Source organism: Mytilus trossulus, unplaced genomic scaffold (assembly GCF_036588685.1).
Source record: "Mytilus trossulus isolate FHL-02 unplaced genomic scaffold, PNRI_Mtr1.1.1.hap1 h1tg000128l__unscaffolded, whole genome shotgun sequence".
Classification (NCBI taxonomy): Eukaryota; Metazoa; Mollusca; class Bivalvia; order Mytilida; family Mytilidae; genus Mytilus; species Mytilus trossulus.
In genome coordinates this window covers 2,917,666-2,977,795 of record NW_026963301.1, presented here as the reverse complement: position 1 = coordinate 2,977,795, position 60,130 = coordinate 2,917,666, and the positions used below count along the sequence as shown (strand labels likewise).

Below are 60,130 nucleotides of genomic sequence, written 5' to 3'. Positions count from 1 at the left end.
AGCTAAAAAATGTAATTATAAGTATTGAATGCTTCTTTTTGTAACTTTATAGGGTTGTAAAAGCGTTGACCGTGCGTACATTTTAAGAATGAAGCGCTTCCGCGCTTCGTACAAAATGTACTTCGGTCAACGCTTTTACACCCCAATAAATTTACAAAAAGAAGCATTCAATTCTTATGTATTTGAAACTGATAGCAAGTTAACATCGATGTTTAGGTGATTGGCTGAAGGTATGCATTCGTGTCCATTTGAAGAAAAATCAAATACTAGTTTCCGCTATAACGATGGTATCATTCGATGATTAAAACCGGCTGTGTTTTATATATACTGTATTTCAATGATTTTCATGGGTACGAAATTTGTGTGGGAGAAGAAAAACTTACATATTCGTGGATATTATGTTTCGAGGTTTGACTTAAAAGTGTGCAAACAACTTGGGGCCTTTAGACAGTTTGTCATTTAATTTAAGGATTTAAATGTATTCACAAATTCTACGAAAATTAGTATCAAACGAATAGTAATGAATTTACAATGATGGTGTTTTGAGATATAAGATTTGTTAGATAGCCTACAGTGTATCGTTACAGCGGACTAACGTCACGCTTTATATTTGTATTGGCAAATGGATTCAAATATTTGTACTTTGATTTATATTAGATTTTTTGGATCATTTTTGTGTTTGCTTTTTTCACCAGACCTTCCAAAACCTATTAGCAAAATATTTTAGTTCAATCGAAGTTATATCGGTGAAGCAAAAATACCTCGCAAAAACACTGTTCCGATTCGTATCTATCAAAGCTTCAAAAAGGTGACGAAGGTGCAAATATTTCATGACGAAAACAACTGACAATAATACAAATTATGCTGTTGAAGCCACGTGCATATCCATTTAAGAGATTTTACATGGATCTTTACGTACAGAGATCGTAGCACTAAAACTTCACGAGGAATCGACCTTTAAAACGTCTGCATTTTGTCTAGACAATGCTGAGCATATGGACATCAGGTATCTTGTACAGCCAACAAGACGGCCTTTACTGACGAGGGATTTACTATCGGTCAGAAAAAACCTTAAGTGACCATATTTCTATTTCGGCCCCTTTCTGGTGATTTTCAAATGTGATTCACAAAACCTAATAACAATGACGGACGAGGAAGATGATCTTTTTCGTCAACGTAATTCAAATGATAGCGGATTTTTTTTTCAATAAAGAAATTAATAACACTTTTGCTCAAAGAAAATTTGACATTTACAAGATTATATATAATTCAATACTATAGTTTTTAAGTTGAAAAGGGAGCTTCGTAACAACAACAAAATTTCAAAGGAGAAAACATATAGATCTAGCCAGACGAATTAATCAAACTCTTTCCACTATTCAAGCATTTGTAGAATCTGTTTGAAAAAAAATCTTTAGTAGTTTAAAAAAATCCCTTTTCTCTATGGACCCTGGTATCTGTATAGTAGAACACCCAATTGCAGGATAAACCATAATATTAATATCATTTGCAGCATAGGCTTCTATGTCATTTGCGCAATTATTCAGATAATATTAGAACAAGAGTTATTTAATAATTATCCAGAATACGAGTCTCGTAAAAGAAATGTTGCAAAGTATCCCCTTCTGTAGATAAGTGAGCTAATATTAATTACTAATAAACACAAAACTCACAGAAACTTAAGTTAATGAAATTGTATAATGCACACATAAAATATTCTTTTAATGCAAATAAAATGCCAATTGGCGCAAAAGCAAAGCACCGGTTAGAAAACAAATGTTCAGGGACACAATAAACTCATCGTTTCGCCAGACTAGTTTGAACTTGAACATAGAGCCAAAAGATGCAGTAGACACTGTATGATTTGCTTTAAAATCCTTTTGGTATGTCAAGTAAAATAACTAGAGGCTCTAAAGAGCCTGTGTCGCTCACCTTGGTCTATGTGAAAATTCAACAAAGGACACAGATGGATTCATGACAAAATTGTGTTTTGGTGATGGTGATGTGTTTGTAGATCTTACTTTACTGAACATTATTGCTGCTTACAATTTATCTCTATCTATAATGATTGGCCCAGTAGTTTCAGTAGAAAATGTTAGTAAAATTTGCAAATTTTATGAAAATTGTTAAAAATTGACTATAAAGGACAATAACTCCTTAGGGAGTCAATTGACCATTTCGGTTATGTTGACTTATTTGTAGATCTTACTTTCCTGAGCATTATTGCTGTCTACAGTTTATCTTCATCTATAATAATATTAAAGATAATAACCAAAAACAGCAAAATTTCCTTAAAACTACAAATTCAGGGGCAGCAACCCAACAATAGGTTTCCAATTCATCTGAACATTTCAGGGCAGATAGATCTTGACCTGATTAACAATGTTACCCCTTGCCAGATTTGCTCTAAATGCTTGGGTTTTTGAGTTATAAGCTTTTTACCCCTATGTTCTATTTTTAGCTATGGCAGCCATCTTAGTTGGATGGCTAGGTCACTTGGCATATTTTTTAACTAGATATCCCAAAGATAATTTTGGCCAAGTTTGGATTTATTTTACCCAGTAGTTTCAGAGGAGAAGATTTTTGTAACAGATAACTAAGATTAAAGAAAAATGGTTAAAAATTGACTACAAAGGGCAATAACTCCTAAGGGGGTCAATTGACCATTTCGGTCATGTTGACTTATTTGTAAATCTTACTTTGCTGAACATTATTGCTGTTTACAGTTTATATCTATCTATAATAATATTCAAGATAATAACCAAAAACAGTAAAATTTCCTTAAAATTACCAATTTAGGGGCAGCAACCCAACAACAGATTGTCGGATTCATCTGAAAATTTCAGGGCAAATAGATCTTGACCTGATAAACAATTGTACCGCATGTCAGATTTGCTCTAAATGCTTTGGTTTTTGAGTTATAAGCAAAAAACTGCATTTTACCCCTATGTTTTATTATTAGCCGTGGCGACCATTTTAGTTGGTTGGCCGGGTCACGCCACACATTTTTAAACTAGATACCCCAATGATGATTGTGGCCAAGTTTGGTTAAATTTGGCCTAGTAGTTTCAGAGTAGAAGATTTTTGTAAAAGTTAACGACGCCGGATGACGACGGACGACGGACGACGGACGCAAAGTGATGGAAAAAGCTCAAAAGCTAAAAATATATCGGCCTAGGTATCATCCAGAGGCTCCCATGTAAGCCTAAGGTGCTTTGCTGAGGTCTGGTATGGGTCACGTTATGACACCAGGGTCCATAGAGAAAAGGGAATCTAGCTTTTAAACTAGTTATATTTTTTTTTATATCAAACTAAAAGCTCGCATACATGTACACCTTGTTTCCTAGCCTCGTACAAATACAATTGATATTTGAAAACACTAAACAGTTATTAATAAAATTGAGAATGGAAATGGGGAATGTGTAAAAGAGATTTGTCTATATATTTGCATATTTTACATCGTAAAATTAAGGGCTCTCGATAATCGATACGAAGATGAAATACCGTTGAATATAGCCATTTGCATATAAAAAAAAAATACACAATTTAGAAAGCACTACCGGTTTGGGTTTTTTTTTTATAAATGTCTGCAGGTCTCTGGGGTACTACATTTATCGGCCCAAAACGCCGGGGTTCTGTATCGGCATCTAAGTGATTACAATATAAATATGTTTGTTTTTTTTTCTAATTTAATCATTATGATACTAAATGAAAACAAATTCTGCTTCATGGCAATTATACATTCTCTCAAAAAGTAAAAATACATGTATTTATCTGGAGTATAATTTTGTATACCACTTATTTATTTTCCCCGAGAAAATAACGGATTATCTCCAAATATCCTATCTAATCCAAGTTTATCTCAGCTTAAACCAAGACAGCAAGATAATCCCTGTTTGATCTGAGATGAGGTAGAACTTAATTCATTAAAGTGGTTATAATGTGTCATACACAACCCTACAAATAGCTATTTTTGTTTTTGACCGTTGTACCTAACATTAAATTGTATTTGAATAAGTTAGTGCTCTTGTACAACAAAGTAATAAATCTACAAATGTAAAATTATACCTGTATAAACGTCTTGCAAGAAACAAACGGAGAAACCTCGATTTTAAAGCCTTATTAAATATCGGTATGCTCCTCATAATGAAAATCAGGAATAAAATGTTCTTAGTTGTCCTACTCAAACGAATTTGAGTGCATTTCCAATTCTTAAATATGCATGTAAAAATAAAGAATTCAAAATTGATATTTTAAGCTAGAAGAATACTAGTTAAGGATCAAAATAATTTATAAAAATATGAATAATATAAAAAAGAAGATTTGGTATGATTGCCAATGAGACAACTATTCACAAAAGACCAAAATGACACAGAAATTAACAACTATAGGTCACCGTACAGCCTTTAACAATGAGCAAAGCCCATATCGCATAGTCAACTATTTAAGGCTCCGATAAGACAATGTAAAACAATTCAAACGAGAAAAATAACGGCCTCATTTAGGTAAAAAAATGAACGAAAAAAAAATATGTTACACTTAAACAAACGACAACCACTGAATTTACAGGCTAATAAGCTCCTTTTCAGATGTTTGATTTATAAAATATTGCGAGAAAAAAGCTGACTCGGACTTTTATCTTATGTTTGTATTGGTATTATTTGGGTCTCAAATCAAAAGAAAGATATCAAGAATCTGCTTAAATTTTGTCAAATGACCTTTTATGAGCTAGTCAGTCTTATGTTAAGAGACTAATAGGTGTAATGGGCAAACTGTTTTACCTTGTATCGTATGGAAAAACACCTAGAAGTCCGAAAAAATGACACTTACCTAAGTACAATATACATCCTTATCTGGATGTTTATTACATCATATTAATGAATTTCATTATTTAGCTCCAATTCTTACAGAGAGTACCTGTATTTTGTTAGTAACTTACGATGTACAGAATTATAAAATTAGATGTTCCGCTTTGCAAATGAAGAACCCCAGTTTAGTTCAGTTCAGTTCAGATATTCCGCCCTATAGCAATCATTATCTTATTGCAGTAAGTAGATGCTCGTCTAGATTTTTTTCTTTCGTCTCAGCTCAGCAAATCTATTTATCTTCTGGCATGAATCTGACACTAAAGACTAGGGAACAGGGATGAACTGCACTTTTGAATGGGTCCTTTTGGGAAAAAATACACTTGTTTTAGCTTTTTAATACAATAACGCGGTCGATATCGTCTCAAACTGTATAACAATTTATTTATTTACGAAATGATGTCAGTTTGTTCTTGTTTTTCGGCCTGATCAAATAATTGAAAACTCTACACCCCCCCTTTTCCCCCCTCAACACACACACACACACCCGACTCCCACTTTGTCCGACACCCCATTGGTACGACACTCCATTAGTCCGACACCCCCTTTGGTCCTATACCCCTATAGTCCGATACTGAATAATTGAGCATTTTTTTCGATACGTAGTCTTTATTTTAAGAGGATAATCCCATAAGTTGAAACTTATCCTCCTGAGAGTTATCTGAATAATGATATATCATAAAGTACTTGTAATATTATAATTTAGCTTAATGTCCAGTGGCAAATATTACATTCTATTCTCGACGAGAACAAATCAACAATAAATCCTATAGTAAGATGCCATCTCGGATGAAAAACGGTCAATGAAACTTGGACTGCCAGTGGACAATTAAAGTATATTGAATAGGGACAGACAATTGTATGCAACAGGCTCAGACAAAAGACCACCAAAGGTCCCTCAGAGAGTTTACAATGGTTTTTACCTGCAGAATTGTGCATGGGACTCTACCGAAGGCATCGGATATAAAGTCACCACTCTGACATTTGTTGAAAATTATTCACCCCGCAGAATCAAACATACGGCCAGATTTGATAACGGCAAGAGTTTACTTTTAGTCAGAAGAAGACTTAAGTGCCACCATTTCTATTCCACTTGCATTTTAAATATATATAAAAAATCACTTGGCCATGTCCATCGAATGACTAAGTATAGGTAATGCATTTTGCAAAGGTTGGTTGGTAGCTACATGTATGTATAAGTGAAAATAGTGGGATGTATTTACTCAATCAAAATACAGAATGATTGAGACGCAGATTATTTAACATTTTGTCAAACTAACTATTCTTTGTGAAGTTTTGTCGAATAACTGATATGAAGATATGCAGCTTAGTATCTACTTTCCCGTTCACTTTTCACGAATGTGTTTTTTTTTTCTTTGTTGTGTCTTGCGTACTATCGTTTGTTTGTCTTTTTATTTTTAAGTCATGTCGTTGACAGTTTATTTTTTATTTATAAGTTTGAATTATGTCCCTCTGGTATCTTTCGTCACTCCTTTATTCCTATGAAAAGAGACTGCACTGCTGATGAAATAATTTAATAATTTTAAGTGCATGCGTTACCATAAAAAAAACACATCTTATATAAGGTTAACCAAAAATTGCAAGGATCTCTTTCTCTTTATATGCATATGCTCAAAGTATAATTCTTTAATAGTAATAACAGATAGTCATGGTATTATCTGTTTCTGTTATATACTTGTTCCAGACCATATGAGTATTTGGACCGTACGTGTGAACATTTATCGAAATCTATATTTTTAGTTTTACAAATTGTTATTATTACAATTAGATGGATACACTGAACAAGCGAACATTCGAAATTAAATATGTGTTGAACTGTACATCTGAATCCTATTGTTGTACTCTCGCACTAGGTCAATCTAATTGAAATATAGATCTCCGATTTCGTTATACTACGTTACTACATATGTAGTAACGTAGTATAACGAAATCGGAGATCTATATTTCAATTAGATTGGCAGTAACGTAGTATAACGAAATCGGAGATCTATATTTCAATTAGATTGGCAGTAACGTAGTATAACGAAATCGGAGATCTATATTTCAATTAGATTGGCACTAGGTGACACTTGCTACCACACTGGATAACGTAATATTTTTTTACATTTACATGTTTGCAGTTCATGCATGTTCCTAAGCTTAGCATTTTTTTAAATATTCTAAATCAATTGTCCTCCCACATTATGCTTACTTCCGATTTCTCCAATTTCAGTGAGCATAATTCAATACAGAAAAAAAAATGTAATGCATAACATCAACATGCAAATTATAAGAGATTAACAGATTTAATTAGCGTGCTTTTTTAAAGTAATTAACATCTAAAGTGTGTATTTCAATTACAATTGAACTTTTTATATAAATTGTAGAGTTAAGTTGTGTTGATCTGTTATATGCATTTGTATCTAATAAACTTGACTAACTTCTTAACCCTTTCACGTTCCGCCAAATTGGACGTAAACTTATGGAAAGACACTATCAAAGTTCAATCGCATATAGCATTCGCACTGAGGCTTACATAAAGATCGTTTTAGGTCCATTTGAGAGATAATTGATAAAATATTTCAAAAAATATAATATATCAGAAATTTTGTCTTTTGAAGTCACGTGTTATCTGTCCAAAAGTCACGTGACTTGCGAAAAAAAAGTAAAAAAATACAAAAGTCTTCCGAAAAAGGTCGTGTGGAGACTTTTATAAGGGCTAATAGGATAAAGTTTTAGTGTCAAAGCAATGTCCTTAGTCTGATAGACACAGGAAAGTTACCATTATGGTATAGTTGGAGGAAATACGTGCTATATGCCCCCCAAACGTTGATGCCTGCAACATGCGAAATAACGGTTTTCAGCCGTTTTTTCGTCAAAAATCTTATACTTGACACAAATTTTAGTTAAAAATGTGTTTTTCCTAGCAGCACATAGAATTTTGACTTTGAAAGTAAAGATTCAATGAATTACCAATAATTACTTTGGTGTTTTGGGCCTATGGTGTTTTAGTGTAAAAAGGGGGGGGGGGGGGTGCGTGGTTTGCAATTAGGACACACATTCTTTAAAAACATACAAACAAGTTGACTTTTGTATGAAATCACGACCCTCTTTTTGAAATTGATATCGAAATTTTAATACTTAACTCTTTCATAAAGCAACGAAGTGAAAGTAATCAAATAATCAGCCTGTTTACTGTTTTCGTTTAGAAATTAAGTCTCGATATAACATCTATTTCAACTTCGAAAAAAAAAATCATGACTTTTTGTCTTTTTTGTCTTTTTTTCATTTAATTTGGAAAGGAATGACCACAAATTGAGAGTGCATTTCAAGGAAATGATTGCGTTGGTACACTTTCAATCACTTTTTTCACTTAAGTACAAGTTTTAATCATCCTTTGAATAGTTTCCCTCAAAAATACACGGCGAAGTTAATAAAAAAAAAGTCATATTGCCCCTAAACTCAACAGTTTATTTTCCCATACTCATTAAAAAAAAACACGTTTTTTACAGGAGAAAACGTTGTCCGTTAGGGGCGATTTGATACCAAACCGTACTCGGAAGAAAATTTAGGCACCACTAATCACACAGCTGTGATATAGGGGATTGATTTGAGCCATCAACCACTTCTGTACGTCAACAAATGTCAAAGATTCAATGACGTCGCGCAAGATACTGGTGACAATTTGAAGGTGATTCGAGAAAAATCGGCGAAAAGGCTAACTGTCCGTTTAGGACGCAACAATTTGCAGAATCGCTAAATAATTTTCGTTACCCAATCTAATGGCAACATAATATCTGTTTTTCATGATATTTTTTTCACGAATAGGTTTCGATTTGAAGCGCGAAATTTTATGAAATAGGCAATTTTGACGTGTAATGCGTAACATTGAACATTGAGATCTCCAAACATTTTTGAAAATGAAATATGGATTGAGTAGCCAAAGGTAGTTCTCATTTGGAAGGAATTAAGAACCATATGTAAAGTTTTGAATTACATAATTTTACTTACATATATGACGTCATACATGTAGAAAAATGACGTCATAGCAACTTTTTGATCTAGTAATGGTGACAAATAATCTAGACTCCAACTGCAAACTTTGAAGATCAAATTCATATACTGAAGGTAATTTTAAAAGGATATCGTTTATATTTATAATTTATTTATAAATTACAAACATTTCTGTTTAAATTGGTACCAAACTTTTTGAGTTTACTTGTTTTAAAAAAAAACTATTGAAACAATTTAAAATCAGAAAAAATGTCCCGTATCATCTGAAATCCAAACAAATATTCCATTTTGACGATTTCGGGATCTACGATGTATCGCGATTAAATCAGAAGAAAAATACTAATACAGATTTCAAAAATTACAACAAATACTGAACATGATAATATAAATACTGGCTGTTTTTATATTTTATCCTTTTCGCAAATAAAGAAAAGAAAAATCAGAAAAAATGTCCAATGAGACAAAAAACGTCGAAAAATAATGAAACGTCATATTTCACACAGAGTCAATACGCAAAAGAAATTATAAGAAGAACTTGTAAAGAATCGATCTTCAAACATGAAACGATATGGGCATGTTTTTGCCTTAGGGAGCTTCCATTTGATTTTTAAGGGGGGGGGGGGGGGCTAGAATGAAATTTGAAAAAGAGGGATGACAGGGGTTTTGAGTGTAAAAAAAAGGCAGACAGGAGTTTCGAGTAAAAAAATAATGAATAAGAATGGAAACGGGGAATATGTCAAAGAGATAACAACCCGACCAAAACGTAGAAAACAGCTCAAGGCCGCCAATGGGTCTTCAACATGCGAGAAATCCCGCACCCAGAGGAGGTCTTGAGTAGGCCCCGAAATCCTAATGTATACTAGATCAAGAAAATGGACGCCACTCTTCACTTCGAAACACAGAGATGAACTAAAAGTAAAAAAATATAAAAGACTAACAAAAGCTTTAGGTACCTGACTTAGGACAGGCGCGAACTGTGGTGGGGTTAAAAGGGCAGGATGAGCAATTGGCAAACAAACCCAGGATAAACTTGTAAAAAAAGGCAGGACCAAATATAGTGAATATAGAAAGGCAGGACCGAGATAACAACTAAAAAAAAATGCCGGACAAAATTTTTCATCCTAGCACCCCCCCCCCCCCCCCCCCCCCCCCCATTAAAATCAAATGGTTGCTCCCTTAATGAAATAAAAATATTATTTTATATTAAAATTCGTAAAAAATTATTTGACTTTAGGAAGTTCTGAAACAATCTAAAAGAAGAGTTACCATATTAGATAATTTTCGTAGACAAAACAAGAGGCACCAATCCCTTCAAACAACCGAAATGATCTCTGGTGTTTCAGGAGAATGATTAGTTCCAAAAAAATAAAACACGAGACAAAAAAGACTCATATTTAATTATTGAATGTATTTATAAACCAACAATCAATTAAAATAATCGGACTTAAAAAAATCAGACCAAAATTTTGTGTACATTCAAATATAAATATGCTTTCAGAAATATGAATAACAGAAAAAAAAGTAAACTTTCGGCTAAGGAAATACTTATTAGGAACAGAGAACGAAAAAGGCTTCAGAAAAATGAAACGAGTAGAAAATCTTATGGAAAGTTGTACAAGAATAAAGAGAGCGAGACAAAAACATAAAGTCAAACGATTAATGCAAGAAAAAAGAGAGAACAAAGGGAGAAATCTAAGAAAATAAATGAAAGAAAACTGAAAAATAAAATGAATGTCTGTAAACACAGAGGTAAAAAAAATGTAGAACTTTCATCAATGTCACTTGTTGTACCAGAAGGTTCAAATGTTTTCAAAAACAGAATGGAAAAGGCCAGAGCCCTAAGAAAATTTAAAGAAGGTTTACCAAAATCTCCATCTAAACGATGCGCAGTTATATCGACTTATTTGGCCCGCAGATCCCCTCGATCGCCAACAATAGCTAATCTGAAACATTCAGTTTCGCCAGTTGAAATGGCCGTCGTTGCAGATATTCAAGAAATAATAAAATCTACAAAATTAAAGCGATCTAAGAATGCACGTTCGGTAATGAATTCTGTTACTGCATCAATCAGCGGGGAAAATTTAGCAAACTCGAGAGGTAAAATTAAACTGTGTAAAAATTTAGGTTTGCCAGCAAGAAGGGTTGCTGGAGGCCAGCGTATTAGGTCTAGAATTCTTAAAAGTGAATCGTTTGCATGGGCTCTTACGCAACAGAAAACAAGAAAATATTCCATTTCAGAAGAAACAAAGAAAACAGTTTATAACTTTTGGCTCTCTGATGGCATATCACACCCGACCGGCAACAAATCCGATATCAAAAGAGAACGATTGGGACCAAACTTATATACTTCGCATATGACACACGTGCTGGAAAAAACACAAACTGATGCGTATTTAGATTTTGTCGCCAAATATCCGGAAATTAAAATTGGACAAAGAGCATTTGAGAAACTTCGACCGTTTTTCGTAAGACCTGCATCTGAAAAAGATAGAAATACATGCTGTTGTAGATATCACGTGGAAGCAAACCTTGTTTTCAAAGCATGTATGAAGTTCAGAAAATCGTGTGACAGGGAAACCGATTCGCAAGAAGGTGACTATCCCGTATTTGAGAAAATGTCAGACCTTATACATATTACGCTATGTCCAAAAGTAAATGGATTTTATAGAAAAAATTGTCTTGACCGAAAATGTAGCCTTTGCGGAGTTGGTAATTTCAAACTTTAACCCAACGAATCACAGTCGTCTTCAACTGTTGAATGGCAAAAATATGAATATATAACTGAAAAATCGAAGGGTAAAAATGTAAGGCGCCGACTGACCCTGATAAAAAAGAAAACTAGCGTAAACGAAATGTTTCTCAATTTAAAAAAGCTTCTCGAAACTTTCCCCGCTCACCAGCACCGATCAAACTGGCAAAGCAATCAACTTAAAAGTCTTGTTCAGAACTTGCCAGTCAATCATTGCATATGCATCCACGATTATTCGGAAAATTATCGCTGTGTCGAGAAAGAAGAAATCCAATCCAATTACTTCCAAAGAACTGAATGCAGCATTCATGTAACCGTCATGCACCGACACGCCATTTTAGAATACGATGGTGTAGACAGTACAGAAGAATTTCCGGAAATAATTACGGAACATTTTTTCGTAATTTCCCCGGACCTGCAACATGATAATGATTTTACAAAATATGTCCAAAAGAAAGTTAAGGAATATTTAGATTCAATATCATACACAGTTGATCATATGCATGAATTCACAGACGGTTGTTCTAGCCAATATAAATCGCGGCACTGTTTAGGAAGTTTATCTCCTGCCATCCCTGATTTCGGATATAAAACATTCCATAGAAATTTCTTTGAAACAAGCCATGCAAAAGGGCCTCAAGATGCCGCGGGGGGATTTATAAAAAGACAGGCGGACATATCTGTTCTACGTGGCAATACAGTGATTCAGAATGCGAAGGATTTATTTACGTTCTGCGAAAGTAGCCTTAAAAAGCCAAGAAGTGCATTATTTAAAAGAAGGGTATTTCGATATGTGGACTCAATTGATAGACACAATTCCAAAATATTTAAGCCGATCCAGCAAAATAGACAAATACATCATGTTTTTACTAGTACATGTAATGAAATCATTGTTTCCGATCTCTCTTGTTACACGTGCGATCAATGCATGTTGGGGAATTATCTTAACTGTTTAAATGTAGAAAATACCGGGGTAAAGAAAACTATTAAGCCACGCGAAATAACACAAACTTCTAACGAAGAAGAAGTAGCACAAGACACTGACATTCTTTCAGAAGACATATCAGATTTGGTATCCATAAACTCTGTTGTGGCTGTCAAAACCGACGATGATAACTTTGACTATTATTTAATGAAAATTTCCAATGGTTCACACGTATTGAATTCAGCAGAGAGTGACAGCTGGGGTGCTACATATCCCCCTGGATTCGAGGTTTTCCGGGGTCATTATTATGACAAAATCAGTGACAATGATCCGTTAAAATATAAACTTTTAAAGACAAAGACTGCTTTGGTACCGACGAAATCTCTGCTATACATACTTGCTGATGTAGATGCCTCTTATCGTATAACTATTTCAGAGGACACCCATCTAGACATTCTTTCTGTATTGGACAATTTGGATTGAAATCACGGTGGGTATGGTTGTCCTGCGAGAGAACGTACTGTGCTGGTGATTTTGTCCTGACGGGTGCTGGTGATCAATGAAAAAATGTAAACAAAGACGAAAATGATGATTTTTGACGTTTTCACTCATAAAAAATGGACGAAAACAGTTGAGATTTTTCCATTTCGTTTTTTAGGGGTTCATGTATAAACCATTAAAAAAATGACCCTCTAAACTGTTTCAGTAAGCGTAACACAAAAATGCTCATTTTCAGAAAATCTCGAACTGAAAAAATAAAACAAAAATGCTCATAAAGTCCGCTTTCTATACCGCAATCCACACGATAAAACAATTTTGTGAAAAAACATTGCAATTTATTAAAATTTAGCATTTTCTCAATTTATTCATGTCCTGGTGGGTCCTGTCATTGTGCTGGTGGGTCCTGATACGGTGCTGGTGATTTTGGATAAGAAGTTGGTCATATTTGAAACAAATGTTACAAAATCAATAAAATTAGCCAGATAATTGTTGCCAACAGGATCTATGACTCCTAGTTTAGCTCTTGTGCATCCATTTGGCTGTTTAATTGATCTGAACTTGCATTACATAATAACATAAAAGGGCAACATCTTTCGTCCAATATCAGATAACAATTAATATATAGTATCTAAAATAAGTTAAAAATTCCACAATACTATATAATTCATTTTATGTGTCAATTTGTTCGAAAAAAGTCAAAAAGAAGAGACTTTTTTTAATGTCATGATTATATGTCGCTTTCTAGATCTATGCTTAGCATTTATTTCAGATGACATGGACTCCTCACCCTGATGACCCTGCTGCCTTTCATAACTTTATCCGTATACATATATAAATAGATAAACAAAAGGCTGCATGCAACACGTATTTTTTTGTATTTAAAATGATTCGTTGTAACGAGAATATTTGTGGTGAATGGAAACTGTGAGGGTCACAATCTTAAATTGCTTATAAATGTTGCTGGAACCAGTTCCGTTATCTGATCTGAATTTTCTGAAATGTGCAAGGTAGATAGACATTTTGATTTTTTTTACCGTCGGTAATGAACCATTGTGTTGATCCCATGCTAAACATAACAAAAATATCTGTACAAAGGTCTGTGAATTTTCTACAAAAGTAGTGATTTTATTTTCACTTAATTCTCTTTTCTACTAAATACAATAATGAACTATAAATAATAATGCTTTGCAAGAAGTTTCCCCTTGATATATGTACAAAATTATATCTCTATTATTCATTGTCTGTGCTGTTTTGATACTATTGCAGTTTGCACATTTCGGAATTGACAGGCCACATGAGGGGTCATAAACCGTACACGAACAGATAAAATATTGATATAAGTACTTAATTTGCATCTTTGAACCCCCACCCCGGCTTGTTTTTTTAGGAGCCTGGGGTGTCTAAAAATGGTCGATTACAGACAGCCGAGTACGCATTTTACTTTCCAGGCGTGTTATTTAGGAGATAACTGTATTGTATTTGAAGCTCCGAAGGCATCAATTGGGGATTTGATTGTCGCAAATTAAGTTTACTGGCGACGCGTTAGCGGAGACAGTAAACGGGTATTTGCGACCATCAACTCCCAAATTGATGCCATCGGAGCTTAAAATACAACATTGTTATCTCCATTCTAATGAAACTGACAGAAAACAACGTTAAAAAGTGTATTTAAAATTTGTCAAATGCCGTCTGCGCTTGCGCGTACGTCCCATAACATCAATTGTCAATTGATGCCATGTAAGAAAGTGACGTTATCCAATCAAAACAAACGTTACAAACATTGTTGCATTAGAATGTTGATTGATAAAGTCCTGAAAACGGATAGATGGAAACAAAAATGTTTGATATATCTGGCTTTAGATTCAGTTTTTTTTAAATATAAATTAAGGCTACATTTTAATATAATAATTCTATGAATTCACAATATAAAAAAATGCAGAAAAAAAATGAATGAAGTGAAACATCTTAGTAAGGAGTCATTACTAGAGATGGTGTGTTTGACACACAAAACTTTTACTAAAGTGATATTACCAATATTAAAATAAAAGTGTATTTTAGTTGGATATTTTTTCCATTTACTCATTTTCAATTACAATCAAGGCACATTTTATTTTTATTCATGAAAAATATTTATATATAGAAAAGAAGGACACATTGTTCACTTCCTCCCCCGTAATTCTTTATCAAAATTGTTTATTTTGAAATGAAAAAAGCTAAGAAATCTTAATTTTATTAGTGTTCTTTAGGTTATCTCGTCTTCATTCTCTGACATATTCTAGCCTGCCATTTCATGAAATAAGTGATTTTTTTTAGTGTTCTATCGAACTTTCGAAAAAAAAATACCTGATAACCGTTTATACAACAAAAAAATGTGTTAGAAAATCTTACAGCAAGTGATTCTTAATAGCTATAAGATACATTTTTCTTTTACAATACAACTTTTAAATCTTACGGTAAACTATTCCACGCTTTCACTGTAACCTCGCTCTAACTTACCCCTCCCCCCCAAAAAAAACAAACCCGCAATACTATTGTCATTCTTATATTCTTATAGTCAGCACTCAAGTGTTCACAAACAAATGTGTTTAAAGCTGCCAAAGACATGATTCAAACGCTCAGAAAGTCCTTTGTTCTATATTTTTGCTCTCCATTTTTATTTATGGGTTATTGTTGAAGGTCGTACGATGACGTATGATTGCTAACACATACTTCCTTTGGTTTCTTATGTCCATTGACAACAAACATACCACATCATCTACTTTATATAAGTATTGTATAAATTACAACGTATTTTGGTGATCTTGCAAAATGATCGTAATCCCGAAAATCGTAAACATATTTTCTTATCTTAAAAGGGGGCAAATAGGGTTCCATTAACAGGCCAATAAATAAGATTACAGTTAGTTTAAAAAAATATTTAAAAATAGAGGTATTTTTTCTCTCATAATAACAGTAAACAGATTCACAACAATGTCAATTTCAAGAAAGCAGACAACAGCTAATAAGTCAATAACAGTACAGCATCAATGATCTTGAATATATGCCACTTTTAACTAAAATATAAAAGCACAGAACCAGGACATAGGAGCACAGAACCAGGACCGTTTTTCTTATCACCAGCACAGCGTCAGGACAATTCCGTTTAACGAACTTGCACGACTTTTGCAATATAATATTGTTGTAATATACTTTGCATGGTTCTTATGACACATCAGAGAAAAATTAAGCAACAAAACAGTCGTTTTATTGCCGTTCTGATACAATGTAAACAAACCCACCAGCACAGAATCAGGACCCACCAGCACCCGTCAGGACCAAATCACCAGCACAGTACGTTCTCTCGCAGGACAACCATACCCACCGTGGAAATAAGAATTAAATTATAAAACATCATGCACTGTTGTTTAGCCACTCATAAAATATTTTAGTAGACCTTTCCGATTCAAATGAAATGATTCAACGTGGCTCTGCTTATAATTAAAAAATATAAAATATATATATATATACATTTTTCGTTAAATAAAATATACATGAATATCTTTACTGAAAAAAAATATTCCCATGAAAAAAACCCTGAATGAATCAATGCTTACACATTAGAAATCACATTAGAAAAACGTTACGTAAAAAACAAGAAAATAAGACGGCTTTTTGCTATATTTCCGACGTTACGTTATTATCACCAGTATTTTGCGCGACGTCTTTGCGCAAGTTAGTTACCCAAAAAATATAGCCCATCGGTACCAGAGTACCGATGGGAACAGGAAGGGGTTAATATTAATCAGACCGTACGCGTACGGTCCGACCGTATGAGTATTTTGAAAAAGTACGCATACGGTCCAGACCTCAGTGTACGGTCCAAATACTCATACGGTCTGGAACATACTCATAAGAAAGAGTAGTTCAAAAACCACTTCAACAACGATTCTTCTAATGAGTGTTTATAATAGGGGGAGGCGATCGTTTATTTTTGTATTCTTCAATTTTATGCCTTTTTTCTGTTCTTTATACTTGTTGCCCATCGTTCTCTCATCTTTATATCCTAGCACCTCAATATTCTCTAGTCTTTATATTTTTGTCCCTTTTTCTTTTTTCTGTAAATCTCCATCCACATCCTCATGAAGTAGAATTTCTAAATGTATCATGGCAGTTATCAATTTTTGTCGGAATATTTGGCGTGTAGGGACAGTGGTCGGACAAATGGGGTGTTGGAATATTGAGGCGACCCCCATCCCGTTTATTTACAATATGTACCAACACATACACATAAGTTTATCCGTCTTATCGAACAGAACAAGTGAACTTATCTTTTTAAACGTGTACATTACATTTAAACTGTTTAGTTTTGTTGTGCGTTAAAAACTATGTCGTCATTCATTCATTGACTTTTTGCTGATCAATAATGCATGCAATATTTCTTTATTCCTTTTTATATAATACACAGATAGAATCAGAGGAGTTCCAAATAGTGCAATTGAGTTTTTAGTTTCGGTTTTAAAAACGAATATTGAAACTTATATTCAACGGTAAGTCATATAGGAGAGTAGTTTTAGGACAAATATCTAAAACGTTTTGAAAATGTAGTAATACTAAGAAAGATTTGTGCATGTGTTACAAAATTAACTCGGAAGTTATAAAGATGTTATTAAATACGATTTAGGCGATCATTGTGTCTCTTCGTTTACATGGTAACAAAGGTTTTCAACATGTTTCATTTTATAAATTAACAATATTTGTCAAAATATTAAAAAGCTGAAAGGACATTTCCCACAATGAAAGTTTTAATTCTTGGGACACATCACTGCTTTTTAAACAGGGAAGTATTTTAATTTCAAATAGTTTTAAATGTTTTTAGTATCGTCCTTGATCACTATAAATATAACATGGTTTATTTATTTAAATACTTACGTAGACATTGTGTACAGTGTTGTGTACAGGAACGTATCAGTGCCACACAACTTTTTAATTAATATGTCTTCCAATGTTTGCTTCCAAACGTTACCTTTACCCCCCCCCCCCCTGTTCTCATAGCAGAGTAGGAAAAAGTAAAATGCTTAAATATTTTTAGCATATCAACGAATAATTATGAACAGGATATTAGATATAAGAAGATGCGGTATGAGTCAACAAGACAACTCTCCTTCTAAGCCACTTCTAAATGTTACCATTTTAGCTCAAAGTATGGTCTTCAACACGGAGACTTGGCTCACCCCGAACAGCAAGCAAGCACCATACCCCAAAATTGATATGCATGATCATACATGTATATACTACAAAGAAAATAAAGTAAATTGAAATTTTATATAAATATACTTCTAAAGCAAGCTCTCATTTGAGGCTTGTGTTAGGTTTGTTATATCCTAACATGCTACCCTTTTGCAATATAATGAAGATGTTTTATCACTTAAGTTATGTTCTCCTCATTCAAATTGCAACATAAAAAAAAACGGTCACACCTTGATAGGCCTCGGTCACACCTTAACAGATAGCTCGAACGAATGCCTAAAGCCTAAGTCACACCTTACCGGATAGCACGAACGGACCTAACGGATGAAAATAAAATTTGTCCGTTGACAAAATTGTTATCCGTTAGGAGTCCGTTGATGTTCTGCCGAAATAAAACGGACGCGTAACGAATGTATAGCGGACACACACCGGATATGCAACGTACGAGAAATGGGAGCGTACCGGACAGAACGAATGTCGAACGTACATACATCGGACAAGTACCGCATCAAACGGACTTCTAACGGAAGCGTACCGGATAAAATGGATGAACAATATATACGGAAAAATTAAAGGCGACAATAATAATGCATGAACATTGCATAAATTTTCAAAATGGTTAGGTGTAACTGGTTTTGTTTAATTCTTCAAAATACCGCAAAAGGTTAGTGTCTGGCCTGAGTAAGAGCAGCTTGATTGTGAAAAAGCGTCGTTACTCTAAGGTCGATTATGATAATAAGAATTAAGTTATAATCTGACATATACTAATAACTGGCAATTTTGACGCGAAATTTTCTATTGACATTTATCCGTGTCAGATCCGTTCATCATCAGTTTTGTCCGTTATACCTCCGGTAGAAGTCCGTTTCTCATTCGTTCAACATGCTTTTTATCCGTTAAACGTCCGGTAGAAGTCCGTTTGTGACTTTATCTTCCAGACCTCCAACGGATGTATAGGTAGCAATACACAGTTAGGAAAAAAACTTAAAATTGACACTCATAATTTTTAAACACCCCCTTTCCCCTCCTGTCTAACAAAGAAGGCTTTATATGTGTGTTATGCATGTATATACTTGTAGAAAGAGAATCTTCCATAGATTTGATTTCTAATGGTCATAAGGGTGAAATATAATCCCTTTTGGGTGTAACCATGGCAACAATCTGCATTTCTTAGATACAAAATATAGCAAAAAAGGGGGGTGAACATGTCACGAAAGTCTCCAAAATTTGGTCTAAAGGAAAATTTCAATGAATTACAGTGATACCTTTCCTGAATCCATAGGTTTATATCTATCAAGTGGTCCAAAAAAAATCATATGTCTTCCTGCTCGTTTCCCCATAAAATTGAATTGAAAAGATCGAGCGCAAAATCTTTGTTGATAAACACTACAATAATTTATGGACCTATGAACGGTACGGATAGGAAAATACGGACTGTCAATCATTGAAATGGCCTATAAAACATGTTAAAATCAATCTAAATGTTCATATAAACCCACTAAGAAGGCTATATTATTCTTCAATTACCTAAAAATCAATTTTATTGTACAAAAACTTTCATATTTAAAAAATTCACAGGGGCCATAATGCGAAACTAAACTTCTAACTGTGTATTGCTACCTTAAGGATTAACATTTTTTTTCCCAATTCCACTTTAAATGGATTTCTGTTTTCTACTAGTGAAAACGAGCATTTTCGCCTGCTAGTTTTGAAAATCGGTTCAGAAATGAATATTTTATGAAGGTTAGCAGTTGACACTGAAATGCAACAAAAAAGTGATTTTATGAAACATGCCATGTCAAAGTGCATTTTCTCCTTTTTTAGTCAATTTTCTAAAACTATACCTTCTAAGCCTGTCTTTTCTTGTTTAAAAACCTAAATTAACCTTAACAGTAGACAACTTTTACAAGTTAAAGCTATTTTAAAGCTCTAGAATGTCAATTTTGTTGTGTATTACCATACCAAGGCCTTGGTTAAAATTTAGTCAATACTGAATTTATTTATAACAGCGGGGAAAAAATTGGGCTTAATTCATGCTAAATTGTGACTGTATACTTGCTAAAATAATAAATTTGATTTAGTCGCATGAAAAAATATAAAGCGTTCCCTTCTAAGGTTTCTACATAACGCGCAATCTTCTTTTCCAAGGGGTAGCCAATAAAGTATCAATTAATAACGGAACCAAGTCTATGTGTCAAAATGTCTATATTGGTTGCTAAGGACAATAAACAACAAAACTAACATACATTGTCATACTAAAGGTTGTTTCTTCCTTAGAATTGTATCTATAACCTAAATATCAATAGTTTTGTGGTATGTTTGTCTGAAAAAAAGGCAATTATTTGCTTTGTCAAATGCCATAAGGTAGCAATACACAGTTAGGAAAAAAACTTAAAATTGACACTCATAATTTTTAAACACCCCCTTTCCCCTCCTGTCTAACAAAGAAGGCTTTATATGTGTGTTATGCATGTATATACTTGTAGAAAGAGAATCTTCCATAGATTTGATTTCTAATGGTCATAAGGGTGAAATATAATCCCTTTTGGGTGTAACCATGGCAACAATCTGCATTTCTTAGATACAAAATATAGCAAAAAAGGGGGGTGAACATGTCACGAAAGTCTCCAAAATTTGGTCTAAAGGAAAATTTCAATGAATTACAGTGATACCTTTCCTGAATCCATAGGTTTATATCTATCAAGTGGTCCAAAAAAAATCATATGTCTTCCTGCTCGTTTCCCCATAAAATTGAATTGAAAAGATCGAGCGCAAAATCTTTGTTGATAAACACTACAATAATTTATGGACCTATGAACGGTACGGATAGGAAAATACGGACTGTCAATCATTGAAATGGCCTATAAAACATGTTAAAATCAATCTAAATGTTCATATAAACCCACTAAGAAGGCTATATTATTCTTCAATTACCTAAAAATCAATTTTATTGTACAAAAACTTTCATATTTAAAAAATTCACAGGGGCCATAATGCGAAACTAAACTTCTAACTGTGTATTGCTACCTTAAGGATTAACATTTTTTTTCCCAATTCCACTTTAAATGGATTTCTGTTTTCTACTAGTGAAAACGAGCATTTTCGCCTGCTAGTTTTGAAAATCGGTTCAGAAATGAATATTTTATGAAGGTTAGCAGTTGACACTGAAATGCAACAAAAAAGTGATTTTATGAAACATGCCATGTCAAAGTGCATTTTCTCCTTTTTTAGTCAATTTTCTAAAACTATACCTTCTAAGCCTGTCTTTTCTTGTTTAAAAACCTAAATTAACCTTAACAGTAGACAACTTTTACAAGTTAAAGCTATTTTAAAGCTCTAGAATGTCAATTTTGTTGTGTATTACCATACCAAGGCCTTGGTTAAAATTTAGTCAATACTGAATTTATTTATAACAGCGGGGAAAAAATTGGGCTTAATTCATGCTAAATTGTGACTGTATACTTGCTAAAATAATAAATTTGATTTAGTCGCATGAAAAAATATAAAGCGTTCCCTTCTAAGGTTTCTACATAACGCGCAATCTTCTTTTCCAAGGGGTAGCCAATAAAGTATCAATTAATAACGGAACCAAGTCTATGTGTCAAAATGTCTATATTGGTTGCTAAGGACAATAAACAACAAAACTAACATACATTGTCATACTAAAGGTTGTTTCTTCCTTAGAATTGTATCTATAACCTAAATATCAATAGTTTTGTGGTATGTTTGTCTGAAAAAAAGGCAATTATTTGCTTTGTCAAATGCCATAAGGTAGCAATACACAGTTAGGAAAAAAACTTAAAATTGACACTCATAATTTTTAAACACCCCCTTTCCCCTCCTGTCTAACAAAGAAGGCTTTATATGTGTGTTATGCATGTATATACTTGTAGAAAGAGAATCTTCCATAGATTTGATTTCTAATGGTCATAAGGGTGAAATATAATCCCTTTTGGGTGTAACCATGGCAACAATCTGCATTTCTTAGATACAAAATATAGCAAAAAAGGGGGGTGAACATGTCACGAAAGTCTCCAAAATTTGGTCTAAAGGAAAATTTCAATGAATTACAGTGATACCTTTCCTGAATCCATAGGTTTATATCTATCAAGTGGTCCAAAAAAAATCATATGTCTTCCTGCTCGTTTCCCCATAAAATTGAATTGAAAAGATCGAGCGCAAAATCTTTGTTGATAAACACTACAATAATTTATGGACCTATGAACGGTACGGATAGGAAAATACGGACTGTCAATCATTGAAATGGCCTATAAAACATGTTAAAATCAATCTAAATGTTCATATAAACCCACTAAGAAGGCTATATTATTCTTCAATTACCTAAAAATCAATTTTATTGTACAAAAACTTTCATATTTAAAAAATTCACAGGGGCCATAATGCGAAACTAAACTTCTAACTGTGTATTGCTACCTTAAGGATTAACATTTTTTTTCCCAATTCCACTTTAAATGGATTTCTGTTTTCTACTAGTGAAAACGAGCATTTTCGCCTGCTAGTTTTGAAAATCGGTTCAGAAATGAATATTTTATGAAGGTTAGCAGTTGACACTGAAATGCAACAAAAAAGTGATTTTATGAAACATGCCATGTCAAAGTGCATTTTCTCCTTTTTTAGTCAATTTTCTAAAACTATACCTTCTAAGCCTGTCTTTTCTTGTTTAAAAACCTAAATTAACCTTAACAGTAGACAACTTTTACAAGTTAAAGCTATTTTAAAGCTCTAGAATGTCAATTTTGTTGTGTATTACCATACCAAGGCCTTGGTTAAAATTTAGTCAATACTGAATTTATTTATAACAGCGGGGAAAAAATTGGGCTTAATTCATGCTAAATTGTGACTGTATACTTGCTAAAATAATAAATTTGATTTAGTCGCATGAAAAAATATAAAGCGTTCCCTTCTAAGGTTTCTACATAACGCGCAATCTTCTTTTCCAAGGGGTAGCCAATAAAGTATCAATTAATAACGGAACCAAGTCTATGTGTCAAAATGTCTATATTGGTTGCTAAGGACAATAAACAACAAAACTAACATACATTGTCATACTAAAGGTTGTTTCTTCCTTAGAATTGTATCTATAACCTAAATATCAATAGTTTTGTGGTATGTTTGTCTGAAAAAAAGGCAATTATTTGCTTTGTCAAATGCCATAAGGATTAACATTTTTTTTCCCAATTCCACTTTAAATGGATTTCTGTTTTCTACTAGTGAAAACGAGCATTTTCGCCTGCTAGTTTTGAAAATCGGTTCAGAAATGAATATTTTATGAAGGTTAGCAGTTGACACTGAAATGCAACAAAAAAGTGATTTTATGAAACATGCCATGTCAAAGTGCATTTTCTCCTTTTTTAGTCAATTTTCTAAAACTATACCTTCTAAGCCTGTCTTTTCTTGTTTAAAAACCTAAATTAACCTTAACAGTAGACAACTTTTACAAGTTAAAGCTATTTTAAAGCTCTAGAATGTCAATTTTGTTGTGTATTACCATACCAAGGCCTTGGTTAAAATTTAGTCAATACTGAATTTATTTATAACAGCGGGGAAAAAATTGGGCTTAATTCATGCTAAATTGTGACTGTATACTTGCTAAAATAATAAATTTGATTTAGTCGCATGAAAAAATATAAAGCGTTCCCTTCTAAGGTTTCTACATAACGCGCAATCTTCTTTTCCAAGGGGTAGCCAATAAAGTATCAATTAATAACGGAACCAAGTCTATGTGTCAAAATGTCTATATTGGTTGCTAAGGACAATAAACAACAAAACTAACATACATTGTCATACTAAAGGTTGTTTCTTCCTTAGAATTGTATCTATAACCTAAATATCAATAGTTTTGTGGTATGTTTGTCTGAAAAAAAGGCAATTATTTGCTTTGTCAAATGCCATAAGGTAGCAATACACAGTTAGGAAAAAAACTTAAAATTGACACTCATAATTTTTAAACACCCCCTTTCCCCTCCTGTCTAACAAAGAAGGCTTTATATGTGTGTTATGCATGTATATACTTGTAGAAAGAGAATCTTCCATAGATTTGATTTCTAATGGTCATAAGGGTGAAATATAATCCCTTTTGGGTGTAACCATGGCAACAATCTGCATTTCTTAGATACAAAATATAGCAAAAAAGGGGGGTGAACATGTCACGAAAGTCTCCAAAATTTGGTCTAAAGGAAAATTTCAATGAATTACAGTGATACCTTTCCTGAATCCATAGGTTTATATCTATCAAGTGGTCCAAAAAAAATCATATGTCTTCCTGCTCGTTTCCCCATAAAATTGAATTGAAAAGATCGAGCGCAAAATCTTTGTTGATAAACACTACAATAATTTATGGACCTATGAACGGTACGGATAGGAAAATACGGACTGTCAATCATTGAAATGGCCTATAAAACATGTTAAAATCAATCTAAATGTTCATATAAACCCACTAAGAAGGCTATATTATTCTTCAATTACCTAAAAATCAATTTTATTGTACAAAAACTTTCATATTTAAAAAATTCACAGGGGCCATAATGCGAAACTAAACTTCTAACTGTGTATTGCTACCTTAAGGATTAACATTTTTTTTCCCAATTCCACTTTAAATGGATTTCTGTTTTCTACTAGTGAAAACGAGCATTTTCGCCTGCTAGTTTTGAAAATCGGTTCAGAAATGAATATTTTATGAAGGTTAGCAGTTGACACTGAAATGCAACAAAAAAGTGATTTTATGAAACATGCCATGTCAAAGTGCATTTTCTCCTTTTTTAGTCAATTTTCTAAAACTATACCTTCTAAGCCTGTCTTTTCTTGTTTAAAAACCTAAATTAACCTTAACAGTAGACAACTTTTACAAGTTAAAGCTATTTTAAAGCTCTAGAATGTCAATTTTGTTGTGTATTACCATACCAAGGCCTTGGTTAAAATTTAGTCAATACTGAATTTATTTATAACAGCGGGGAAAAAATTGGGCTTAATTCATGCTAAATTGTGACTGTATACTTGCTAAAATAATAAATTTGATTTAGTCGCATGAAAAAATATAAAGCGTTCCCTTCTAAGGTTTCTACATAACGCGCAATCTTCTTTTCCAAGGGGTAGCCAATAAAGTATCAATTAATAACGGAACCAAGTCTATGTGTCAAAATGTCTATATTGGTTGCTAAGGACAATAAACAACAAAACTAACATACATTGTCATACTAAAGGTTGTTTCTTCCTTAGAATTGTATCTATAACCTAAATATCAATAGTTTTGTGGTATGTTTGTCTGAAAAAAAGGCAATTATTTGCTTTGTCAAATGCCATAAGGTAGCAATACACAGTTAGGAAAAAAACTTAAAATTGACACTCATAATTTTTAAACACCCCCTTTCCCCTCCTGTCTAACAAAGAAGGCTTTATATGTGTGTTATGCATGTATATACTTGTAGAAAGAGAATCTTCCATAGATTTGATTTCTAATGGTCATAAGGGTGAAATATAATCCCTTTTGGGTGTAACCATGGCAACAATCTGCATTTCTTAGATACAAAATATAGCAAAAAAGGGGGGTGAACATGTCACGAAAGTCTCCAAAATTTGGTCTAAAGGAAAATTTCAATGAATTACAGTGATACCTTTCCTGAATCCATAGGTTTATATCTATCAAGTGGTCCAAAAAAAATCATATGTCTTCCTGCTCGTTTCCCCATAAAATTGAATTGAAAAGATCGAGCGCAAAATCTTTGTTGATAAACACTACAATAATTTATGGACCTATGAACGGTACGGATAGGAAAATACGGACTGTCAATCATTGAAATGGCCTATAAAACATGTTAAAATCAATCTAAATGTTCATATAAACCCACTAAGAAGGCTATATTATTCTTCAATTACCTAAAAATCAATTTTATTGTACAAAAACTTTCATATTTAAAAAATTCACAGGGGCCATAATGCGAAACTAAACTTCTAACTGTGTATTGCTACCTTAAGGATTAACATTTTTTTTCCCAATTCCACTTTAAATGGATTTCTGTTTTCTACTAGTGAAAACGAGCATTTTCGCCTGCTAGTTTTGAAAATCGGTTCAGAAATGAATATTTTATGAAGGTTAGCAGTTGACACTGAAATGCAACAAAAAAGTGATTTTATGAAACATGCCATGTCAAAGTGCATTTTCTCCTTTTTTAGTCAATTTTCTAAAACTATACCTTCTAAGCCTGTCTTTTCTTGTTTAAAAACCTAAATTAACCTTAACAGTAGACAACTTTTACAAGTTAAAGCTATTTTAAAGCTCTAGAATGTCAATTTTGTTGTGTATTACCATACCAAGGCCTTGGTTAAAATTTAGTCAATACTGAATTTATTTATAACAGCGGGGAAAAAATTGGGCTTAATTCATGCTAAATTGTGACTGTATACTTGCTAAAATAATAAATTTGATTTAGTCGCATGAAAAAATATAAAGCGTTCCCTTCTAAGGTTTCTACATAACGCGCAATCTTCTTTTCCAAGGGGTAGCCAATAAAGTATCAATTAATAACGGAACCAAGTCTATGTGTCAAAATGTCTATATTGGTTGCTAAGGACAATAAACAACAAAACTAACATACATTGTCATACTAAAGGTTGTTTCTTCCTTAGAATTGTATCTATAACCTAAATATCAATAGTTTTGTGGTATGTTTGTCTGAAAAAAAGGCAATTATTTGCTTTGTCAAATGCCATAAGGTAGCAATACACAGTTAGGAAAAAAACTTAAAATTGACACTCATAATTTTTAAACACCCCCTTTCCCCTCCTGTCTAACAAAGAAGGCTTTATATGTGTGTTATGCATGTATATACTTGTAGAAAGAGAATCTTCCATAGATTTGATTTCTAATGGTCATAAGGGTGAAATATAATCCCTTTTGGGTGTAACCATGGCAACAATCTGCATTTCTTAGATACAAAATATAGCAAAAAAGGGGGGTGAACATGTCACGAAAGTCTCCAAAATTTGGTCTAAAGGAAAATTTCAATGAATTACAGTGATACCTTTCCTGAATCCATAGGTTTATATCTATCAAGTGGTCCAAAAAAAATCATATGTCTTCCTGCTCGTTTCCCCATAAAATTGAATTGAAAAGATCGAGCGCAAAATCTTTGTTGATAAACACTACAATAATTTATGGACCTATGAACGGTACGGATAGGAAAATACGGACTGTCAATCATTGAAATGGCCTATAAAACATGTTAAAATCAATCTAAATGTTCATATAAACCCACTAAGAAGGCTATATTATTCTTCAATTACCTAAAAATCAATTTTATTGTACAAAAACTTTCATATTTAAAAAATTCACAGGGGCCATAATGCGAAACTAAACTTCTAACTGTGTATTGCTACCTTAAGGATTAACATTTTTTTTCCCAATTCCACTTTAAATGGATTTCTGTTTTCTACTAGTGAAAACGAGCATTTTCGCCTGCTAGTTTTGAAAATCGGTTCAGAAATGAATATTTTATGAAGGTTAGCAGTTGACACTGAAATGCAACAAAAAAGTGATTTTATGAAACATGCCATGTCAAAGTGCATTTTCTCCTTTTTTAGTCAATTTTCTAAAACTATACCTTCTAAGCCTGTCTTTTCTTGTTTAAAAACCTAAATTAACCTTAACAGTAGACAACTTTTACAAGTTAAAGCTATTTTAAAGCTCTAGAATGTCAATTTTGTTGTGTATTACCATACCAAGGCCTTGGTTAAAATTTAGTCAATACTGAATTTATTTATAACAGCGGGGAAAAAATTGGGCTTAATTCATGCTAAATTGTGACTGTATACTTGCTAAAATAATAAATTTGATTTAGTCGCATGAAAAAATATAAAGCGTTCCCTTCTAAGGTTTCTACATAACGCGCAATCTTCTTTTCCAAGGGGTAGCCAATAAAGTATCAATTAATAACGGAACCAAGTCTATGTGTCAAAATGTCTATATTGGTTGCTAAGGACAATAAACAACAAAACTAACATACATTGTCATACTAAAGGTTGTTTCTTCCTTAGAATTGTATCTATAACCTAAATATCAATAGTTTTGTGGTATGTTTGTCTGAAAAAAAGGCAATTATTTGCTTTGTCAAATGCCATAAGGATTAACATTTTTTTTCCCAATTCCACTTTAAATGGATTTCTGTTTTCTACTAGTGAAAACGAGCATTTTCGCCTGCTAGTTTTGAAAATCGGTTCAGAAATGAATATTTTATGAAGGTTAGCAGTTGACACTGAAATGCAACAAAAAAGTGATTTTATGAAACATGCCATGTCAAAGTGCATTTTCTCCTTTTTTAGTCAATTTTCTAAAACTATACCTTCTAAGCCTGTCTTTTCTTGTTTAAAAACCTAAATTAACCTTAACAGTAGACAACTTTTACAAGTTAAAGCTATTTTAAAGCTCTAGAATGTCAATTTTGTTGTGTATTACCATACCAAGGCCTTGGTTAAAATTTAGTCAATACTGAATTTATTTATAACAGCGGGGAAAAAATTGGGCTTAATTCATGCTAAATTGTGACTGTATACTTGCTAAAATAATAAATTTGATTTAGTCGCATGAAAAAATATAAAGCGTTCCCTTCTAAGGTTTCTACATAACGCGCAATCTTCTTTTCCAAGGGGTAGCCAATAAAGTATCAATTAATAACGGAACCAAGTCTATGTGTCAAAATGTCTATATTGGTTGCTAAGGACAATAAACAACAAAACTAACATACATTGTCATACTAAAGGTTGTTTCTTCCTTAGAATTGTATCTATAACCTAAATATCAATAGTTTTGTGGTATGTTTGTCTGAAAAAAAGGCAATTATTTGCTTTGTCAAATGCCATAAGGTAGCAATACACAGTTAGGAAAAAAACTTAAAATTGACACTCATAATTTTTAAACACCCCCTTTCCCCTCCTGTCTAACAAAGAAGGCTTTATATGTGTGTTATGCATGTATATACTTGTAGAAAGAGAATCTTCCATAGATTTGATTTCTAATGGTCATAAGGGTGAAATATAATCCCTTTTGGGTGTAACCATGGCAACAATCTGCATTTCTTAGATACAAAATATAGCAAAAAAGGGGGGTGAACATGTCACGAAAGTCTCCAAAATTTGGTCTAAAGGAAAATTTCAATGAATTACAGTGATACCTTTCCTGAATCCATAGGTTTATATCTATCAAGTGGTCCAAAAAAAATCATATGTCTTCCTGCTCGTTTCCCCATAAAATTGAATTGAAAAGATCGAGCGCAAAATCTTTGTTGATAAACACTACAATAATTTATGGACCTATGAACGGTACGGATAGGAAAATACGGACTGTCAATCATTGAAATGGCCTATAAAACATGTTAAAATCAATCTAAATGTTCATATAAACCCACTAAGAAGGCTATATTATTCTTCAATTACCTAAAAATCAATTTTATTGTACAAAAACTTTCATATTTAAAAAATTCACAGGGGCCATAATGCGAAACTAAACTTCTAACTGTGTATTGCTACCTTAAGGATTAACATTTTTTTTCCCAATTCCACTTTAAATGGATTTCTGTTTTCTACTAGTGAAAACGAGCATTTTCGCCTGCTAGTTTTGAAAATCGGTTCAGAAATGAATATTTTATGAAGGTTAGCAGTTGACACTGAAATGCAACAAAAAAGTGATTTTATGAAACATGCCATGTCAAAGTGCATTTTCTCCTTTTTTAGTCAATTTTCTAAAACTATACCTTCTAAGCCTGTCTTTTCTTGTTTAAAAACCTAAATTAACCTTAACAGTAGACAACTTTTACAAGTTAAAGCTATTTTAAAGCTCTAGAATGTCAATTTTGTTGTGTATTACCATACCAAGGCCTTGGTTAAAATTTAGTCAATACTGAATTTATTTATAACAGCGGGGAAAAAATTGGGCTTAATTCATGCTAAATTGTGACTGTATACTTGCTAAAATAATAAATTTGATTTAGTCGCATGAAAAAATATAAAGCGTTCCCTTCTAAGGTTTCTACATAACGCGCAATCTTCTTTTCCAAGGGGTAGCCAATAAAGTATCAATTAATAACGGAACCAAGTCTATGTGTCAAAATGTCTATATTGGTTGCTAAGGACAATAAACAACAAAACTAACATACATTGTCATACTAAAGGTTGTTTCTTCCTTAGAATTGTATCTATAACCTAAATATCAATAGTTTTGTGGTATGTTTGTCTGAAAAAAAGGCAATTATTTGCTTTGTCAAATGCCATAAGGTAGCAATACACAGTTAGGAAAAAAACTTAAAATTGACACTCATAATTTTTAAACACCCCCTTTCCCCTCCTGTCTAACAAAGAAGGCTTTATATGTGTGTTATGCATGTATATACTTGTAGAAAGAGAATCTTCCATAGATTTGATTTCTAATGGTCATAAGGGTGAAATATAATCCCTTTTGGGTGTAACCATGGCAACAATCTGCATTTCTTAGATACAAAATATAGCAAAAAAGGGGGGTGAACATGTCACGAAAGTCTCCAAAATTTGGTCTAAAGGAAAATTTCAATGAATTACAGTGATACCTTTCCTGAATCCATAGGTTTATATCTATCAAGTGGTCCAAAAAAAATCATATGTCTTCCTGCTCGTTTCCCCATAAAATTGAATTGAAAAGATCGAGCGCAAAATCTTTGTTGATAAACACTACAATAATTTATGGACCTATGAACGGTACGGATAGGAAAATACGGACTGTCAATCATTGAAATGGCCTATAAAACATGTTAAAATCAATCTAAATGTTCATATAAACCCACTAAGAAGGCTATATTATTCTTCAATTACCTAAAAATCAATTTTATTGTACAAAAACTTTCATATTTAAAAAATTCACAGGGGCCATAATGCGAAACTAAACTTCTAACTGTGTATTGCTACCTTAAGGATTAACATTTTTTTTCCCAATTCCACTTTAAATGGATTTCTGTTTTCTACTAGTGAAAACGAGCATTTTCGCCTGCTAGTTTTGAAAATCGGTTCAGAAATGAATATTTTATGAAGGTTAGCAGTTGACACTGAAATGCAACAAAAAAGTGATTTTATGAAACATGCCATGTCAAAGTGCATTTTCTCCTTTTTTAGTCAATTTTCTAAAACTATACCTTCTAAGCCTGTCTTTTCTTGTTTAAAAACCTAAATTAACCTTAACAGTAGACAACTTTTACAAGTTAAAGCTATTTTAAAGCTCTAGAATGTCAATTTTGTTGTGTATTACCATACCAAGGCCTTGGTTAAAATTTAGTCAATACTGAATTTATTTATAACAGCGGGGAAAAAATTGGGCTTAATTCATGCTAAATTGTGACTGTATACTTGCTAAAATAATAAATTTGATTTAGTCGCATGAAAAAATATAAAGCGTTCCCTTCTAAGGTTTCTACATAACGCGCAATCTTCTTTTCCAAGGGGTAGCCAATAAAGTATCAATTAATAACGGAACCAAGTCTATGTGTCAAAATGTCTATATTGGTTGCTAAGGACAATAAACAACAAAACTAACATACATTGTCATACTAAAGGTTGTTTCTTCCTTAGAATTGTATCTATAACCTAAATATCAATAGTTTTGTGGTATGTTTGTCTGAAAAAAAGGCAATTATTTGCTTTGTCAAATGCCATAAGGTAGCAATACACAGTTAGGAAAAAAACTTAAAATTGACACTCATAATTTTTAAACACCCCCTTTCCCCTCCTGTCTAACAAAGAAGGCTTTATATGTGTGTTATGCATGTATATACTTGTAGAAAGAGAATCTTCCATAGATTTGATTTCTAATGGTCATAAGGGTGAAATATAATCCCTTTTGGGTGTAACCATGGCAACAATCTGCATTTCTTAGATACAAAATATAGCAAAAAAGGGGGGTGAACATGTCACGAAAGTCTCCAAAATTTGGTCTAAAGGAAAATTTCAATGAATTACAGTGATACCTTTCCTGAATCCATAGGTTTATATCTATCAAGTGGTCCAAAAAAAATCATATGTCTTCCTGCTCGTTTCCCCATAAAATTGAATTGAAAAGATCGAGCGCAAAATCTTTGTTGATAAACACTACAATAATTTATGGACCTATGAACGGTACGGATAGGAAAATACGGACTGTCAATCATTGAAATGGCCTATAAAACATGTTAAAATCAATCTAAATGTTCATATAAACCCACTAAGAAGGCTATATTATTCTTCAATTACCTAAAAATCAATTTTATTGTACAAAAACTTTCATATTTAAAAAATTCACAGGGGCCATAATGCGAAACTAAACTTCTAACTGTGTATTGCTACCTTAAGGATTAACATTTTTTTTCCCAATTCCACTTTAAATGGATTTCTGTTTTCTACTAGTGAAAACGAGCATTTTCGCCTGCTAGTTTTGAAAATCGGTTCAGAAATGAATATTTTATGAAGGTTAGCAGTTGACACTGAAATGCAACAAAAAAGTGATTTTATGAAACATGCCATGTCAAAGTGCATTTTCTCCTTTTTTAGTCAATTTTCTAAAACTATACCTTCTAAGCCTGTCTTTTCTTGTTTAAAAACCTAAATTAACCTTAACAGTAGACAACTTTTACAAGTTAAAGCTATTTTAAAGCTCTAGAATGTCAATTTTGTTGTGTATTACCATACCAAGGCCTTGGTTAAAATTTAGTCAATACTGAATTTATTTATAACAGCGGGGAAAAAATTGGGCTTAATTCATGCTAAATTGTGACTGTATACTTGCTAAAATAATAAATTTGATTTAGTCGCATGAAAAAATATAAAGCGTTCCCTTCTAAGGTTTCTACATAACGCGCAATCTTCTTTTCCAAGGGGTAGCCAATAAAGTATCAATTAATAACGGAACCAAGTCTATGTGTCAAAATGTCTATATTGGTTGCTAAGGACAATAAACAACAAAACTAACATACATTGTCATACTAAAGGTTGTTTCTTCCTTAGAATTGTATCTATAACCTAAATATCAATAGTTTTGTGGTATGTTTGTCTGAAAAAAAGGCAATTATTTGCTTTGTCAAATGCCATAAGGTAGCAATACACAGTTAGGAAAAAAACTTAAAATTGACACTCATAATTTTTAAACACCCCCTTTCCCCTCCTGTCTAACAAAGAAGGCTTTATATGTGTGTTATGCATGTATATACTTGTAGAAAGAGAATCTTCCATAGATTTGATTTCTAATGGTCATAAGGGTGAAATATAATCCCTTTTGGGTGTAACCATGGCAACAATCTGCATTTCTTAGATACAAAATATAGCAAAAAAGGGGGGTGAACATGTCACGAAAGTCTCCAAAATTTGGTCTAAAGGAAAATTTCAATGAATTACAGTGATACCTTTCCTGAATCCATAGGTTTATATCTATCAAGTGGTCCAAAAAAAATCATATGTCTTCCTGCTCGTTTCCCCATAAAATTGAATTGAAAAGATCGAGCGCAAAATCTTTGTTGATAAACACTACAATAATTTATGGACCTATGAACGGTACGGATAGGAAAATACGGACTGTCAATCATTGAAATGGCCTATAAAACATGTTAAAATCAATCTAAATGTTCATATAAACCCACTAAGAAGGCTATATTATTCTTCAATTACCTAAAAATCAATTTTATTGTACAAAAACTTTCATATTTAAAAAATTCACAGGGGCCATAATGCGAAACTAAACTTCTAACTGTGTATTGCTACCATAACGAACACGTAACGGATACAAAACGGAAAAGAAACGGACGAGTACCGTACAAAACGGACAACTTACGGACGTTCAACGGACATTTTATCCGTTGGACGTCCATTCAAAGTTTTGAACATGCTCAAAACTTTCCACCAGACAGAACGGACGTCGACGGATAAAACGTACGCTTAGCGGACATGCAACGGATATGGACGGACGTACAACGGACGTCTAACGGACATAAACGGATTGAAAAGGGTTATCCGTTCGGCGTCTGTTCGAGCTATCCGGTAAGGTGTGATCGAGGCTTAATATATAACTTGTTTTTCATTCTATTCATGTCCATTAGACGTCCGTTCTTATCCGTTCTTATCCGTTAGACGTCCGTCCATATCCATGTCGTGTCCGTTTAGTGTATGTTTCATCCGTTGACGTCCGTTTTGTCCGGTTGAAAAACGTTAAACGTACGTCCAACGGATGAACTGTCTGTTGAACGTGCGGTGAGTGTCATGAATTCTTATTATTCATAATCGATCTTAGAGTAAGAACACGTCTTCACTACCAAGCAGCTCTTTTACAGGCCAGGCACTTCCCTTTGGCGGCATTTTGAAGAACAAACCAAAACCAGTTACACAGAATTTTTTGAATATTTTTGCGATTTACATGTATTGTTATTGTCGCTATTAATTTTTCCGTATATCTTGTTCATCCGTTTTATCCGATACCCTTCCATTATGTGCCCGTTTTATGTGGTACTCGTTCGTTGAATGTAAGTTTGACATCCGTTCTGTCCGGTATGTTTTCGTTTCTCGTACGTTGCTCTCCTGTGTGTGTCCGTTATGAATTCGTTACGCATCCGTTTAATTTGGTCAGTACACCCACGGACTCTCAACGGATAACATTTTTGTCAACGGAAAACTCTTAATATTTTCATCCGTTAGGCGTCCGTTCGTGCTATCCGGTAAGTAGTGATCAAAGCTTAACGGATGGCTAAAGAAATGCCGAACGGATAACTTTTTTTTTAATCCGTTCATGTCCGTTAGAAGTCCGTTCATATCCGTTTCAAGCAAACGTTTTACCCGTCGACGTCCGTTCTGACAGGTGGAAGATTTTGAGCAGTTCAAAACTTTGATAGGACGTCCAACGGGTGAAGTGTCGTTGGACGTCCGGTAGGCGTTCGTTTTGTACGGTACTCGTTCGTTTCGTTTCCGTTTTGTATCTGTTACTTTTCCGTTGTACATCCGTTTGGGGTCTGGTGGAGAAATTGACCAACGGACTTCTTCCGGACGTTTAACGGTTAAAACGGATATTGAATAATGTGAAACGAACTTCTACCGGACGTATAACGGATAAAACGGATGATTAACGGATCTGAAATAGATAAATACCAATTGAAAATTACGCGTCAGAAATGCTAATTATTGGTATGTCAGATTTCTTAAGTGTCAGAAATTCTTATTAATATTTATAATCGATCTTAGAGTAAGGACACGTCTACACTACCAAGCAGCTCTTTTACAGGCCAGGCACTTCCCTTTGGCGGCATTTTGAAGAACAAACCAAAACCAGTTACACAGAATTTTTTGAATATTTTTGCGATTTACATGTATTGTTATTGTAGCTATTAATTTTTCCGTATATCTTGTTCATCCGTTTTATTCGATACGCTTCCATTATGTGCCTGTTTTATGTTGTACTCGTCCGTTGGATGTAAGTTCGACATCCGTTCTGTCCGGTATGTTTTCGTTTCTCGTACGTTGCTCTACTGTGTGTGTCCGTTATGCATTCGTTACGCATCCGTTTAATTTGGTCAGTACACCCACGGACTTCCAACGGATAACATTTTTGTCAACGGAAAACTCTTAATATTTTCATCCGTTAGGCGTCCGTTCGTGCTATCCGGTAATTAGTAGTGATCAAAGCTTAACAGATGGCTAAAAAATGCCGAACGGATAACTTTTCTTTAATCCGTTCATATCCGTTAGAAGTCCGTTCATATCCGTTTAGAGCGTACTTTTTACCCGTCGATGTCTGTTCTGTCAGGTGGAAGATTTTGAGCAGTTCTAAACTTTGATAGGACGTCCAACGGATGAAGTGTCCGTTGAACGTCCGGTAGGCGTTCGTTTTGTACGGTACTCGTCCGTTTCGTTTCCGTTTTGTATCTGTTACTTTTCCGTTGTACATCCGTTGGGGGTCTGGTGGAGAAATTCACCAACTGACTTCTACCGGACGTTTAACGGTTAAAACGGATATTGAATAATGTGAAACGAACTTCTACCGGACGTATAACGGATAAAACGGATGATTAACGGATCTGAAATAGATAAATACCAATTGAAAATTTCGCGTCAGAAATGCTAATTATTGGTATGTCAGATTTCTTAAGTGTCAGAAATTCTTATTATTTATAATCGATCTTAGAGTAAGGGCACGTCTTCACTACCAAGCAGTTCTTATTCAGGCCAGACACTACCCTATGGCGGCATTTTGAAGAACAAACAAAACCAGCTACACAGAAACTTTTTGGATATTTATGTGATTTACATGTATTAATATTGCCGCCTTTAATTTTTCAGTATATCTTGTTCATCCATTTTATCCGATACTCTTCTGTTAGGTGTCTGTATAATGCGGTAATCGTTCGTTGAAGGTAAGTTCGACATCCGTTCTGTCCGGTACGTTTCCGTTTCTCGAACGTTGCATATCCGGTGTGTGACGTTATACATTGATTTCGTTACGCGTCCGTTTTATTTTGGCAGAATATCAACGGACTCCTAACGGATAACAATTTTGGTAACGGACAACTTTTATTTTCATCTGTACATGACCATTACTAGATTTCTCACATCAAAATTTAAAAAAAAATCTTCCTTCCTTATTTTATATTATTTATTTAAAAGCATGAAGATCGTTTCGTCTATTTGACGTTCATAATTGTATGACACTATTTTTGCTCTTTCTATTGAAATATGCCTAAACCATATCTATCTTTTTGTTCAATTTTATACTTATCGATGCACAAACCATTCTTTATTTATACATGTATAATTGCACTTCAAAGTCTCCCTTATTCCTATGCATATTCATTATATTGATACGGCCTTGTACTTTTTTTTTTTTTTCTTAACTACTACTTAAAAAATGACAGACATATATATATATACCGTTTTATATATATATATATATATATATATATATACAACTCGTCTAAACATCAACCCAACAATGTTAGATCTGTAAATTTGCTTTCGCAAATTTTTGGTTCTTCCCTCGCCGGGATTCGAACCCATGCTACTGTGATATCGTGACACCAAATCGCCTGCACTGCAGCCGTCCCGCTAGACCACACGACCACCTGGGCTCTCAAAAAAAAGAGCTTTCGGTGGCCATATGTTACCTTTCCACGTCAGTTTTAATCTAGCGGCGTACTACAGTACATGATATATAAGGCATGAAGATGTTATTGTTACAGATCAGCTAAATTATCTATAGTAAAGGATCCTACAAATTAATATATATATATATATGTCTGTCATTTTTTAAGTAGTAGTAATATATATATATTATTTAGCTGATCTGTAACAATAACATCTTCGTGCCTTATATATCATGTACTGTAGTACGCCGCTAGATTAAAACTGACGTGGAAAGGTAACATATGGCCACCGAAAGCTCTTTTCTGAGAGCCCAGGTGGTCGTGTGGTCTAGCGGGACGGCTGCAGTGCAGGCGATTTGGTGTCACGATATCACAGTAGCATGGGTTCGAATCCCGGCGAGGGAAGAACCAAAAATTTGCGAAAGCAAATTTACAGATCTAACATTGTTGGGTTGATGTTTAGACGAGTTGTATATACATTATGTACACAGCCATGTATCACCATCATTGATGGCGATCCGATGGATACATCTGTTGTAGGGTTGTCACTGACTCAGACGTACTTATATATATATGTTTAGACGAGTTGTATATATATATATATATATATAAAACGTCTGAATAATAGTCAACGATTTTTCCCACGAGGGCGCTGGATCGTTACAAGTAACGATACATGTACACAATAAAATAAATTATATAAACACCTAAAAAGTGTACATAACAACACCAATAACACAAAAAGGAACTATAAATGTAATTATTTATAAATATTTCGGATAACAGATATCCTTCGTCAGTCAGATTCTGATGTTAAATGAATCATCTTTAAGTCTTCTTAGATTAAACTTTTACTAAATCTTGAAATTTATACAATAAAAAAGGCAAACCGAACATCAGTTAAGACGCTTGCATCATTGCAAAAATATGTTGAATATGAAATAGGTTATATGACTATTTACATCAGAGAGTTCAAATAAATGTTTTAAATAAAAATAATAATGTGCGATATGAACTAGCACATTTCTAAAGCTTTAACAGTGTCGATAAATATGATGTTACAAGAAAGATTGCGTTAATAAGAATTCCAAATAAACAGCATGGAACGGTCTTATTTCTAAATAAACAGCACTGAACGGTCTAAATTTCTAAATATTTCAGATTTAACAACTGTAGTGTAGTTACATTAGAGTCTGCGATGTTTAAATCAAACGGCCGTTTAAAAAAAATAACAAATTTTGACTAAAGTAAAATAGTTGGACGTGGCTTGGTATTTGGTACATCCCTCAAAAAATTAAGCAATTAGATTGTTATATTCAACAGATATATTTTAGAAATGAGTAAGGATAGAAATAAAAACGGGGACTGTAATAATAAGTAATATAACCCAGATGTGAAGCACTGCATGGTGGCGAATTACATCTTTTCATTTATCCCATTTGGTGCCAAAGTTGTTAATTTTCTTATCCAAAATCTTTCCCGAGTAAGTCTATCCTCCCTAGACCAAGCAGAGTTGTGGTCAATGATAGTAATGGTCAGTCGATTGAGATCTGCCTTAGTGTGGCCAGGGGATCTCAAATGACGGAGCACTTTCTCCAAGTTAATGGAACAGCAATGGGAACAAAGATGGCCCCGTCTTATGCCAATATTTTTATGGGGAAATTAGAACAGAGAATTCTCAATTCTTTTCTTTATCAACCCCTCTCTTGGTTCCGATTTATTGACGATATTGACATGAAGTGGGATAATACTGAACAAGAACTAGATTTGTTTATTCAACATGCCAACGATGCCCATCCCTCAATAAAATTCACATATGAAATCTCTGACTCTAAGATCACATTTCTTGACACTACAACGCAATTGAGGGATGGAAACATATTTACAGATCTGTATTGCAAGCCCACAGACAAACATCAATATCTGTCGCCTTCAAGTTGTCACCCTAAACATTGCACCAAGAGCATTCCCTACAGCCAGGCCATACGAATAAAAAGGATTTGCTCCACCAACGATGTTGCCAAAAAACGACTACAAGAACTTCGCGGTCACCTAAAACATCGGGGCTACAAAAGGAAAGACATTGATAAAGGTTTTTCTCGTGCTAGCAACATCAGCCGAGATGAACTTTTACAATATAAAGTCAAAAAGGTCAACAGGAGGGTGCCTTTTGTGTTGAATTACCATCCAAAATTTGACAACTTGTCTCACCTTATCCGCGAAAGTTGGAAAGATATCGAAAAACATCCTAAACTATCCAAGATCTTTCCCGAGCCACCTGTACTGGCTTTCCGCAGGCCAAAAAGCCTTAAAGACTTGCTGGTGAGAGCTGAGTTATGCTCTCAAGCAGGCTCTTCGTCAGTGGGCTCTTGTAAGGGTTGTGGAAACAAACGATGTCTGACTTGCAAACAAATACTGGATACCCAGACTTTTAACAGTCACTCCACTGGTACAGAATACACCATATTTTGCAATGTTAATTGCAAGACTACAAATGTTGTGTATCTCCTACAGTGTAAATGTGGTAAACAGTATGTTGGCGAGTCAGAACAGCCGTTTCACAAACGAATGAACGGTCATCGTAGCGACTACCAATGCAAGCCAGACCTCCCTCTTAGTCGTCATTTGAGATCCCCTGGCCACACTAAGGCAGATCTCAATCGACTGACCATTACTATCATTGACCACAACTCTGCTTGGTCTAGGGAGGATAGACTTACTCGGGAAAGATTTTGGATAAGAAAATTAACAACTTTGGCACCAAATGGGATAAATGAAAAGATGTAATTCGCCACCATGCAGTGCTTCACATCTGGGTTATATTACTTATTATTACAGTCCCCGTTTTTATTTCTATCCTTACTCATTTCTAAAATATATCTGTTGAATATAACAATCTAATTGCTTAATTTTTTGAGGGATGTACCAAATACCAAGCCACGTCCAACTATTTTACTTTAGTCAAAATTTGTTATTTTTTTTAAACGGCCGTTTGATTTAAACATCGCAGACTCTAATGTAACTACACTACAGTTGTTAAATCTGAAATATTTAGAAATTTAGACCGTTCAGTGCTGTTTATTTAGAAATAAGACCGTTCCATGCTGTTTATTTGGAATTCTTATTAACGCAATCTTTCTTGTAACATCATATTTATCGACACTGTTAAAGCTTTAGAAATGTGCTAGTTCATATCGCACATTATTATTTTTATTTAAAACATTTATTTGAACTCTCTGATGTAAATAGTCATATAACCTATTTCATATTCAACATATTTTTGCAATGATGCAAGCGTCTTAACTGATGTTCGGTTTGCCTTTTTTATTGTATAAATTTCAAGATTTAGTAAAAGTTTAATCTAAGAAGACTTAAAGATGATTCATTTAACATCAGAATCTGACTGACGAAGGATATCTGTTATCCGAAATATTTATAAATAATTACATTTATAGTTCCTTTTTGTGTTATTGGTGTTGTTATGTACACTTTTTAGGTGTTTATATATATATATATATATAAATACTGTTTTATTAAATCAAGATTTTTGCATTGTAACGCAAATGTTTGCACTATTTCGCAAAGATTTGCGTTATATCGCAAAGATTTGCGTTATATCGCAAATATAGGAAGAAAAATATAAAAAAAGTGAAGCGCTTATACGCTTCTGTACTTTTGTATTCGATTTCATAGCATACAAATGTTACTCTGATCAAAACTGCAATTCATTTAGTTCCATCTTCTGTCTTTTTTTTTGCGAACCAGGCATTGAGTGTCATAACACAAATAAGAAACAAAATGTAACTCGTGACCTGTTTGGAAACATTATTTAGCTTTATTTTGATAATCAAAACTGTTTTTTTTTTCTTTTTGCCATTTTTTTTTAACTTACCATTATAATCATTTGTTGTTGCTCATAATAGGGGCACAGTAGTTTGTGGTACGAAGCTACTGATAAATTGTCTGTTATAAATTGTTTGTTAGTCCGAATAGGATTATATGTTTTCAACATAATTCATTGTATTGGGCTTTGTACCAGCTTTTCGTAACTGCCAGTACTCTTCGTAGACACGTACTAGACAATTTATTTTACACAGGCATTTGTCAGACGATGGCGAAATTCCGTTATATGCCGATTTATTGGCTGTCAACCCACAGGCACTTGTTTCAGAATTGTTTTTTCTTATATATCGTGTCAATTTTATGTATATATACTTATTTTTTTCTGAGACAAGTGCCTGTGTTTTTTTTAGCCTAGTACATATTTGACGATTGTCAACAACTTTGAAGATATTCACAACTTATTTTTAGTTTGTTCATGTGTTGTGTTGCACACTACTGTTCAGGGTTGAAAAGGTATATTACTTATTCTGTATATGCCTTTTCAAGGTAGTCCTGCAACCAAGGGGTTGTATGTGGCTTCTTGGTTACGATTTGTCCATGATCATTCTACATGCATGAACTATAATATTGGTTTTCTTGACTGAAAAATAGGAAAATTAATATGGTATCATTGTCAATGATACAACTCTCTACAAGAGACCAAATGACAGAGAAATGAACACCTATATGTCACCGTACGGCCGTCAACAAAGCCCATACCACATAGTCAGCTATACAAGGCCCCGACATGACAAATGAAAATCAATTCAAACGAGAAAACTAACGGCCGAATTTATGTTAAAGAAAAACGCAAAACAAATATGTAACACTTGAACAAACGACATTGTTTTAATATATTAAAGTTTACATGTATAGGTTGCTTATGCTTGAAGGCTGAATGGTGACCTGTTATTGTCCAGACAGTTATAATAATGTCTATAAATGGATTTCATCTTCATATCATCTCTATATATATAAGAAGATGTGATATGAGTACCAATGAGACAACTTTCTGATCAAAGAAACAACTAGTATACCATTATAGGTCATATCCCCAATTATTTTTTTTTCATCTTATATTTTATTTCCTTCATTATGACATTTTACCTCGAGGGAGGAAACTGATTTCTGTTCTTCGTCATTTTGCTACATCACTATTACAATTTCTTAGCACAGATTTCTACTTCCAGATGGCACGCTCAAAAATAAGACCTGAACGAGATGTGTTGGAGAATTCTTTCGTAGAAAAATATTACAATCGGAACCATGATATAGTTCCACATAAAGATCCAAAAGACGACCCTAAATATAACGAAAAGAATACATTGATCAGGGAATGCCAGGATATTGTTGGAACAAAGCCATCTGGAAAACCACCTTTGAATATTGCTATCGTTGGCACACCCGGCGGAGGAAAATCGTCACTTTTAAACACCATATTTTCTAGTTTTAGTAAAGATCGTTGGCATGATATAGCCCCTTTTGGAAGTTTTGGTAGAGCACAGAGACAGCGCACAACAGAATTCACAAGGTTTGTTCTTCCTCTCTATTAGTTAACGATCTCTGGCTTGTTACGAGTAACGATACTAGTACGCAATAACACAGTCATATTAACGCATACAAAGTGTACAACAGATACCATTCATCCATTTTATGCTATAATACCATCTATAACAGAGTTGTTAAATTTAGTATTGTATCAGTTCATGTCGCAAATTGCTATGAATAACAGTGAAATAGAACGGTTACGTTCTTTTCACAATTTTGGTTCTCTTCTTTCCAGAATAAAGTTACCTAATCTAAATAGAAACTTTAACTAGAGGCACTTATTAAGAGCTTGTGTCGCTCACCTTGGTCTATGTGCATACTAGTATTAAAAAAAGACACATATGGATTAATGACAAAATTGTTTTTTGGTGATGGTGATGTAGATCTTAATTTACCGAACATTCTTGCTACTTACAATTATCTCTATCTATTATGAACTTGGCCCATTAGTAACAGGGAACATATTCCATTACAATTGATGAAAATTGACTGTAAAGAGCAATAACTTCTTAAGGAGTCAACTGACTATTTTGGTCATGTTGACTTATTTGTAGAACTTACTTTGCTGAACATTATTGCTGTCTATCTATAATATTATATAAGATAACAGCCAAAAATGGCAAAATTTCCTTAAACATTACCAATTCAAGGGCAGCAACACAACAACCAGTTGTCCGATTCATCTGAAGATTTTAGGGCAGATAGATCTTGACTGAATAAACAATTTAATCCTGTCAAATTTGCCCTAAAAGCTTCGGTTTCAGAGTTATAAGCCAAAATCTACATTTTACCCTATTTTCTATTTTTAGCCATAGCAGCCATCTTGTTTAGTTGGCCAGGTGACCGCACACATTTTTTTTATTCTAAATACCTAAATGATGATGTGGCCAAGTATGCCTAAATTTGGCTTAGAAGTGTCAGAGGAGAAGATTTTTGTAAAAGATTATAAAAAATTACGAAAAATTGGTAAAAAATTACTATAAAGGGCAATAACTCCTTAAGGGGTCAACTGACCATTTTGGTCAAGCTGACTTATTTGTAGATCTTATACTGCTGAACATTATTGCTGTATACAGTTTATCTCTATCTACAATAATATTCAAGATAACCAAAAAAGAGCAAAATTTCCTTAAAATTGCCAATTCAGGGGCAGCAACCCCACAATCTATTGTCCGAATTCTCTGAAAATTTCAGGGCAGATAGATCTTTACTTTATACACAATTAAACTTTGTCAGATTTGCTCTAAATGCTTCGGTTTCAGAGATATAAGCCAAAATCTACATTTTACTTCTATGTTTTATTTTTAGCCATGGCGGCCATCTTGGTTGGATTGCCGGGTCACCGGACACTTCATTTTAAACTAGATACCCCAATGATGATTGTGGACAAGTGTGATTAAATTTGGCCCAATTGTTTCAGAGGAGAAGATTTTTGTAAAAGTTAACGACGACGGACGATGGACGTCAAGTGATGAGAAAAGTTCACTTGGCCTTGATTGCCAGGTGAGCTAAAAATGCCCGTATCCATAATAGAGCAGAGCTCTCTAAAGTTGAAAATTAGCATCGTGGAGGAAGTTCAAATGGATTTCGGTTTATCTTCCGTGGCCTGATCGTAACCAGAATTTGAACAATATCGAACATATATGGGACACTATTGGGCGTAAAATGCACGAAATTACACCTCAGTTCAAACACATTGAAATAAACAAACCCTTTTGTCAGGAATGGTTGCTGCTTCCTTAGCAACAAATTAGTCGACTTATGTCAGGAATCGGAAGACGATAAGATACGGTTATCCTTTTAAAGGGAGGCTGCACACAAAGTACTAATTCTTTGGCGTATAAAGATCAACCATGATGTGAACAATCATCTTAAGATTAATTTTGAAATGTCAGACATTGAAAAGTTCGACTACTGTAACAGTAAAAGTTGTAAAATACAAACAAAAAAAATGTTAAAAAAAACCACTTCAATTTGTTATTATAAAAATTTTGGTTCGATGATTTTTTTTAATTTTCATACATTTTTTGTTAGTTTTAATGCAAATGTTATCATTAACTACGTTTCAATATTATTTTACAAATATTTTATCATCTTCCATCCAAAATAACAGTCTGTTTTTTCAAGGTTTAAAAAATCAAGGTGTTGCAATACTTTTTTCCATGTTTAAATATCGCGATGTTGTTGGTTGTTTGGATATTATAAAAGAAATCAACGTGTTTCTGCAATTATCCTTAACTCAATGTTAATTTTCGTCTAACAAACACTGTGTCACTGCTTGATGACAATATACACAATTGTATGTTTTTTTTGTAGCTACGAAAAAAAAGATTACTACAAGCGAAAAGATGGAGACGATTATCTAATGCCGACTTTTTTGGACATGACTGGGTTTGAGGACGATGAATCCGAAAGAAGTGTGGCACTTCTCGAATTGGTATTTACTGGCAGAATAAAGGAACATGAAGAATTGAGAAGTGCAAAAGACTACGCGGAAAAATATGGCGCGGAAGCATTATTAGGAAGGTACAATCGAGGAGTATGTCATCGTCCGGTTGATCGGATAATTGTGGTTTGTACGTCAAATCTTGATGTTAATTTACCAGTGAGCTTTTTAAATGCTGTTTGGAAAGCAGCAACAAAACATAGAGGTAACTATGACATGCTATTAACCAGTTGAGAAATGCATTAGGTTGTCCTATCGTCTTTCTAATATCATTGGCACTCACTAGCTTCTGTTACATAGATCATTATCACGTTTGATGAATACAACGTATGTTAACATCAGAAATATTAACAAACGTACTTGTACATCTGTACGTTCAAGGTATAGAACCACTAGTTCGGCCACGGTCTGGAAAATATGCAACAAAAAGTAGTACATATTTCAAACAAAATAGTTCTTTCGGAAGCGTATAAGCATGAAATATTAAGTAACGGGATGCAATTACATGTTAATAATATGTAGGACTGGTGCTGATTCTTTACGTTAAGAAGATTTGGTTCTGTTCAAAAAGTGACATTCTAAATTTTAGACCCCCTCAACACAGAATTGCCAACAATTAAAGTATAATCTGGTATACCTTTCTATGATTTTGATATTATTTTGTCCCAAAAGTAGTACACTACATTGTAAAAATATTTTTTGAGATAGATCAGGTGAGTTTTTTTTTTAATTAAAATTTATTGTCTAAAAGAAATACACAACACAATAACTGTGTGCCCAGGCCAATTCTATGACCTTTTTTTTTGCTCTTGTATATGGTGACCCTTTAAGGCAATTTCGCGTATACGCCTTTCATATTCTATAGGTCGAAAACGCAAAAAAGCGAAGTCAAAAACGCGAAAACCGATTTCGCATTTTGGACTTTTTTCGCTTGTGCGTTAAATTTCGCGTTTTCGACTTCAAATTTTCGACTTCGCCTTTTCGCGTTTTTGCGTTTTAGACTTTGCCTTTTCGCGTTTTTGCCTTTTTGACTTCGCGTCGCGATAACGCCTTTCCCCCTTTTTTTACGATATACATGTTATCATAACATACCATTTTAAATATAATTGGAGACAAGACTTCAAAGTATAAGTCATTCAAATAATTGCCATATAAATATCTTAACGTAATATATTCATGAATTTTCTTTTTTGCGAATTATACCCTCTTTTGTGAGAAATGCATACTGGATAATGGTCACTGACAGAATACTTCGGAACAAATACAAAATGAATATTATCTGGTTTATTGCTATATATATATGGTCTACCAAAGTGGAAGATGTTTGGGTGACTCGATAAAGTATATAAGTATGGTGGCCGGTTATGGCCTTTTCGCGTTTTCGCCTTTAATATTCTATAGGGCGAAAACGCGTAATTGCGAAGGCGAAAACGCGCAGTCGAAAATGCTAAAAATGAGTGATACATGATGAAATTCTAGATAGCATGAGAAAACGTGATTTATATCATAAGAAAAAATAGTTTAAAATCTAAATTATGGAAGAACCTACATGCGGTCCGTGGTACCGATAATCATACCAGTATAAAAAACATCAACAATTGAAGTAGTTGTTTTAGTACAAAATATTTGTCCATTTTAATTTTATCAGCTTCTGCAAACTAAAAATATAATACGATGGATTTTGATCCTCAGATAGTTTTATAATTCCAAAACCAAATACAGAGTTGTATAAGTCTAGTTTCTCGTACACAGGACCAAAGTGTGGACTGCCCTTTTTAATTCAATCAAAAAATCAAAAACAGTATCAGAATTTAAACATAAATACAAATCTATGTACTTTTAACACTACCATCATATTTGTACTGTAATGCCATTTCATAGTTGTTTATTGTATTTTAAATTGTATATAATCTGTATTTATCATTATTATTGGTGCATTGTTTATTTTTAATGTAGTTATTATTGAAAATTGGTGTACTATACTAATCCAAATGAGTTCCTCTCTCTAAATAAAGATATTATAATTGCTAAAACACTTTCCGTTAATCAAGTTTATCAAAATCCTGGCCTTTCTATTAGAATTTTCCCATATCATATCTATTTTTTTGTAAAATCTTTATAACGTGACGGTACCCAAATTGCACCAATTTTGAAAGTTTTTTTTTATGATAGAAACAAAAATTCCCATTCTGTGTTTATTTTGTAGCCGTATCCTTCTTTATTACATAGGGACCCTTATTTGATTATTAATCCCTATTGAGTCTTAGAAAAATGGGTTTGTATTGACCTCCAAACTATCCATGAGTCCGTAATGAGGAGTACCCTAATAGCATCCATGCTTAAATTCACATCATAAAAAATCTGATAAAAGATGTTTTTTTTCTTTTTTCTTTTTTTTAGAACAATTTGACAATTGACATTTAGTACATGCTCATTATTATGGCATGGTATTGGTTACAAAAAAATGATATTGTTCATTTAAATGCAATATTTTAAATTCAATTGGTACATTTCTTTATTTAAATGCAAAATTTTTATTTGAATAACTAAGGATTTTCTTATCCCAGCCATAGATTACCTAAGCTATAATATTTGGCACAACTTTTTGGAATTTTCGAATCTCAATGCTCTTCAACTTCGTACTTTATTTGGCCTTTTAAACTTTTTTGGATTCGAACTTTTTACAATTTTTTTTTATATGAGCGTCACTGATGAGTCTTATGTAGACGAAACGCGCGTCTGCCGTACTAAATTATAATCCTTGTACCTTTGATACCTATTTGAGCAAACTTCCAGTAATTGCAAATACTCTAATGTCAGTGTTTTGTGTCTATTGGCTTAATGTTAGTTTTTTGGGCGTCTCGTACCGATCTTTTGAGTTAATCTTATTGCAACTAGTAAGTGCAGGTCGTTCTTGTATTGGACTGTTACACCACTGTCCCAGCTTTGGGATGTTTTGAGTGATCAGAAACATGTTGTTTTACTGTTACACTACTATCCCAGGTTAGGGGGATGATAGGGATCCCGCTATCATGTTTAACCTTGCCACATTCTGTATTCCAAGTCAAAAGCCTCTAATTCAGTGGTTGTCGTTTGTTGCTGTGTTGTCTATATTTGTATTTCGTTATTTTTTTGTACTTTAATTCGGTCGGTAGTTTTCTCGTTTGACTTGATTTACATTCCGGGCTTTTTTATAGCTGACTATGATTATGGTCGGAGATCGTACTGTAACGTATTATATATACACCTCTCCAAAAGTAAAGCAACACCTGATAATTTTCCAGAATTGTTTTTTACTGAATTCTTAACTAATCGAAATATCGATACAATGAACTAAATTTGTGTTTTTGTTAGATAACATTAAGAATACTAATTGAAAAGCGAAAGTTTGGACTGTTTTCACGATTGATTTTTTTTTCTATTTCATTTTGAGCAAATGGTTGTAAAATGGCAAAATAAAATACAAGATAAAGTTTAAATGTATACTGAAGTTTTTGAAAAATTTGCTTTGGACTATACGCAAAATTCATTTTAAAACTCGAGAGTGACAATTTGTGAATACATTAAAGTGCAATTTAGGTCAGTAGCGAGTGTATCCTCCACGCTTCCGGAAAAGTTCATCCACAGGTCGTCTCATGCTTTGAACTAGGCGTCGTTATGTTCTAACATGAATTCTTTGTCATTTTTCAATTGAGGGTGCTCGTAATTCCTGTTAATTCTTACCAGCTGGAAACCTGTTTCTTATTTTCTACCAATATCATCCCAGACATGCTGTAATCGCGATATTCTTGACCCGGCATGTCCTATCCAGAACATAAAGGTCAATTTTGCAATCGAATAAAATGCTTGGCCAAATTGTCAAACCCCTTCCACCAAACGCTGTAATTCCATGAATGTGCCGTTTCCTGTATGCTGTATTTTGAGCACGCCATACGCACATGTGCTCATCAATATGATGTTGGAGAAATCTTCTCTCGTCAGACCAATGGACTTGACGCCACTATCTCAAAGTCCTATTGCGCTGACCATGTGACCACGTATGTCGAGCTTGACGATGCCTACGAGTCAACAGTGGTCTTTTGACTGGTTTACGTGCACGTTAATTAGCACAATTTAGTCCGCGGTTAGCAGTCAAATTTCATTGCACGAAACTTGCAAGGAAAAAACTTGTATGTAGTTTCATAAAACCTGTTTTGTAAGGTACCTAGGAAAACATTTTTATACCTGAATTCTCACTGGGGTAAAGCTGATGACCGTAACTGCATTCACGGTCATGCCAAGATGTCGAATGAAAAATTAGGTCAGTTTCTGTATTGTCTGTTTAAGTGTTTCTATATCATTTTCTCTACAAAGCATACATTGATACGATGTTAATTTATGAAATATTCACACGGAATTCACAAATAACTGCCAGCCGTTTGCATCTTTACAAACCAAAAAAGGGAAGTTCATAGAAGAGCCTACACCAACGCTTTTACACCTATACTTATACATGTATGACAAAGAAATTACCTTAACTGTCCTATTCAGAATCGAAAGAATTGATGCAAGCTAAACTTTATTATAGTTTTAACATGGGTTAGTATAGCCCTCCTCACTATCGTGTTATGTTAGCCCTCTCTATCGCTTGGGCAAAAATGATCACGAGTATAATGTCTACCCATGTTAAAACTACAATAAAGTATAGATTGCATCAATTATTTCTTAAATAGATTTTGAACACGATTTAGATATTGACACGATGAATACAAATATAATAAATAGTCCTTCCTCTCTCAGAAAATAACCCTTATATTATTGACCCTTGCAATATACCGTCTCTGGGGTTAGACCTTCAAATTGAAGTAAGGCACTATGAAGTATAGAAAAAAAAGACAAAGGAAACGCAAGCGGTGTTGAACCTTTTTTCATTTCTTTATTTGTAAACAGGAATACCGGTTTATGGAATATTGACATGCAGGGACAGATATCCACAAGACATCGTTCAAAACAGAATAGACTCATTTTGCAATCTCCTGGCGTTACCGCAATGTCGGTTTGCTCATATTATAAATTACTGTGATGACATCGACAGTGAAGGGATACATTACAAACAGACGACTATCCCATCACTTGATGTACCAGTATTACAGTTCATGCAACAGGTACACACTCATGTTAATCAGGTTTCTGCTTAATTAAGACTGCTAGACACATGCATAACTATTTACAAATTAAGGTAAAGACAACATTTCGACAATTTATTGTCATACAAAAAAGCAATTGAAAGTAATATGGAGATAATATATAAGTACACCTTTTTGTAAATTCTGCGTATTTTTAAAAAAAATAGAATACATTGTAATTGTGTACAGTAACTGGTCACTCCTTTTAAGTTGTTATATTCAGACTTATTATCTCAAAATAAACAGCAAATTGTAAACAATAATTTAGTTTTTCATTGAGCTAGATGGTGCATATTATTATTTTTTCAAAATGTTTATGGAAAAAACCAAATAACTAGGATTTTTTTAAAAATCTTATTAGAAGCTTTTTTTAACATTGTTTAATGTTGTAATTAATAGTCATATGTTTTCTCGGATATTCGCATAATTCTTCACACGAGTTTTCACTTCTGGTTTGGTAAATTTTCATTTTTTTTTATTTTGTTGTTTGTGGTATTGATCTGATTGTTTTCACTATTCACGATCAAGAGTTGTTATGGGCAGTCATAGAAGCATTGTACATTCAAGAGGTTGAAGTTCGATGTTTTTTTTTCACACTTTGAAATCTTCATATATATATCAAGTGAAAATTATCATCATCGTTATATTATTATCATTATTTCATGTACATCTTCATATGCATATATAGCAATATAATTGCCAATGAAAAACTGTCAATCAACGACCAAATGACATAGAAGGTTGATTCAGTCTAAAATATTGAAGAAAATCACATATCATACTCCAATAGGCCCCCAAAAGACAACTGTTTAACATTTTTAAAGAGGAACTAACACGCTGATTTGTGTAAGAATACGTGCTTGTTATTGCTAATTTAAATAAACAAAAAAGTATTTTTTTTTTTTAATTTCAGGTTTTGCAACCACGTCCAAATGATCCAACCCAGAAACAAGTCAACAAAATGAACATGTTTTCACTTTTGGCATTCATATTGGCTGTATTGGCATTTATATGTGTACTCATAAGTTCGACTCCCTAATCAGGATTGTTTTTGAAATTGAACTCATAACCTTGATAGCAATGTTAACCTTTTAGATCACTATTTCGTTTAAATGTGACATAGAACTTTAAATGTATGTGTGTGTTCTTATCAAATTGTAGTTAAAACGGAATTAAAATTGATAACAGTCATTTCAGTAAGTTCACCTAGATGTTCAGGTGATAGGTTTTCGAATCGTATTTGGCTTTTCTTATAATGCTAAGATGTAGTATAACTTCGTACGGCCGTCAGAAATCCATACCATAACAGTCACAAGTCTTAGACTAGCGACCAAGTGTAGCGACCAATCAAGACTGCGACTAATTCTAGCAACTACTAAAGAACACAATGATAATCAAGTTGTCAAAGAATAATAAATAGGTATATGAGGAAACCACAAAATCACATAATAAAACAACGTTCTGTTAAAAAGAAAATCTAGCTACCGCGGTATATTTTGTTTATTAACTTTTAAATGACCAGAGATGTCCATCATATTCAGTCAGTTTGGACACCACAACTCCAATGTCGTCTGCACTGACTAGTTTGGTTGCTTAATGTCTGCAACAATATCAATCAGTAAACAAATAAATTAAAGTGCCAGAAAATCGTAAAGAATCTCATGTGAAACTCATGTGGAATTCACATGAAAATCATGTAAAAAAAAACTTTCATGTGAAATTCTTTTGTTGCAGAAAGCTCGACATAGGGATAGTGATTCGGCGGCGGCGGCGGCGGTGTTAGCTAACTTCTTAAAAGCTTTATATTTTAGAAGGTAGAAGACCTGGATGCTTCATACTTTGTATATAGATGCCTCATGTTACAAACTTTCCACCAGTCACTTGTCCAATGTCCTTGACCTCATTTTCATGGTCCAGTGACTACTTGAAAAAAAAGTTAAGAATTTTTGTAATGTTAAATTTTCTCTTACTATAAGTAATTGGATAACTATATTTGGCATGTGCGTACCTTGCAAGGTTCTCATGCCCGTCAGACAGTTTTCACTTGACCTCAACCTCATTTCATGGATCAGTGAACAAGGTTAAGTTTTGGTGGTCAAGTCCATATATCAGATACTATAAGCAATAGGTCTAGTATATTTGGTGTATGGAAGGACTGTAAGGTGTACATGTGTAACTGGTAGGTGTCATCTGACCTTGACCTCATTTTCATGGTTCAGTGGTTATAGTTAAGCTTTTGTGTTTTGGTCTGTTTTTCTTATACTATATGCAATAGGTCTACTGTATTTAGTGTATGGAATGATTGTAAGGTATTCATGTCTGACTAGCTGACAGGTGTCATCTGACCTTGACCTCATTTTCATGGTTCAGTGGTCAAAGTTAAATTTTTGAGTTTTGGTCTATTTTTCTAATATTTTATGCATTAGGTCAACCTTATTTGGTGTATGGAAATATTTTATTATCTATATGTCTGTTACGCAGGTTTAATTTGACCTTGACCTCATTTTCACGGTCCATTTCTAAGTGTTAAGTGTTTGTGTTTTCGTCTGTTTTTCTTTATTTATAAGCAATAAGTCAACTATATTTGTTGTATTGAAGAATTGTTAGCTGTACATGTCTGCCTGGCATGGTTCATCTGACCTTGATCTCATTTTCATGGTTCATTGATCAATGTTTCGTTTTCTTGGTTAATGTTGAGTTAATGTGACAGTTGTAATAAAGCTTTATATATAGAGCTATCAACATAATATCAATGATTAGTAAAGAAGGCGAGACATTTCAGTGTGTGCACTCTTGTTTAAGATAAAGCATTTCAAATAACATTTAAATTTTCAAATTGAATTCAAATCATGAAAAATGAGATTCGGGTGAAATTCATGTGAGCAAATTTTGCCTGTGTAAATAGATGTATTCGTATAAAGGAAAGTGTTCCCCCTCCCCGGATTTTACTCAATGGTGAAAGGGACAACTTTGGAAATTAAGTAAACCAAAATTTGACGTCTCCTTTACGTTTTCTCTGTTTTTCAAACTATATATACGTGACATTTAATAAAATAAATTTATCTTATCTCTATATAAACCGAGATCGTAAACTGAAATCAATAATTATTGCAAACAACATATAAAAAAAACGGGGCGTATATCCAGGCTATTTAATAATAATAGTGCTTTGAGGATAAGAAATGAGAATAAAAAGTAAACGCATTGAATTTGATTTTTTTTTTGTCTATGATGATTTGCTCGCACTATCATTTTCCTTATTCAGTGAACCGTACACAATTTGAAAATTACATAGTTCAATGAACATGGGTACATGTTCCTAGTTTCACGTTGGTCTGATTACAACGTCGTCTTGGCTAGATTCAACAATAACGTCAATCTATGCAACCAAATCCTTTATTCTCTAGAAAAAGCACTTTAAATGTCTATTTCCTATACTAAAAAAGAACACATAGAGAGGAACAAGCTGTATGCGTACATTTCATGCCGACATACGATACTTTCAATCGAAATTATACGTGCACTATTTTGTACGGCATGCATCCTTAAAAGAAATGTAAAGATTTTGTTGTTTGAAAAAGAAACTCTTACAATTTTAATGTCAACTTTGAAACCCTTCAATTCCCAGAAGGTTTTAACCCCAAAAAAATGTTTCAGTGGGTTCTGCGCATTCTCTGATTTATTACCTTTTATTTGGACCATGTCCGGTGGCGAATTTTACCGTATGGAGCTGACGAGGCCTGCCGAAAGCAGGTACGACGGACAGGTAAAAAATAAAAATAATATCATCTTTGAACCCCTTCAATTACCAAAAGGTTCTAACCCCCAAAAAATATTTAAGGGACCCTGGTGAATGTTATATTTAGATATAAAGGTAAATCTGTACATGTTCGGCGAAAAAAAACACATTTGTTTCAAAACGATGGATGGAATAAGAAAAGTAAACATTGTGTGATGATTTTGTATCTATGGTTAAATTGTTTATATTGCTTACAGTTCGGCAGAAGCCTTATTTTATGTATTTGTATGATACTTTGATAAACGTATAAAAGAATTAGATGTTTCGCGGGTTAACTTTGGGTCAGGTTCAATGTAAAGGGGTGTTCCTTAGGAAACTCAGATATGAGTAACGAGGCACTTTGGTAGAACACCCCCTCCTTCAATAATGGTACGGCTACCATTAGGGTATATAAGCTGGAGAGAATCCTAGCTCAGGGTCGATTGTCATGGAAGTCTTTGGAGACATAGGACCACGGTACGGTGATATTCGAGATCGCTCGCTCGTATATATTTAAATATTATTACTAAGTGTAATAAAGAACAGGTCGGTGCCTGTTATAAATACGGACTTGTACATTTACAAGCGGAACCGTATTGTACCGTATAAGACAAGTGTGAGTCTGTGTGACCACCTTGTAAAGAACAAAGACAAGTGTGTAAACTTGTAGGGTACACTATTGTACCAGGAGGACAAGTTTGTTCCTGACCCAGGACAAATTTGTAAGAGTACAAATTTGTACCGGTATATATAATTTAACGGTAGAATAGTTTATAGATAGTTTAATAAAGATTGCAAAGAGCAGTTGTACATATTTTGGTTCATTGACGTATATATTTGAATAAAGATTATTTGTTATACATTTTGTAAATAGAGCAATTTTGGATCCAGTATCAAACTGGTAACGTACTCATTCTAGAATAGAAACAGACACGCTTACCCTGTGTACACGTTACATAATTTGGTGGCTAGCGGTGGGATCCAAATTGTTCATTTTTAAATCCATAGTGAAAGATTATATATCCAAATTTGATCATCTTGTTAACTTATATCCAAACTGTCTTGTGAGAATTTACCGTTCACTTTTGCACAGATCATATTTGTTCAAACTATTCACTTTTGCACAGATCAAATTGTCCTGTTAACGTTTTAAATTTCCCACGGTTAAGTTACGATTATTATTTACATTGTTAGGGATTAACGATCGATATTGGTACAGGCAATTTTGTTATTGACATTTATTACATTGTACATTTATGACATTGTGTTGACATTGATGATATTGTGTATGCTTGGTTAAATCGAAAATAAAAGTACAAACATGTCTTTTGATGATACAATCGACGAGTACACGAAACAAGTTTATGATATGGAAGAAGGAACAACTTATAGAAACAGTTTTGTTTCGTCAACACCTAAAGACCAAGGTGCTCGTCCAAAATATAATATTGTATCAAGAAATGATTCGGGTCTGGGATCAAGAGGGTCCTCATTGTCAAAAAAGGGAGATAGTGAAAAAGTTTATTTACCAACATTCAACAACCCGAATACGCACAAAACTGTTAAATTTTCCCACATTGATTTAAAGGAGGGGGATACTTTGCCTTTACCCATAGATAATAGTTATATTAGGGAAAAAGACAAAACTGACAAATCAAAGTACCGACATACTGGTAACACAGATAATTCTGGTGTGAAAATTAAACCATGTCAATATGATGGTAGCACATCATGGACGGACTATTTGTCCCATTTTGAAATGTGTGCACTTGTGAATAATTGGTCGGAAAATCGAAAAGGGTTATATTTGGCGGTATCGTTAATGGGACAAGCACAGGCTGTACTTGGAGATTTACCAAGTGAGAAAAGACAAAACTTTCCCGATCTAGTCAGCGCACTTGAAGAGCGATTCGCGCCTTCTAGTCAAACAGAGTTATACAGAGTTCAGTTTAAAGAAAGACGTCAAAAAGCCAGCGAATCTCTTCCAGAATTAGGCCAGTCAATTCGGAGATTGTCCAACTTGGCATATCCTACTGCCCCATTGGACGTCCGTGAAACTCTCGGGAAAGAGCAGTTTATTGACGCGCTCGTTGATTCGGAAATGCGACTTAGAATAAAACAATCGCGACCGAAAGGTTTAAATGATGCCGTGAGACTTGCCGTTGAACTAGAAGCTTACAATAAAGCCGAAAATAAAGTGAGAGAGGGACGAGGTTATTTACGGCAAACTATGAACGATGACGAGTTAGGTAGGGAAGAAATGAGTACAAGTAGTGACTCTACAACGAAAGACATTGCATCATGGATGCAAACAATGGAGAAAAGTCTAAGTACACTTACGACAGAAATGGCAAAATTAAAATCTAGTGGTACAAAAGTGGGTTCTTCTTATAATAAAACGGGATATACCCAAAATAAGAGGACAAATAAAGATTGTTACAATTGTGGCAAATTTGGTCATTTAGCAAGGGACTGTCGCCTACCCCGAAGAAATCAGAACAATTATAATGGAAATAAGGGGGTTGGGACTGTCAAAACATTAATGAAAACTAGAAAACAAAATAACCGTAAGACAAATGAAGGTGCGGTTACAACAGCATCGGAAGATGCTGGTATGTATGTCAAACTAAATGTAGGAGACATTGAAGCAAAGTTTGTGGTTGATACAGGAGCAACTTTGACATTGGTATCTTCCAAGTTATACGATATGTTGACTCCATTAGATAAATCATATTTAAGTGAAGTTAAGACAAGTGTTAGGTCAGTATGTGGCACTAAGCTAGAGCTTCGAGGAAAAGGCAGGTTCAATCTGCATTTCGGTCCAAATATGTTGCAATCTGAAGCTGTTGTGACTGATCTGCAAGTTGATGGTATACTTGGTTTGGACTTCATGAAACGACATAATTGTTTAATTGATGTTAACAAAGAACAAAGACAAGTGTGTAAACTTGTAGGGTACACTATTGTACCAGGAGGACAAGTTTGTTCCTGACCTAGGACAAATTTGTAAGAGTACAAATTTGTACCGGTATATATAATTTAACGGTAGAATAGTTTATAGATAGTTTAATAAAGATTGCAAAGAGCAGTTGTACATATTTTGGTTCATTGACGTATATATTTGAATAAAGATTATTTGTTATACATTTTGTAAATAGAGCAATTTTGGATCCAGTATCAAACTGGTAACGTACTCATTCTAGAATAGAAACAGACACGCTTACCCTGTGTACACGTTACAATTGATTCCGCTGTTATCTTCTAAACTGATAAGTTCTTTTTCTTTGATGCAAATCCTCATCTTCAAGCTTCTCGGGCTCGATCTTGCTTGTGCATTGTAAACGCCAACTGATTGTTTTAAGATCGATTGAAATAAAAGACCGATTCAATTTCGTACCTTTGTAAATGGGGTCTAAGACCACAGGCACTTGTTTCTATCCATACGACGGTCGACTATCCATATAAATATGTATATGGATAGTCGACCTTCGTATGGATAGAAACAAGTGCCTGTGTCTAAGACCCCGTTTACCATGCCAAAAAAGATCGATCTTTAGTTAGTCAATTGTAAACGGGTAAGATCGATCTACAATCGAACTATAAAAGTCTACCTCTAGAGTTTTTTTTTTAAAAAGATCGACCTTTATTGAATCGATCTTTGTTTTGGTGTAAACGCTCGGTCAGATCGATCGCGATCGATCTTTTTTCAGGTTTTTGCTATATTTAGTTAGGAAAATAAAGGTCAAATCGGTTCTTTTTATGTTGTAGCATAAACGCACTGGATTAAATAAGATCGATCTCAATCGAGTTTGCTTGTGCAATGTAAACGCGAACTGGTCTTTTAATGATCGATTCAAATAAAGATCGATTCAATTTTGTTGCCAGTGTAAACGGGTTATTATATACTCACAAATAATTTGACATTTACAAGATTATAGAATGCAAGACCACAGTTTTTAATTTATTGGGGAGCTTCTTAACAATAAAAAAAATTTCAATAGAGAAAAAAAAAATAAGTGACTGTGAATTTTGTGTGAGCAATTAATATGAGCTCACTTATCTACCCAAGGTGGATACTCTACGATATTTCTCTTACGAGATTCATAATAAGGAAAACTTATCTCAACACCCTTTGTTAAATACATTAACTGAATATTTGCGCAATTTTACCTGGAGAATATACCACTTATTTCTTTTTCCCGAGTAAACTGAATCACAGATTATCTCCAAATATCCTAGCAAGTTCATGTTTTATCTCGGCTTAAACCTAGACAATGAGATACTCCCTAGCCTGTTTCGTTTGAAATAAAGTAAAATTAATTCATTAAAGTGGTTAAATGTGTCAAACACCCCCTACCAATCGCTAACTATTGTTCGTGCCCGTTGTACCTTACACCAAATTTAATTAGAATACGAACTGGTGTATACTTAAAAAAATAAGTTCCTATCTATATCTAATGAATTGCAAGAAACAAACACTTATTCACATTGGTTAGAGGTAAAGGGGGAGGGTTGAGATCTCACAAACATGTTTAACCCCGCCGCATTTTTGAGCCTGTCCCGAGTTAGGAGCCTCTGGCCTTTGTTAGTCTTGTATTATTTTAATTTTAGTTTCTTGTGTACTATTTGGAAATTAGTATGGCGTTCATTATCACTGAACTAGTATATATTTGTTTAGGAGCCAGCTGAAGGACGCCTCCGGGTGCGGGAATTTCTCGCTACATTGAAGACCTGTTGGTGACCTTCTGCTGTTGTTTTTTTATTTGGTCGGGTTGTTGTCTCTTTGACACATTCCCCATTTCCATTCTCAATTTTACTGTATTTGTGGTCCTTATTTTTTAACTTTTATTATATTAATGTTTATTGCAAATGTAAAATGTGGTATTATATTGTAACTACAGCTGATATATTTTGTTGTAAAATGAACTAACAAATACTAACACATATATATTTACATGATCTATAATGCTAACATTAACGAGGCCTGGATAAGGTACCGGTATTCGATGTTTTCATTACTAACAAATGTACAGATTTCAATAAAAAATGAAAATTAAAAAAAAAAATAAGTTCCTATCTATATCTAATGTATTGCAAGAAACAAACACTGGAAAACTAACAGAATTATAACAAGGACAATATGTTTGTGTTGCTTTAGCATGTAACTACTGCTTTGCAAATAAAGAATTCAGTTCAGTTAAGATAATTCGCTCTATAACAATCATAATCTAAATGCAGTAAATAGATCTACGTCTAGATTTGTTTCTTAAATTTCGTGTCAATTCTGCAAATCCATATCTTTTGGCATGAATCTGACACTAAGGACTGTAGAACAGGGATGAATTGCACTATTATAGGATTCTAATATAGGTCATTTGGTGGAAAACAACTTGCTTTAGCTTTAAGGAGACTTGCGGGTCTAAATTAACTTTTTTATTTAATATAGGATAACTCTAGTATTCTATAAATTATCTTTATCTTATACTTAATAGAAAAATGAAATAAAACAATGGGGTCACCGTTCATTTACGCTCCCAATCTGCCTTCGAAAGAAGCATACATTTTTGTTAATGTCCTTTTTTTCTGTTGAACTAATAGGAGAAATAGCGGTAACATCGAAATAAAAAAGAACGAAATTACAGATATCACTTAAAGTTTACAATTATTTAGTTTATGTACAGCTTATTCGAAAACTACCACAATTACAAATATAGGTCACCAGTGAGTTAAAAAAAGATATTTCATATCTAATGCCAACAAAACGCATTGATGTATCAAAGGGAGATAATTTGGAGCTTTTTCAATGATGTCTTCATTTTAAAAGTCACCTGGGGCCAACACGAATTGATTTTTTGGAATGAGTTTTGCACCACAAGATAAAGTGCCAACTACTTAAGGTAGTAAATAAAA

General features: G+C 33.6%; 2 protein-coding genes across 2 annotated transcripts; both read left to right on the top strand.

Annotated features, from left to right (window-relative positions):
* Positions 1–10,622: 10,622 nt before the first annotated feature.
* LOC134700295 (uncharacterized) lies at positions 10,623–11,605 on the top strand. The gene has a single exon (XM_063561650.1). It carries the CDS (start codon positions 10,655–10,657, stop codon positions 11,603–11,605), a length of 951 nt encoding a protein of 316 aa, XP_063417720.1. The 5' UTR covers positions 10,623–10,654.
* A 5,893-nt stretch (positions 11,606–17,498) lies between these two features.
* Positions 17,499–52,309, top strand: LOC134700203 (uncharacterized). Its single transcript, XM_063561562.1, has 5 exons — positions 17,499–17,580; positions 42,474–42,814; positions 45,148–45,482; positions 50,207–50,421; positions 51,356–52,309. Exons 2-5 carry the CDS (start codon positions 42,474–42,476, stop codon positions 51,479–51,481), a joined length of 1,017 nt encoding a protein of 338 aa, XP_063417632.1. The 5' UTR covers positions 17,499–17,580; the 3' UTR covers positions 51,482–52,309.
* Positions 52,310–60,130: the final 7,821 nt, after the last annotated feature.

Coding starts and splice junctions, on each gene's coding strand:
- LOC134700295 (XM_063561650.1), top strand. CDS start 10,655: ATGTCACTTGTTGTACCAGAAGGTTCAAATGTTTTCAAAAACAGAATG.
- LOC134700203 (XM_063561562.1), top strand. CDS start 42,474: ATGGCACGCTCAAAAATAAGACCTGAACGAGATGTGTTGGAGAATTCT. Junction 42,815..45,147: donor CGCACAACAGAATTCACAAG/GTTTGTTCTTCC, acceptor TTTTTTTTGTAG/CTACGAAAAAAAAGATTACT. Junction 50,422..51,355: donor TATTACAGTTCATGCAACAG/GTACACACTCAT, acceptor TTTTAATTTCAG/GTTTTGCAACCACGTCCAAA.